Raw genomic sequence first — 72089 nt, forward strand, 5'->3', positions numbered from 1 at the left:
TCTACTTCCGTTGTAACTTTTAATGGAAAGTCTGAGCTATCAGATTTTCTTCTATTACCTAGATTTTGTGGGAACTTTGGTAAGTAGTGCTAATTTGCAGTGTTTTTTTTTCCTCAACCATACAATAAACACAGTAACCAGCTCTTATTGCTTGGTTCCAGGAGGCTTGGGGAGTTAAACACACCATTTAGCAATCATTTGGTGTCAAATGTAAAATGGAATGCCCGACGGCTAGAAGAAACACTTAGGAAGACAAGGCATGGGGCACAGCCGCTGGAGCAGTCCAGGGATCAGTTTTCACTGGCTGCAATCGCTCCATGCAGCCTTTGGTCATTAATGTCGAGGCGCAAGCTGCCGCAGGGCTTAGCGTGCGCGTGCCTAGAACTCGGCGATGCGGCCTAGAATTTCATGATCTCTTTTAAACACAAAGAACTGCGCAGGAGCTTCTGGAGACGATTCCTTTACTTGTGCCTAATCTTACACCTGCAGCCTCTAGGCTCACAATCTCCTTCCGGCCAGTAGGAGAAGCACTCCAACACACCAATGGGCTCCTTATATTTCTGCAATGGGGCGGGACATCACGTCACATCTGAGGCCCGCCCCTTACGTGAGGGCGTGCGCAGACCCATATTTTCAGCGCGTGGCGCCCTCCGGCGGCAGCGCTCCTTCAATGCGAGGGCCTGACTCTTAACACCGCCCATGGAGCCGCAGGCAGAGGCGCGAACGCTCGGGGAGTCTGCGCCTCGGCCTTCTGGCGCCTCGGGGTCACCGACGCCGGACCAAGAGGAGCGGACCGAGGTCGGCGCACCGCTGGCGGCGACTCCCGCGGACGCACTGGGGGACAGCACGAATGCAGACGGGCTGTGGGGGCTGCCGGTGGAGCACGCGGAGCGCAGGCCCGAGTGCAGCCGCTGCAGGTGAGCGCGGGGCCGGGGCGGGGGCCTACGCCTGTGCTGCCGGGAGCTGCGGCGCCCCCTGTCGGCCGGGAGGACTCCGATCGTGTCTGCTAAAGCAAGAAGCTTTTCAGCCAGGGCCATGATTGTGTAACAGGACTTTCTTCAAGACTTAGTTTTTGAACTTTTTTGTTTGTTTGTTTGTTTTTGTTTTTGTTTTTTTTTCAGTGTAACAGAGCCCAGGTCGTCCTGGAACTAGCTTTGTAGACCAGGATGGCCTTGAACTCAAGAGATCTCCCTGCCTCTGCCTCGTTCGTGGATCAAAAGTGTGTGCCACCAAGCCCAGCAAGACGTAGTTCTTTTCCCAAGAAATTTCAGTCTTTAATAAAAGGAATTCTGGATGCGTAATGGCATTAATACTTAACGATGCTTAAGTGGGCTTGCCATCATAATATGGGTTGTAGGAGAGATGGATTGGGGAAGAACGAAGCAGCTGCCTTTGTTGAGAATTTTTGAATTTACTTGGCAATAAACCATGTTTGTTATCCGAGTACTTTCAAAGTGAAGGCAGAAAGATCAGAAGTTCAAGATCATTCTCAGCTACCTAGGAAGTTAGAGGTTAGCTTGGCTGTATGAGACCCTGTTTCAAAAAAGATTTTGTTAAACTTAATTTCTTGTGTGTCTGCTGTCTGTTCTGTGTACTAGAAACGCAGCCAAGAATAAATAAGTCGCGGCCTCATGCTAGCAGAACACTGCAGAGGTTATTGGGTGGACAATGTCGAGTAGGACTGGCTGTTCACAACACACCTGGTTATTCTTTTGGGGGCCACATGAGTGCTTTGCTGTGATTCAGCTGTGCATTTTGTCTTTCCTGCTTATTTAATCTCAGCACTTTAAGAAACGTCACTCCTTACCTCTTGGATGGATGTCCCTGCTTACTGAAAGTCTTCATCGATCGTCTCTGTTGCCCTTCTTAATTATTTAATATTGGTCAGTTTCCCTTATCTTGGTACCTGAGGTATTCAGCTTAGAAGGAGAAAACTTATTTGGGTTCAGGGTTTCAGAGCTTGCAGCTCAAAGCTTGGTTGTCTGTGTTGGGTCTGCAGTGCTGCACAGGTCACACTGTGCACAGATTCCATGAAGACTACAGAAAGGGGCCAAATGCCCAGGGTCCCACTCAAGTCATTTACCTGATGACCTAACTTCCTCTGCCTAGCCCACTTCCTTGTTCTAGTAATGCCATAAGCCTTTGACATATGGACCCCTTGGTGTGTGTGTGTGTGTGTGTGTGTGTGTGTGTAACCATTTCTGATCCCAGCTAAAGCTTATTGCCTCTCTTTCCTTGCCTTATAGTCGTTCTGCAGTTAGTTCCCTGTTCCTAGTTACCCTGAAATGGCTTTTGCTACAGCTGCCATAACGTTCATGAGGTAAAATCCAGTGGATCTTTGTCAGATTAGAAGATAGTCGTCGTCGTCGATCAGCTGGCAGTGTTCTGTAAGCACTGTCACACATGCCTTCTTTAGTTCTCTTAGATTTAGATGACTTTGTTGGCCCAGTCTCCTTTGCCTGTCCTTCTCAGACTCTAAATGTTGGGCTTCTCCGCTGAGAGTGCGAAGGTCCTTCAGCTAACATATCTCCAGGGAAAACAGGAATGTTAAGCACAAAGGATTGTCTTTTGGATGAAAAAGATCTTCCACCCAGAAGGCTGTGATCTGGAGGTGATTAATAGCCTGGTGATCTGCATTTTCTGTCGGGCTAGGACTAGGGGTGGCTAGTAATCTAAATGACCCATTCATCCAGAGGCTTTCCAAGCTCCCACAACCAGGACCAAAGGGGGCTAATAGCCCACATGACCTCTAGGCTGTCTCTGTGACACAGACTAGCCATATCCTTGCTTGGGCCCTTAAGCTAGTACAGGTAGCCTAGCTCTAGAACCCATCTTCTTAGAAGAAATGACATGTACCCCGACTCAAGCTTTGTTGTATTATGCTTTGTTGTGCATTGGAGATTGTATTTACCCAATACAAACTTTCCCCAAATGATACCAGTGTTTACATTTGTTGGGAATAAACCAGCTGGCATCAGAATCTCCAAAGTCATGATCCAGGTTGACAAAATCAGTCTGAGCTGAGTTTTCCTGTCACCTCCTCCCAGTTGGCGTTGCTGTCTGCCTGCCACCTGCAGAGAGACCCCCTCACTTCTCCAGAGAACTGATTCTTAAGTTCTCTTCTCTTTTGGATGGTAGATGGTATGCACTTCCAACTGGTGATTTTACCAGTTTCCCGATAGGTTATTGTCTCTAATCCTTCTTCTTTACCCTGGGCCTTTTCCTGAGCACCAGAATTATGCATTTGCTTATTACTTATTGGCTACTCTGCTAATCACAATACAGTGGTATAACTTCATTTTAAAAATAGATACAGGTAATACAACAGCAAACATCCAACATACTGGGATTGGATGGTGATTGGGATGTTGGCCCAGAGTGCTGTCAGGAGAGCTCTCTTGTGATGAGGTAGGACGCCTTTTTTACTTAAACACTTGGGTACTTTATCTTTGGCCTTGTGCCAGAGGTTGGCTTGTCAGAAGTCAGGATGGATCTCAGTTATAGGATACCTTACTGTCTAGATGTACTTATCATTGTGTGGCTTACAGTAAAGGAAAAGCGCCTGTGTTCAGCAGGAACTGGTCTTCAGGTTTTGCATTTGTCTTTGGGGTTTAGCTGTGTGTGGCTCAGTGCTCTTTGGAGAGCTGGGCAGGAACACTGAGCTGCAGTTCAGTTACTCCTGCTGTTCTACTGGTACTCACTGGCCCATGTTGCGAAGTCGTATCGCCTAAGTTACATGTACCAAACACATTTCAACTTAACCGTCTTTCAGTTCCTTCCCTCCCCCCATTTCTAATTTTCAACAAGGTGTCATGTAGCCCCGCTGGTTTCCAGCATTCTGGGTTGCCTGGAGTGATCCTCTGCTTCACTTCCTGCTGTTGGAATTCTAACATGGGCCAGCACAACCCACTGTGGGATGCTGGGGTTTTACCAAGGGCCTCAGGAACACTCTATCTGAAATCCATTTCCAGCCCTTTTTGTAAATATAAAATCAAATGTATTAGTGATGATAATGTGTAGGGCAAAAGTTTAGGCATTCTGCAAATTAAATTTTTTTTGGTAAATATAAAAGATCATATTTCCAAAGAAAAATTATTAATTTGTTCTTTCCTGTTTACATAGAAAATATGTTTATTCTTGAAAGTGGTTTGTTCATAATATATGTGCAAAGCTGATTTATAAATTGTTATGCAAGTTAATCATATGTTCAGAGTTGAGCAAAGATGATATATGCCGAGAAACATTTTCCTTCTTAATCTTAATTAAATCTTTAAAGAGGAGTGACCAGTTAAAAGCAAAATATACCAGAGCCTACTAAATGTTTGATTTACTTCCCCCAAGAAAAATAAGAATTGCACTATTACACCCAGCTAGATGTTTTCTTCAAAGAACATCATACCACAATAATTCTTTATGTTAATTTTCCCCCAATTAATAATTTATAGTATTAGTTATGCTTATAGATTTAAGGATAACTATGAAATCAAGTAATATTCTAGTTTAAAACGTGATAGTATTTAAAAGGGGTTCATAAGTTACAAAGTAATTGAGAAAAAGTTTGTGTGTGTATGTGTGTACCTATGCACACCTGCCAGGCATGAATATAGAAGAGAGAGGACAATTTGCTTTACTTTTGTCTCTCTTTCCATCTTAGAGTGTGTTCCTGGGATCAAACTCAGGCTTGTAGGCTTTTACAGGAAGAGTGATTAGCTGCTGAGCCCCAAAGTTCTTTTTATACATTTTTATCTAACAAGATAACTTTATTATTTGAATAGTGTTTTTCCTCTCTTGGTTTTAAGCCTGTCTCTGTCTCTGTCTCTCTCTGTTTCTCTCTCTCTCTCTCTGTTTCTCTCTCTCTCTCTCTCTCTCTCTCTCTCTCTGTGTGTGTGTGTGTGTGTGTGTATGTGTGTATGTGTGTATGATATGTGTATGCATGTGTGTGGAGAATGAAGGAAACCCTTGGTGTTGGTCTTTATTGTGGTCTCTTTTTGTACTTTTTGTTTTGTTGCTGCATATGCCAGGCTGGGGGGCCTTGAGCTATAGACTGCCTGACTTTATCTGGGCTCAGGGGATTTGAACTAAGGTTTTCCTTTTTGTGTGGCAAATGGTTTACCCATTGGACCTGTCTTCCATGCCTTTTATAATCTGTCAGTGGCTGGAGCGTGGTGGCTGGGATAACTGCTCTGGCTTTGGTGTTTCTATTGTGGCTGCACATAATGATAAACTGTGCACAAACCAGCATTTGGGCCCTTAGCTTTCTACTACATGTGGTACAAAGTGTTTCTTTGCCCTTTCTGATCCATAGATTGTTTTCTGTTCCTTTGGCTGTTTTTAATTATTTTGAGATGAACCAATTTATTTATTTATTTATTTACTTAGTCCTCTTGTCAAGTTCTGGGATGGCAGCTATGTTTACTATGCCTACCACATTATTGTCCATTTTAAGGTCAAGCTCACATCTGCTGAATCTTTTTCCTGCCTATGGTCAAATTCTCGTTTCTCTTGGTAGCTCTTCAATTAGGAAAGCAGATTTGAAAGTAGTACTGTTAGGTATTTACTTTTTTCCTTTGCTGAAGGGTCTTTCTTTTCATTAGAAAACATTTTTATTCTGTTGGAAGCCTAGTGAAAAGATGGGGAAAGAGGGAACAGTGAAATGGAGTGAGTAGAAGTTTTGGGACCATGCAAGGAGAAACCCCAGAAACAAACACATCAGTGGTCTTAAAGAGTGCAACATGGTACAACATGGACATGGACTTAAAGGATTCCTGCTCTTAGAGTACATTAGACCAAGAGTGAGCCCAAATTTGAAATTTCTACTCTCTCTGAGTCTTCCTTCTGCCCTGTTTGTGGTCAGTGCCCTGTTTGTCTTCTGTCTGTTATCTGTGTCTTAAGTCTGTCCCTAATGAAGGGCTTCTCTCAATATTTATTGAATAGCACAGAAAATATGGAATGAGAAAAAGGAATTCCTTTTTACAGAAATTTTTAGTCAAATCTTACAAGAAAAGAAGTTACTTTACTGACCCCAGATGACCCAAATAGTACTTAAAACCACAAACAGATGTTTTTTTTTTTTTTTTTTGATTTTGGTTTTTTTCAAGACAGGGTTTCTCTGTATAGCCCTGGCTGTCCTGGAACTCACTCTGTAGACCAGGCTGGCCTCGAACTCAGAAATCCGCCTGCCTCTGCCTCCCAGAGTGCTGGGATTACAGGCGTGCGCTACCACCGCCTGGCCAAACAGATGTTCTTAAACTGTATCCAGATGTTGCTTCCAACATTTATGGTAGGTACTTGTTTTCTTTAAAATGATTTTCAACCTGTTGACTACTTTCAGCAAATTATTGTCACTTCTGTCTCTATCTCTTTCCCCATTTCTACCCCTATCCCTCACACACTCACTTGAGCATGCACACACACACACACACACACACAAACACACACACACAATTCTGGGTCAGAGGCATGAAGGAATGTGTAGTTAAAGGTCTGAGTTTAGCTTATGTTATAAAAGCTGATTGCATGTGAGGTCCATGGCAGGGTTAGGTTGGGCTATGTTGTTTTCTTAAAGGCAAGTTAACCAGAGTGAATATATAGTAGGGAAACAGATCAAGTATATAGTTTTAAATGGTCTCAGGGCATATAATTAACTTGGTTGCAAGGTCCAGCAAAAGTTTAGTTGTGAAAGCAAAAGGTATTTTCAGAAAAAGCCATTCCCACAAACAAAAAGAATAGGTATTCAATAAGCCCACTATTACTGCAAAAAGGATTAGAAAGCTCAGTAGAACCAATTTTTTTGTAAAGAAAAGTTTGTTTATATGGTTAAGTTCCTTGACAGAATTACCTTTGTTTTTGAGTTGTGGCAACATATTAAAGGCATTTTCATCATTTAAACAGTGTTATAAGTTTGGATTCTGTAGAGGTTTGAATGAGAAAAGCTCTCATAGTCTGATATATTTGAATGTGTGATTCCCAGTTGGTGGACTGTTCAGGACTAGGAAGCATGGCCTTGTTGATGAAGGTATATTGCTGAGGCTGGGCTTTGAGGTTTCAAAAGCCCACACCAGGCCTAGTGTCGTTCTCTCTCTGCCCGATGCTTGTGGATCAGATGTAAGTCTCTGCTGCTCCAGAGCCATCCATGTCTGCCTGCCTACTGCTTGCTCTGTACCATGATAGGCCTGGATGCTAACCCTCTGGATCTGTAAGAAAGCCCCAATTAAGTACTTCGTTTGATAAGCTGCCTTGGTGATGGTATCTCTTCACAGCAGTGGAACAGTAACTGAGACATATTCAGTGGCATTAGATTTGCAGGGTTACATAGTCATCAGGACCATGTGAACCCAGAGCCTTTGTATTGTCTTAATATAGGCTCTGTGTCTTAGATTTCTGCTGCTGTAATAAAACACCATGACCAAAAGCAGCATGGGGAGGAAAGGGGTTATTTCAGCTCCCACATCCCTGCTCATCCTCAGAGGAAGTCAGGACAGGAACTCCGGCAGGGCAGGGACCTGGAGGAGGGACCTGGAGGCAGGAGCTGATGCAGAGGACACGCAAGGCTGCTGCTCACTGGCGTGGTTTTCACAGCTTCCTTTCTTATCCATCCCAGGACCACCTTCCCAGCTGTAGCACCATCCACAGTAGGCTGGCTCCTTCCATAACAACCTTGAATCAAGAAAGTGCCACACAGACTTGCCTACAGGCCAATCTAATGCAGGCATTTTCTAATACAGGCATTTTTTTCCAATTGAAATTCCTTTTCCCAGATGACCTTGGCTTATGTCAAGTTAACAAAAAACTAACCAGCATACTATGTCTCTAATAATTTTCCAGTTCCCTCTCTCAAGGGCTCTAGTAATTTTACTTTTTTCCTTTTTGATTATGGTAAAAATTTAAAATTTGACATATATATGGAGTCTCATCCAATGCTTTAATGAACATGAACATTCTAAATGTTTGAATCAGCATAAACTATTTCCTCCAACATTCTTTATTACAGGAACCTTTACAGTCCTTCCTGGTGTTTGAAATGCACCGTGTATTGTCATTAGCTGTGATTTCTAGGTTGTGATGGGTCTTCCAGTTCTCCTTGTTTTTCATAATTTTGATGCTTTTGAAAGATACTGGTGAGTTACCTTGTAGAATGTTGTTTTGTTTGGTTTGATTCATGCCTTCTCATGGTTAGTATTAGGTTACACACTTTTTTTTTTAAAGGGTAACAACTGCAGAGCAGTGTGTCCTTAGCAGCTCACCTTAGAGTTTCAGAATAGGGAGCTTATTAAAAGAAGTGTGTGTGTGTGTGTGTGTGTGTGTGTGTGTGTGTGTGTGTGCGTGCACATGCTGAATGTTAGTGGAAGTCATAGGACAACTCGCAGGAGTCAGTTCTCTCCTACCTTGTGGGTTTTGGGGATCAAACTCAAATTATCAGGGTTTGAGGCGAGTGCCTTTCCCAGGGCTGCTTAAAAAAAAATGGCTGTGGATGTTTTGTTTGACTGTATTCCTGTGTTCCACGTGCCTGTCCGTGCCTGAGGAGAGCAGAAGAGAGCCCTAGAACTTGGAACTGGAGTCACAGCTGTGAGCCGTCATGTGGGGCTGGGAATTGAACCCAGGTCCTCGGGCAGAGCAGCAGGTTGCCTTACTTGATGAACATGTTTCCAGCTTTACAGTTAATATTCCTTATTTCAGTTTATGTTTTTATATATAATTTATATGTACTTATTAAAACACTAAAAATTATTAGAATTGAAGGCATCAGATACAAACTTAAAAATTAAACTTATTCACAAAAATCTTTGTCCTTTTGTAGTAACTCAGCTTAAAATAACATACAGTTAAAATATTTTCTTTCTATACTTATTTTAGCTAATTTTTTTCTATTTTGAAAAATTTTAGCTACTTTTTCAAAAATATTTTAAGTTTTATGAAAAACAAAGACAAGATACAGATTAACATAGACCAGGTTTAGGGTCACCATCACTGCCCACCAGTCTCTGTGTTGTCACACTGGAAGTCTTCTGGGCTGTAACACACCGTGTCTGTTCATTTGCTGTGTTAACAGTGCCTTGGGGACCTTCCCCAGGACTTGCCTCTGACTTCTCTCAAAATGGTGTTACACTTTCTAGAAAAGTGCCCTGGTTGGTTGGCTGCCACCCACGCCCTACTGCCATCCTCCTCCTCCTCTTCCTCCCTCCTCCTTCCTCCTCCTCATCCTTCTTCCTCCTCCTTCTTCCTCTTCCTCCTTCTTCCTCCTCCTCTTCCTTCTTCTTCTTCCCTCCTTTCTTTTCTCTTCAGTCCTGTATTTCCTTAACAGTAAATCACCCTGACATTTCTCTTATTAAAAACTTTTGTTGAGCCTTTTTTTTTTTTTGGATTTTTAAATTTACATTTCAAATGTTATTTCCTTTCCAGGGCTCCCCTATCTCATCCTCCCTCCCCCTGCTTCTATGAGGGTGTTCCTCCACCCACCCCACTCCCACCTCCCCACCCTCAATTCCCTTCTCTGGGGCATCTTTCAAGCTTTCATAGGACCAAGGACCTCTCTTCCCATTGATGCCTGACAAGGCAATTCTCTGCTACATATGCCATGTGTACTCCTTGGTTGGTGGCTTAGACCCTGGGAGCTCTTGGTGTGGGAGGGGTCTGGCTGGTTGTTATTGTTCTTTTTCCTATTAGGCTGCAAGCTCCTTCAGTACTTTCTATAGCTCCTACATTGGGGGCCCCATGCTCAGTCCAATGGTTGGCTGTGAGAATCCACCTCTGTATTTTCAAGGCTTGGTTCCTTTCAGCAAGTGCTTCTTGGCATCCACAATAGTGCTGAGGTTTGGTGGCTGTGTATGGGATGAATCCTCAGGTGGGACAGTCTCTGGATGGCCTTTCCTTCAGTCTCTGCTCTACACTTTATCTCCATATTTACTCCTGTGAGTAACCCAATCACACACATGGTATGTACTCACTGATAAGTGGATATTAGCCCAAAAGCGCAGAATACCCAAAAGTCAATTCACAGACCACATGAAATTCAAGAAGGAAGACCAAAGTGTGGGTGCTTTGGTTCTTCTGAGAAGGGCAACAGAATACTCATAAGTAAATAAGGAGATAAAGTGTAGAGCAGAGACTGTTGAGGCTTTTCAAGAAGTGTTTCTAGTTATTTTGCAACATAATGACCAACCAGAAATAGCCTCAGTTATTTGGCTATACATTAGGGAACCCAGCAAGTAATTACAGATTGAACTCATGAAATTTGTTTTAAATCACCAGAGGCATCACACAGCAAAGCTGCCCCCAGTCTGCCAGCAGTGGTAATAACTCCTAGTTTCCTCCTGTTACTTTTTGATGCTGTGAAAGGATAGCTGAAACACCTTAGAAACGTGCAGTTTCCAGGGCTCACTGGTGGGAGAACTGGCTTCTGAGGATGCCAAGTAGCCCTGGTTTCTCTTGCTTATGTTCTTGCCCTTGCCTCTCGCCATCTGGTTATCTCTGGTGTTAGGTGATCTTGCTGTCTCTGACTGTGGCTTGTCCCTCCTGCAAGCCTGTGTGTTAGTAGCACTCCTGGGATACTAGTTCTCTCTGAGAGAAATTTGGGTATGGAGAGCTGTGGCACAGGCTCAGCTCTGGGGTGCAGATGGAAACTGGAAGGATCTTGTCCCTGAATGTTCCTTGGTTCCTGTGTCCTCATGGCTCTGGGTGGGTTCCTCTTGGGCCAGGAATTTGAGCAGAAGTGGTGGTCTTACCTGTGCTCACAGGTGTGTTGGCACTCCTGGGAGACCAGCTCTCTCCCTACGGTATTTGGGTATGGAGCGATGTGCCACAGGATCAGCTCCATGCACAGACGGAAACTGGAAGGATCCTGTCTTCCAGGTTGCAGTTTCAAGGTCTTTTTCTTTTCTTCTGGTCTTCTTTATGGTGAGGCAGAACAGATGGCTAGGAGAGTAAAGTAGCTGGTTCATGGCAGGTAGGAAATAGGCCAAGAGGAATGGGCTAGATGAAGTCTTTCAACACCATCACAGGCTCCACTCCCAGCCTCCTTCCTCCACATGTGTCCTACATACCAAAAGTCCATTCATCCGAGAATCATGTTAGTCCATTGCTGAAGTTTGGACTCTCAGTATGCACTAACCTCTCTGAAATCTGCTAGCCACCAGCTAATCCTTTAAACCCTAAGACTTTTCTCCCTGGTCATTACATGGGACATAGGTGACACTGGTTGGGTATGACCATAATGGGGCCATCTACTAGTGCCTTCTGTAGCCTTTGAAAGATGTGCTGTGGCCAAACAGAGATAATTGGAATTTCTGTAAGGGCAGCGGTCTAAAATAGTTACGACTTCTACAAGATTCTCTTGCTTCCCATAGTTAGTGTTTCTTGATTGTGCTCAACCTGTGAATACAAAGGAGTTATATGCTTAATGGGAAAAGCTGCCTATTACTGGATCTTATAATAGAACATATGGAAACATTTCATACTGTCCCACGGCAGCTGTTACCTACTCACATATGCCAAATGACTGTCCACTGACTTAAAACAAAAGCAAACTTTTTATTTGACATGTATGTGTATGTATTTTGTCTGCATGTATGCAAAAGACATCTGTGCCTGGTGCCTGTGGAGGGTAGAAGAGGATACCAGGTCCCCAGCAGCTGGAGTGATACGCATTGTAAGCAACTGAGTGGGTTCTGGGTAGGTCCTCAGTACCTCAGGACTGAGCCTTCTCTCCAGCCCATCTTCTTGGCCTTCCTGCCAAGTAGTGTTCCTTCTAAAGATGGAACCCAGGGCCTCAAGCATGCTAAGCAACCATCCCAGTAGTCTCGACACTTACAGCTCTTTTTCTTAAACATTTTATTGCTCTTGTAAATTTGCTAAAATGTTATACATGCAGCCAATTCCTGATTTATGTCTAGGATTTTAGGTGGCATCCTGGAATTTTGATACTGTTAAGGTAGTTTTCTGGGCTGGAATCCCAGTGACTTCAATCTGTGGCTGACATCATCATGAGTTTTGGCAGAGGAAATGCTGTTGTATGTTCACAACAACATTTGCATCATTGCAGAACAGTCTGGAGACACCTGCCTCAACAACGGTCATGGCCTTCAAAGTAACCATTGCAAACCAACTTGGAAACCGAAGACAACAGAGATTTGTTCTCATACTTTAGGAGTCAAGAGTTGGAACTTAGGTTGTCACTGGTGCTGGTTCCATCTGGGAAGATATTGTTCCTCATTTCCTCTTCCCTGGCGTTGTTTGATTAGTGGTCTCTTTCATCAGCTCTTCCCTTTTCTTATGACAGTCATTTTAAGTCATCCTAGACCAATTTCAGTGTATGGTTCTTCATTACACTTGCAAAGGTCTGATAGTCAAAGAAAGTCATATTCATGATGTTAGGTTAGGACTTGGGCATACCTGTTTAAGTGACACTGTTCAACTCATACAGTCTGATACTTCTTATATCTCTCTGATCTTCTAGTATCTAGAATCTCTGATATTCTAGTAAGAATTTAAGATCATTAACATTTTTTACCTTTTCTTAAGAGTAATATTTATACCAAGCAAGCTTGAGAGATGAGATCGTTGTCCCAGCAAAGGTTTGTATAATACTTATAAAATCAGTGGTTTCCCAAGCTCATTGTTTCTCTTTTGTGATATAAACCATTGATCACCCCTACTTTATTCTTGTGTGACTCAGGGAAGAGAGGGACTGCTTTGAACATTTGGGGTACTCAGAGCACCACAAAGGGATAGTAAGATGCTGTGTCAGTACGATGCTTGGCCTCTGACTCAGAACTCTCTTCTTTTCTTTAGACTAACTCACTGACCTCCAATGGGGTAGAAACTTAGATGTGGCCAGGAGGCTTCTGTCTTGTCAGATTCTTGGGTGCTGGAATCTGTTGGGCAGAACATTTCTGGAATTTGATCCAGTGCATGAGACTTAGAGTAAGAAAGGACTTTACCCCTTGTCTAACTCAACTGTTACCACCAGAAGATCAAAAGAAAAGCACTTGGGACCAGAATAAAAGAGGTGAGAAGGCCAAGCTTGTCTGCTTGGGAATTCCAGCCAGAGAATATACAGAAGGCAGAGAAGGCCTCTCAGTATGGGACATAGTGCCACTTAGTGCCTCAGCTTCCAAGAAACTGTCTTAGAATTCAGATAGATATGAATCACTAGTGCTTTTTTTTTTTTTTTCTTGAGAAAGAACAGGTAGCGTGCCTGAGCTCAAATTGTACAGTTCATTGCTCAAGCCTTCAGTGAAGTAGTTTTAGAGCTCATTCTTCAGTTGTATCTTTAAGTAAACTCACATGTGCTCTGCAAATGTTTGTCATGTGGTGCCTTACACTAAGCCAGGCACTGGCAGGATGAAGATGAAGGGAACTTGGCTGTTATGATCAGGAGTCTCCAGGGGAGAATCACACAGGCTGTAGTTGTGCTGTAGCATGACTGATGAGATTGAGGCGCACCAGCAGGGTGGAGGCACCTGAGCCGCTACGCTCCTCCTTACCTGTTTCTTCTCTCTGCTGTTGCTGTCATGATGTAACAGTTCTGTACCTATGGTGGTTGTTTCCCAGCTTGCCTTTCACCAGAAGTCCAATTCCCAACACCTGGGGCTACTCATGGTATTCTTTTCCTGGAGGTCTGTGCTTGTATTATAGGTAAGGGGCGGGGTTCAGACTGCTGAGTGTACTGCCCAGAGCCTGCTGCTTAGTCCTCAGCCTGCTGATTTGTGTCTTTCTCTGCCACTCCATACAGATCCCCTCCTTGTTATCCAGAACTGTTGCTTCTAAACAGTTATTTGTTAATATTTAACTCTTTAGCTTTGTTATTTTTCCCCTTTGAGAATCACTTCCCTTAATTTCTGTTGTATGAAATCTATGCTATCTCAGTCCAACTTAATTTCCATGAAAGCAGTTTCTCTATTTGAGTACATAGACTCTCTCCTCCCCTTCTTCCACTTCTCCCTCTCTCCTCTTTCTTTCTTGGCATATATGTGTATAGCATGTGTGTATGATATTTGTGTGTGTCTGCATGTATGTGGGTGTGGGCATGCATGTGCTACAGTGCGTGTGTCAGAGGTCACAACTTGGGTATAGGTCTTTGCCTTCCACTGTTTTGAGACAGGGTTTGTTTGCTTCTTTGTGGTCAAGCCTTGCTGACCCGAGAGCTTCCAAGGATTTACCTCTTCTCCTCCCCTCTTCCCTCAGGAGCACTGGGGTTATAGATGTGTGATACTGTGTGTGGATGTGTGTGTGTGTTCTATGATTCTCAACTCAAGTCCTCATGCGTGCATGGCAAGTGCTTTTACACACTGAGCCATTCCTCAGCCCTAGAACTGTTTTTGTTTTTTTAAATTCCAGTTCTCCCCACTGTACTGTTTGCTTCCTTATATCTATCCTGATATCCAACCTCATATCCCCAGTTACTTTTAGCCATTTTATACTAGTTTATGGATGCTTAGGTATTGACCTTTTTCTCCTAGCTCTCTTATAGTGCCTAAAGTTTATCTTCAGCTATTTTAGCTGTAGTGATAGACATGTAGGGCCTAAAACAACTTAGATAAAATTATACCTCAAGACTTCATCAACAATAGATACATGGACTCAATGTAAAGTACTAATTGAAAGCATCTGGACTGAGAGCTGTTGTAGTGCCTGCTGTATTTTCTCCAAAGGAAGTTATTAACTTATGTGAACCTCCTATTTTTACCTAGAGTAGGACAGTGATACAGTGATGCCAACACTCTGACAGGTAAAACATTTGCATTGCATCTGTAATATAAAAAGTATGTGACCAATGCTAAATTCTCTACTTCTTTTCCTCCCTGTTCCTCTTCTCTTTTCTTCTATGAATTGTCACTTTTATTATCATTAATACATTAATACCTTTTGCTGGTATCTAACTTTTTTATTGATAGGGTATCTTTTCCCTTAAACTAAAGGCTAAGGGACATTATGAATTTGTGTTATTTTGTAGATCACATCAGGTCACTTACTCCTCCTTAGAGGTGTCACCCTGGGGCTTTCAGTAGTCTTCATTTTAAGCAAATGTTGGTCAAGCTTCTTGAAACAAACAGACAAATAGACAAACACACTTTTTGGGTATGGCTTCAAATCCATGGGTTATTCATAGTATTGGCTTCTTATGCAGTAAGCTAACACTAATCTAAACCTTAATATACTCTATTTCAAGAAAAATTCTCAAGTCTCTTTATATATTTTTGAGGAAATAGACATGTAAATAAAGTTAGGAAGATATAAAATCCCATATTTTAAAATATAGGCATTTTTGATAAGAGGCAATGAAAGAATAAACAAAATGAAGTTTTTCTAGTAACATAATCCTCATACTTTATATTGTTGTTTGGAAAATAGCTTTACTTTAACTTTTGACTCTTTGCCTGTGACGATGGATGTGTTTCCCTTTAATTAGCATTTGGCAGGGAGCATGCGCTTCTGCTATATGTGTGGGGTGCTTATATCATGTCATGGAGGGTCTGGGGGTCATGTAGTGGCCCAGGGCCATTCTTTAGCATGCACAGGGCCTGGGTTTGAGCCTTAGTACTAGAAGAAAATAAAGATCAGGTTTTGTTGCTATTTTTTTTCTAGGGAAGGACTTGTGGATTTGTTTTATATTTATTTACTCATTTATTTTAATATCTAGTATCTGATAAATAATATTTCAAAGTATAGAAGAAACATTATGGAGGAGACTTTGATTAATTTGCTACTAAAATAGCTACTTATATCTTTTTTGTTTTGCCTGTCTTAGACATCAAAACCAGGGTATTGTGGATGCAAGGTGCATGAGAACTCTCTCTTATGTTGTCCCATCCATCCATCCATCCATCCTTCCATCATCATCTACTATCTATATATCATCTATCAATCTGTATATCTTAAAAAACAGGAAGTAAATCATAGTTAGCTGATAATAGTAAGGTTCTCAGTCCATAGGTTCATATGTTTGAATAGTTGACCCTGACTGATAGAAGAGTTTGGAAGGATTAGGAGGTGTGACTTTATTAGAGTAGGTATATCCCCGAGGGCAGGCTTTTCCTCTCTGCCTTATGGTTTTATTTCAGTATGTGAGCTCTCAGCTGCTGTTCAGTGTCATGTCTGCTGCAGGCTCCTGCTATGAAGGTCGTGGACTCTAACCCCTGAACCCACAAGCCTCAAATTATATGCTTTTTTATGAATTACCTTGGTCATGGTATCACTTAACAGTATAGATGAGTAACTTTTAAAAGTTAAGAATCTGACAGTAAGAACCAACTTACCTCCATTGCTGTACTGGAAGTTTGTTTGTTTTTATCACATTCTATAGATGATTAAAAATTAGTATGTATTTCTAATAGATATATTTATATACATTTTATTTATGGCAGTAGTAGATTCTTATCTAATGTCCATGACCTCACTAGCCCCAGGAAGCTGGCTGGGTTTCTAGTACCGGGCTTAATTTTTCCTTATTGAGTGAGCTTTAAGTCCAATTAGACAGCTTATAATAGTAATTTTTCTTTTTTATGCTTTTCCTTAACTCCTATAGTCACTTTGAAAAGAATCTAGTAAGAAAAAACAGCTGGGGGAGTATATGAGAATATTATAGTTACTTAAATATGAAATAGTCATAAATGGGAGAGGTTACCTATGTATGGGATGAAAATTTATAATACATTAAATGTTCGTGTAGGTGCTTGTCTTTTTATTGGTCAAGATGTGTATATAGTTTGAAAAATATAATAAGTAGCATTCATTTTCTAGGTTATTTCAGTTCTTTAAAAGATTTTAAGAATGGGGCCGGGGGACTGGCGAGATGGCTCAGCAGCTAAGCGTGCATGTTGCTCTCCCAGGGGACTGGATTTGCCTTCTGTACCCACAGTACCAATCACAGCGCTCACACTGCCTAGAGCTTCTGTTTTAAGGGATCTGAACCCTTTTCTGGCCTCGTTGGCACCTGCATGCAGGTGACATACAGACATGCAGGCATGGGCACACATAAATAACAGTGAAAGAATGTTAGAAAAAGGAGCAACCAAAATACAGCAGAGGGCACTGTGGGATTTAGTTTTTCAGAGTGTGTTTTAAAATGAGAAAGCGGTTGCCATTTTTGTGTGTGCTGTGTTGTAGACTTTAATTAATGCTGTAAAGAGCTGCGGAGTCTTTAACTCTCTCTCTTTTGAGAATATTAAGAAAAATTGTTGTGTTTTTGAAAATTTGAGTTAAACTATTAATTTTTAGGGAGTGGGTTTATGTTTGTGTTTCTTTAGTTAATGAGCAAAAATCCTTTAAGATAGTAATTATTGTAAATCTATTCATAAATCTTTAAATTTTACTTTTACTTATGTGAGAGTATCTTGACTAAAATCAGTACTGTGATAGGAAAAAGCATTCAGTGAATATTGTGTAAGGGACTTAATTAGGTTTAGAAAGATGTGTTATAGGTCCTAGAATCTCAGATCCATGTCTGACGTAACTGCATTAGCCCTCAGGCTGTCAGAGGAGGTGCTGGGAGTGGCAGGTTACCCTGGCACTGCCACATGCACTGTGGGGGCAGTCAGTCTGTATCTTCAGGCATCATACATGCCCATTCCAAATCCATCTCTACTGAGAAGCAAAGAAAATGCTTATCTCACTCAGATCCCTTAGGGAATTTTTTTGTAGGTTCCATTCATATTTTAAGAATATAATTAAAATTTATTGGGTTATATATATTTTTAAAGAAGATAAACCCTAATGAATGGAAAAACAATAATGTGTTTACAATGCATTATAAATGTAGTGAATGAAAAAGTTCAGCTCTTTGGACATTCCATTATAGTTAGATGTGCAGTGTATATTAAAATAGGAATTGATTGAATTTATTATTTAATATACAGGTATGAATTTTTCAGGCTTAAGTTTATATATTTAAAGTTTTTTATTCTTTTTTTCAAAGAGTTTAGAATGAAGATGGCAATTATGCTGCAATTACTGTTTATTAAGAGATAGTTTAACAGCTGACCAGTCATAGCATATTTAACACACAAAACTCACTAAATAAAGAGTTGGTCAGTTGAAATGATAAGATGTTGTAAAGAACTGTAGTGTTGAGACTGGAGAGAGAGCTCAATTATTAAAGTATTTGTCATGTACATGTGACAATCTTAAGTTTGGTTTCTAGAGCCCCTATAAAAAGCTAGCTGTAGCTGGGAGTGATGGTGCACAGTTTTAATTCCAGTACTCCTGAGGCAGAGGCAGAGGCAGAGGCAGGTGTATCTCTATGAGTTTGAGTCAAGGTTGGTCTGGGACAGCCAGGACTATAGAGAGAGATCCTGTGCCAAAACAAACAAACAAGGAGAAAAAGAAGAGCCAGCGTGTTGCACAGGACCTGAGACTTTCTGCCCACTCAGCCTACTTGGCAAGGTCCAAACTGGTTCAGTACTGAAGTCGCAAAAACAAAACCCAGTATGGCTTCCTCCTGAGGAATGACACCCTAAGCTGTCAGCTTGCCTTCACATGCATGCGGATACACTTACATGTGCACCTGCACACATGTGTGCTCACATCGACCAACTATAGTAATAGGATACATTTAGTAATTAGATTACTGTAGACTAAAGTTAAATACATAGAAATTCATATTTTATAAGGTTATCAAAGCATGAGAGGAAGCAATTTTTAGCTTACATCACACTTACAGAGTTTACTCAGTGTTTAGCTGTTTTCTGCAGTAACGGGTTCACCTCTTCCATCCTACCACTTATTAAGTTGGTCACAGAATATTCAAACAGAGAACAGAAATGCTGGCCTTGTAGTAGAATGAATTATTTAAGTACTGTAGAGAACATGAAGGAGGTATGAAATTCGATGTCTAAGAAAAATGAAGGGATGGGATAGGAAATTATGTAGGAGAAAAGCATCCATTGTAAAGGTGAGAGAGAATGTAGAAGTATTCTTTCACTGAGCATTGTTTGCGATCCTGCTATGGTTGTGTTAGGAATGCAGCGACAAAAAGAGGAGGCTGTACTATTGAGCTATTAAAAACAATGAATTTATGAAATTCTTAGGCAAATGGATGGAACTAGAAAGTGTCATCTTGAGCGAGGCAACCCAATCACAAAAGATCACACATGGTATGCACTCACTAATAAGTGGAAATAGCCCAAAAGCTCAAAATAAACAAGTTACAATTCACCCAGCACAGGAAGCTCAAGAAAAAGGAGAACTTAACTAAGGGTGCGTTGGTTCCTCTAAGATAGGGAGCAAAATACTCACAGGAGCAATAAGGGAGACAATGTGTGGAGCAGGGGCTGAAGTAAAAGCCTCCCAGAGACTGCCCTACCTGGGGATTCATCCTATAAACAGTCAACAAACCCCAACACGTTTATAGATGACAAGAAGTGTATACCAAAAGGAGCATGACATGGTTGTCTTCAGAGGGGCCCTGCCAGAGCCTTACAAATACAGAGGCAGATGCTAGCAACCAACTATTAGACTGGGCGTGGGGTCCCCAATGGAGGAGCTGGAGGGTGGTCCAGAAGAGCTGAAGGGGTTTACAGCCCATGGGAAGAACAATGATTTCCGCCACCCAGACGCCCCAAGACTCCCAGGGACTGAACCATCAACCAGGGGACACACATGGTTCCAGCCAAAAATGTGGCAGAGGAAGGCCTTGTTGGGCATCAGTGGGAGGAATGGTCCTTGGTCAGGTGGTAAAGGCTCAATAGATGCCCCAACAAAGGGAAACCGAGGGGGGGGAGGGGGGAGCGTGTTGGGTGGAGGGGCATATACGTGGAAGCAGGGGGAGGGAGGAGGGGTTGGGGGTCTTTGGGGAGGGGAGAAATTGGGAAAGGTTTTACCATGGCAATGTAATGAAGATGATATTCAATTAAAAATAATTAATATAAAGAGAGAGAGAAAAAAGAGGAGGCTGGACTTTGTTGTCCTGTAACTGACATTGTATCAACCTTGCCCCCACGTTCTGTTAATGTGATCTTCAATGGTAATTAAATATATGAAGGGAAGTCAGGAAAAGGTGCTAGAATGTGATAGTAGAAGGAGTGGATTATTTTAGAATGGTGTATTGGAGCAGATAGATGAAGAATGAAGTCCTGCAGATAGGTGGAGTTAGTGAGACATCTTGGGAAATAGACAATTATAGGGTACTCTTCCCCTCCTCCACTCTTCCCCCATCTCCCTCTTTATTTTGATTTTTCAAGATTTCTCTGTATCCTTGGCTATCCTGAAACTAACTCTTGTAGACCAGGCTGGCCTTGAACTTGGAGATCTGCCTGCCTCTGCCTCCTCGGATTCTGCAGGCTGGGATTAAAGGCCTGTGCTTCCACTGCCTGGCTGTAGGACCCTCTTGATACCAGAGACACACAGGACTAGAGCGACAGCTTGTATCAGAGCAGGCCTAGGTGCTGCGTTTCTGCAATAATCTTTGTGGTAGTCTAGTTTAGCAGTCTGGCTCAGGTACAAGATGATGTATTGCACATAGTACAGCTACAGACAGCTTCATACTAAAAGGACTAACATTTCATAACTCTAGGAAGTTTCTAGGGCTCCAAATTAGGGAATCCCAAAGTATGGTGTCCTGATCAGGTTTTATAGTTTTCCAGTCAATATGCATTCTATCAGTTGTGGATTGTTTTAATCATATGCATATGTGATAGGGTTGCCTAGTGATAGAGTTGTCAGGGCAACTGAACTGGTTGGCTAGGAAAGGTCATATCTTCGTAAAGAGAAAATGGCTTCATTGGCTTGTGCATTTACTCTTCTGTTGTTTGTTCTTTGGTAACTGCTTCTTTAAAAATTCAAAAGGTGGGCTGGAGAGATGGCTCAGCGATTAAGAGCACTGACTGCTCTTCTGGAAGTCTTGAGTTCAAATCCCAGCAACCACATGGTGGCTCACAACCATCCATAATGAGATCTGATGCCCTGTTCTGGTGCGTATGAAGACAGCTACAGTGTACTCACATATAATAAATAAATAAACCTTTGGGCTGGAGCGAGCAGAGCCAGAGAGCAGGGCCAGAGCGAGAAGAAAAAAAAATTCAAAAGGCTTTGACAGCCTTCAGATGCAGGAATGGATAACTAGGCAGCATTTAGATAGGAATGAATTTAAGTCATTCAGTGGGAAAGAAAATCCTGCAGAGGTGGATGGGGAACTGCACCTGAGACTGTCCTGTTATCCATCCCCACCTGCAGCATCAGTAGCACCCACCAACTTGTCAGAAACACAAATTCCCAGGGTTACTCTGTCACATGCTGTGAACTGATGGTTAGGCTCAGCAGTTTAGCTTAATGAGCCTCTGAGGTGACAGGGTTGCAAGCTAATGTTCGTGAACTTATATCTCAAACACCAAAAGGAAGTAGAGCGAATACTCAAAAACCCATCCATATTTCCTAATCCTTCCAAACCACCATCAGTTGGGGCCAAGTATTCCGGTGTCCAAGACTGACAGGAGGGAGGGAACATCTTATTTCACACTACCATATTTCACTTTCTAGCCCCCATAGTCTTGTAGCTACACCACAGACACAATTATTTAGAAGTCTAGAAGTACAGGCAAGAATTTATGGAAATGTATGACTATGATTAATGACAGTGACTTCAGCCTTGTGAGGAAGAGATAGTTGCACACAAGATGAGGAGTGTTCTAGCGCATAAGCATGTAGCTATGAAGGTTAGGTCCATCCTTAAAATAAATAGGGTGCAGGCTGATGGGTTAAATTGGCCAGGACTCTAACCAGTGCCAGAGAACCAATTATATTAATAGACTGATAGAACACACTTGGTAAATGTTCTTAATGGTTGTTAGATAGGAAGATGACTTGGTTTTTTTACTTAGTTGTATTTGATATTCAGATTTTCAAAGCTAAGTTTTTAAAAGGCTACAATATTTTGGATCAATTTACTTTTATAAAATTAGTCTTATGTAACATTTTCACCAAGTTCACTGTGGGAGTATTTATAAAGGGCAGTTTGAGTAAGTTGATTTTGCAATGCCAACAGGAAATTTTATTGATACCAATGTTTTCAAAGTTCTAAAAAATGTCCATAATAATTGAAATGAAACCTAATAGTAAATGCTACACAACACAGCTGATGAGTGATAATTATAAAAATGTAGTGTAATTGGTGGTTCATGTACTAAAGGTTTGAAATGAATGTTCGCTACTATGCCAACATGGGATGCTATAATATTAGGACTTAGAGCTATAGAAAATTAAAGTTAATGTTTTTATAATCATAGCTTGTTTTGGCCAAAATTTGCATATGTTTACTAAAAATTTTCAAATTGAACTATACCTTACCTATTGGGGTATGGTTAGGGTCGAACTTCAGATTGCCTCATGTTATGCTAGAGAAACAAATTATTTGATTTTTTTCATTGATCATCTTAATTTATGCTTTTGATAAATTTCAAGTACAACAATAGAATTTTAAGCTTTTTAGTGTTACCCTATTTCTCCTTTTACAGAAAGGGTTCTTTCTTATAGCAGACTTTGGTCTACAGGTCTTAGTATTCTCAGACTCTAGGTCTGTCTGTCACTCTGCACTTTATCTAGTGAGCACAAAAAGACTTGTCACCCTGAATAGCTTGTTTATAGTCATGACAGGGCATGTATTGTGCTGCAGGACAGTTATACAGGATCATTTCAAAGGGAGCTAGGAAGTGTGTGCATTGGATTAGTAGTAGATTTAAGGTTCATTGAGGGGAAGAAAAGCTGGTATCATGTATTTTATTAAAACAGATTTATGTATCTTATTGTTTTATATATGTGACTGTTTTGTCTACATGTGTATTTGTGCACCACTTGTATATTTGGAAGAGTGCATCAGATCCCATGGTACGGCATTGATGGTCGGTTGTGAGCTACCACTGGGAATTGAACTTGGGTCTTCTTCAAGAGAAACAAATGCTCTTATCCACTGAGCCAATTCTTTGGCTCAGGATCTCATGTTTTAATCCCCGCACAAGGTACCATCTAGTCCAGAGCGTCTTAACCCTTTCCCATTGATGGGTTGAAGAGATAGCTTAGTGGTTAAGAACAATTGCTGTTCTTGCATAGGATGCAGGTTCAGTTCCTAGTACTGCATCCTATGGTACTATCAAGTGGGTACATGATAGCTTACAACCTTCTGGAACTCCAGCTCCAGAGAATCCAGTGGCCCTTTCTGGTTCCGAGGGGCACTGCACACACATAATGTATAAACATCATACAGTCAAAATACATAAAATAAAAATAAATAAATCTTAAACCCCTCCTCTTATAATCCCTCTTTACTCAGGAACATTTTATGTACCTTGTATATATAATACAGGTATACAAATCAAACATTTATTGAAATATTAAGTCAGAAGAACTATAAAACAGTTCTTTGGAATAGATACAAATTTATCATAGAAGATAGACGTCTTTGTTTTTACATAAAGAATTAAATATTAGCTAAATATTTGATCCTGCAGAACACTATAATATTTTCAGTATTTTAAAGAGTTGGTTGATACTTTTAAATTTGTAACTGTTATTGTAAAATATGCATAAATATATAGTACAAAGTGGTAAATATATGTTTGGGGATTCACAGGCATTTTCTCTCCCTCGGTGATGGAGATTAAATGTAGATAACTAACATCAGGTTTATTAGGAGGCCGCTCTCGGTGGGTCCGCGTCAGTAGAGTCAAACATCCAGGGTAAAGCAAGGAGATTTTACAGAGTTTAGGTAATGATAATTTGCCAGCTAGGAGCTGGGCGTGTGACCATACATGGCCAAAAACTGAGTCCCTGGGCCGGCACTCTTGGGAGGGTTGCCGGAAATGGGGAGACAAGAAGTCTTCCCTGTTATCCTGAAGTTTTCTCTGTGCAAGTGGGGTTGGGGAAAGGGAAACAGTTTTTCACAGTTTGTTGAGGGAATAGGCAGGGGTTCCAGCTTAACAGGGCTATTTCAGAAATTATTGCAAATTCTCTTCTAATCTCTAGTCACATTTTTTTTATTTTAATTTGAGACAGGGTATCTTGTGTCCCAGGCTAGTCTCAAACTTTAACTTTCTGTGTAGTTGAGGTTGAACTTCAACTCCTGATTTTCCTGCTTTCACTTTCTCATTGTTAGAATTAAAGGCTGTGCTACATGCTTTGTTCTGAAATTTCATTTAGTGATCTTTATATAAGACAAGTGAGCAGCTCACACAGCACTTCTGATAAAAACAAGCATTATAATACAGTATTAATTTAGTAACTAAGTTCTGAGGGATGGTAATAAGAAAATATTGTCTTTGTTTTCAGTAAGTAAGCCATTAAGTTTCTGTAAGAACAGCAAACTTCGTATGTACAGTAAAAGTGCTGCAATTCCTAACATAAAATATTCTGAGATGGTCAGAGTGTTTAAAGGAACTGTTTGTTGGTGTTGCATTGTGTAATAGCAAGTGCATGCAAAGTATGCATATTGTGTCTTCAGAATCAAGGTTGCAGGGAAAACATGCAGCGCAATTTAGGCAAGTGCTGCCTGACACACCTCAGGTTTGTTACATGTTTGATTTTGATTAATTTTTGCTCATTGCACCACCAGAAACCTTTGTTGTTTCCAGATGTTTTGTGACTCACTCATTGAGGTATTTTACTTCGTATTGGTTTGTGACCCATAGTTTGAGAACCTGGGATCCAGGTAATGTTTTAGTAGGTGTCCGGGCTGGTTTTAGGTTAACGACACAAGTTAGAGTCATTAGAGGAAGGAACCTCAGTTGAGGAAATGCCTCCATGACATTCAGCAGTAAGGCACTTTCTCAATTAGTGATCAGTGGGGGAGGACCCAGCCCATTGTGGATAGGGTATCCCTGGGATTTTTGGTCTTGGGTTCTATAAGAAAGCAGTCTGAGCAAGCCAGGGGGGAAGCAAGATACTAAGTAGCCCCTCCTTGGCCTCTGCATCAGCTCCTGTCTCCAGGATCCTGCCCTGTTTGGGCTCCTGTTCTGACTTCTTTTGGTGATGAATAGCAATGTGGAAGTCTAAACTGTATAAACCCTTTTTTCCCAAGTTGCTTTTTGATTATGGTGTTTGGTTATAGCAATAGAAACCTTAAGATAGTAGGACTTGAAGGAGTTGCTTGCTGTAATAGCTGTTTCAACCAGTTTAACCACAGTGTAGTTTAGTATAGGCATGTCTTATCTGGGGCTACACACACTTGAGCAGAGGTGAGAGTTGACAACACTCAGTCCTGGAGTACACTGATGGGAATGCACGTGTTTACTGCTGTCAGTGTCACATGCCGTCACTGCTGTAAGCACTTCTTAAGTGTTTATTGGCCATTTGTATCTATCCTTTGAAAATTGTTTATTCACCTCATTCTGTCCTTTTGCTTATTGGATGATTTTTTTTAATTTGGAGTTGTTTATTAATTATAGGTATTAATTCCCAGTCACATGTTTAGTTGTCAAAGATTTGTTCAGTAGTCTCACTCTTCACTCTACTTATTTCCTTTGCTGTGGAGAAACTTAAGTTTGTGTAATCCCAGTTGTCAGTTCTTTGTAAAAGTAACTTTTATTTGCCTGATGTCTCAGAAGCTTCCTAGTTCTTTCTGAACTCTTGCTGGCTGGGTCAACTCAACTTTTCTGGCTTAAATCTTCTCCAAGATGACTGACTGAATCTGGCTTCTTTCAGCTTCTCACTGAATTACTCTGCTTGTTCTCAAACCAACTCTGGCCATTTGTTCTAATCTCCTGGCTCCTTATTATTCTGCTTTAGCTGCCTCTGCTGCCCTGCACTGAACTGCATGAACTCAAGAATGAACACTACGTGGCACTGCACTCACTGTACCCACTGCACCCATTGCACCCACTGCACTCACTGCACCCACTGCACTCACTGCACCCACTGTACTCATTGCACTCCCTGCACCTACTGCACTAACTGCACTCCCTGTACCCACTGTACCAACCGCACTCATTGCATTCCCTGCACTCCCTGTACCCACTGCACTAACTGCACTCACTGCACCCACTGTACTCACTTCACTCCCTGCATCCACTGTATCCACTGCACCCACTGTACTCATTGCACTCACTGCACCCACTGCACTCACTGCACCCACTGTACTCCCTGCACTCCCTGTACTCCCTGTACCCACTGCACTAACTGCATTCACTGCACTCACTGCACCCACTGCACCCACTACACTCACTGTACTCACTGCTCCCACTGCACTAACTCCCCACTCACTCACCTTCCACCTGACTGTCTTCCCCAGAGGCTCTTCCCTATATAATCCAGACATTGTGGTCTGCCACTTGTCTCTCTCTCCTCCTCATCCTGTCCTCTCTGCACTACTGCCCTTTCCCCATGGCAACTCCCGTGGCCTCAATCTTTGGGGGCAGTGAACTTACTGAAGAGCAGCTTCCCAGTAAACCTGCCTTTAATATATTCTGATCTGGGTTGAATTGGCTCATTTTGCCAGCAGAGGGATACCTATCACACATAAAATACATAAATCTAAAAGACTGTGAGGTGATTGGAGAATGGATGGAAAGAAGAAGGTTTATGGAACATATGGGGAGGGGAGATCCAGAAAGGGGAAATCATTTGGAATGTAAACAAAGAATATAGAAAATAAAAAAAAAAAAGGAAAAAAAAAGACTATTGTGGTTCTGTGAATTGGTTTGTGAATCTTAGGAGTTTTTTGGTTTCTTATATGAAGAATGAAATTGTGACTGTAGTGTTAAATGTGGATATATTTACAATTGCTCTGTTTACTTAATTAATTACTTCCTTTATTAATATATGGTGGCCTTAACTCTTCTGGCTCAGTCTGTGGAGTTTTTCTCCAATGGAATATATGCTTTGGAGACAACAGACAGTTAGATCTAGTTTTTGAATCCAGGCATCCAGTCCATGTCCCTTTACTGGTGAGTTGAATCCATTTACATGTAAGGTTGTTACTGAGAGATGTTTACTGTTTACTAAATCGTGTAATTTGTTGGTTCTTCCTTTGCTCGCCTGGGTTATTGTTTTTCATTTTCTCACTTGCTAAAATTAGAGGTTTCCTAGTTATTGTTATAGACAAGTGGACTTCCTAATTTTTTTTTGTTTTTGTTTTTGTTTATCCTTCCTCTCCTGAAATTCATTTCTCATGCTCTTAGGACCTGAGACTTTTTTTCCCTGCCTCTGGGTCCAAGCCCCCCCCTTTTTTTTTTGTCCTGAGTTCTGCTCTTGATGTGGACAGAAAAAAAGAAGTATTGCTTCATGAATGAAAAGGTGCTGGTGACCTAGTGACTACTTTCCCCTTAAAGACAACTAATATTTATTGAAGGTTTTTAATATTAAACAATTAAATTTGTCTTGTGGTGGACCAAATCTGTGACTTTGAAGATGCTAAACAAGTGCTATACCACTAAATTGTGGTGTTCTGCCAAGCCCAGAATCTCTATGGATGGAGAAGAATTTACTTAAATCCCTTTCATGATTTTCATGTCTAAAATGTCTTATTAAATTCATTAATGATGTTTCATTTTGAACTTATGTAGCTTTAGTAGCCTCTTTAGTTATAAAACATGGCATGATGTTGACTGTTGGATTAGGATGATGTTATATCACATTGTAAAAATTCACTGGTTCTTTCTTCTCTTTTTTCTCTTTTAGCCGGCCCCAGAAAGTGTGCTTATGTCCATATCTCCCAGTGCGCCCACTCCAGATCTCTACCCATCTGTACATAATCCAGCATCCAGCAGAGGTGAGCTAATGTCCTCAGGTGAAATAGGAGTTCACCACAGGAAAGCCACATACATGTGAGCATGCTCATTCCTCACTGCTCCATAGCGTTTCAGAAAAATCATTATTGGTGAGAAGTGTATTTTATATTTGAAAGCTCTATTAGATGATAGTAGATGCTTGAGACGATGTTTTATATGATTCTGTTATAGGGTAAAGATTTAGAACTCCCTCAGATTTGCATGATACAAATATTCATTTTTTTGTGAATAAAGACCTCAGAAAACCTTTTAAAACTTCGGTCATCGCCTTCGCTCCTGATGTCTTTTCTTGCTAGAGTAGATACTGACTTCGGCATTTTACTCTTACAAAGTGGATATGAAGGTAAAATTTTTTCTTTTAAATGGCTAGAACAAACACATTTACTTTGTACTGTGCCATCTGTGATACTTTTAAATTAACATTCTTCTACTCTGTTTAGAAGTAGACATGTTCCAGTATGTGTGCATGTTTGTGAGTTTTGATTTGTGATGAGAGGATGTAAGCAAATTATAGAAAATTATAAATTAGTCTGTACAAAACTAGTGAGTGAATCATGTAAATGGATTTTGTGTTAACCCAAGTGAGAACTCCTTAGCAGTTATAACTCAGGGCCTCTTATGTCCAAGCTTGCTGTAACAGGGAATAGTAATTATTATATTTTTTAAATTCACAGCCTATTCCAAGATACAATAAGCATGTGAAATTAATTAACCTTTTATGTTTTCTGAATGTTTCTTTGTTGCGAGTTGTGTCTTGGCAGCTTCTCAGACTTGACAACAGGCTCTTGTGATGCTGCCATTTTTGCCACCGGATTATCTTACTGTAGTGAGAATTTTGGTTTCTTTGAAAACAACACAGAAATATTATGTTTTTGTTTCAGTCCCAGGTGTGGGTATATGGGTCTGTTTCAGTTTGTCCACAGCAGCTGATTTGCCTCGTGCTCTAGCATGGGCCTGATTTTGCCAGCTGCAGATAGTTTCTGCCGTAGTGTGACAAGTTTGGAATTCTGCGGACTTTTCAGAGGGTATAGAAATCTTGGACCCAACGAGGTGGAGGGGGCTGTTGGCTGTGGATGGCTGCTGTTGGCTGTGATTTGTTAAGTAGTCTGCACAAAGAAGAGACAAGAAGAAATTAGATGTACTGCCTACCGGCAAATATCAAACCTGTCCCAAGGAACTCAGTGGCCCTACTCAGCAGGAAGTAGTCTAATGTATATCTACAAACTATTCTCCCCCTATAATTTATAATTCTAACCATTAGCCTGCAAATATATCTAAATAAGTTTAAAGTGTGCTTGTATTTTAATGATAGAGAAATGTTATCTCTTCTTAAACTCTGGTCTTGATTAAAAGAATATTAATCAATTGTAAAAGTATATTAAGCTAGAAACCAGATGTTTCTCAGAAAGGTGTTTCTTTCTGCAGTGCTGATGTTACATTGGGTCCTTGTTCCTGATGAGCAGGCACTGTATCCTTGAGTTTCAGGAAGGTTTAGAGGTGCTTATCCAGGTAATAACTCCGTGCCTTAATGTTCCATTAAAGGAAAGCAAAGTGCTGCGCACAGTCCCTCTTCTGGCAGCATGCCTTCCCCCTGGCAGGTGCACAGTCAAGGTCGGCCGCCGCTTCAGTGAGGAGAGGTAAGTGGGCTGACTGATGGGTGGGCGGGTGGTTCTTTTCAACACAAATGTTCCTTCGGGAGGGTTAAAAATGATGCCACTGGCCATTGGATAGGAAAGCCTTGGCAGGAAATAACGGAGAGGAGTGGAAGAACTGTGCTGAGGAGACAGCATGCCAGTCACCAGCAGCTGAGGCTTGACTGGTGACTGGCCTTTGAGTTAGTGTCTCCATTCAGTTAGGTGGCAGAGGGAATGGTGCTCATGTATTCACTAGTGTAGCAAAACTTACCTTTTCCCATACCTAATAAAGATATCTTAAAAATTATTGTTTTAGAGATGTTGAACTTTCAACTGTTTGCCGGGACTCTGGTACATTAATATTATACCCAGGGGCTGAAGCTACTAATTTGGAAGAGTTTATATTAGATTCTCCTGTGTATCCTTCCACAATCATCCTCATTGATGGTACATGGAGCCAGGCTAAGGACATTTTCTATAAGAATTCCTTGTTCCGACTTCCCAAACAGGTAAACTAACTACTTTAACAAACAATAAGTACTATTGTATAATTACATACTATTTAGGTTTTTGGTGAAAAAAATACTTTAATATGTGAATTAATTGGTATTCATATGTATGAATATATGTACTTAGATATGCCCATGTTATGAGTATATATATTTACATTTGTATATAGAGAAAATTTCAATTGTATTATCTCTTTTTATGTATATAAATTATTTTGTTAAGAAATATTATATTTAACTGAATAGTGTTGGCACACACCACAGTGTTGGCACACACCTTTAATCTCAGTACTTGGGAGGTAAAGGCAGGTTGATCTGAGTTCGAATCAACCCTGCTCTAAAGAGTGCGTTCCAGGACAGCCAGGATTACACAGAGAAACCCTCTCTCAAAGCTGGCAGGTGGGGGTGGGGAGGAGAAAGAAAGAAATGCTATATTTAAATACCTACTTAGTTCTTATTAGTAATGATTAAACTTTTTTCAAAATACTTTTGGGATAGTCATTATTATTATTATTACTATTATTATTATTATTATAATTATATGGTTTATTTTTCATTTTTCTTTTTTTAAAATTTAGTATGTGTGTTTCAGATTTGACATAATTTGCTGTAATCAGAGTTTTTGAAGTATTGGATTATGTTTGTGTTCCTGGAGTGAACTCTTCTGACTGTTGATATTCTGTGTGCAGCTGGAGCTTGTATTCTGTGTAATGTATTGAACTGTAATGCTCATGTTTTCATTACTTCTACCTGGCAAGTTTGGGGACCAAGATTATTCCAACTTCATAGGGGAAATTGAAGAACTATTTCTCTATGGCCTAGAATAGTTACCTATAGAATTAGATCCTCCATAAAAATGAGATGGGATGAATTAATAGAACTGCCTACTCTGGTTACTTTAAAAAAGGTAGCTTTTAAATCTCTTCAAACTCTTCTGTGGATACGTCAAGCTTTCTACTTACATTTGGCCTTTCTTTCTAGATTTCTTTAGGGGATTCTCTCTTCCAAGTGAGCAGTAATATAAATTGTTAAACAGTTAACTTGTCCTGAATGTGTTCTTTTTTGTTTCTAATAATACACACTCAGATCCACACACACAAATACACAGAGATACACACCAATGTATATACACATAAACACAGGCACATGCACACACACACACACACACATTCTCTTCACACCTCACAAAGTTCTCTATGAGCTTTTCAAAGCTTTTCTATTGTTTATAGTTGCTGTTATATTTTTTAACTTCACTAATTTTATCTTGATCAATATTTCAGTTATATTTTTAATTGACATAATACTTGCATATGTTTATGGAGTGATTCTCTGGGGCAGGTATGTACTGCTTAATGTTAAATTAGTGCACTAAGTGTCATTACTTCAAGTATTCCTTGTTTTTTTATACTGAGAACATTTCCTCAACTGTGATTGTTTCTTCATGGTAAGAATATTTAGATTTGTTTTCCAGCTATTTTGAAGATACGTGTTCTTGTCCAGAGCCACTGTACTGCTCTGTACCAAGCATGAGCACCTCCTCCTCCCTTCTCACTGGACCCAGGGCCAGGGCCTGTCACTTCCCTCTTTTCTTTGCCATCCCTTTGCAGCCTTTGCCCATTATTTTACCTCAGTTCTGTGATAGCTTTATAGATTTCACGGAAGTGTGATTGTACAGCTACAGCCCTTTTCTTTCTGTGCCTGGCTGTGTTACCCCAGATGTTGTTGTCATTGTCTGTCCTGGTGCTGCAGATGGCAGGGCTTCATTCTGTCTGGCTTATTCATCCCTCATCAGACAAGAGTAAAACTCAGATGTGGAGGGAACTCTCTTTCTTCTTTCTCTCCAAGTTGCTTTTGGTCATGGTGTTTCATCAAAGCAATAGTAACCCTAATTAGGACAAAAATTGGCAACAGTACAGGGGATATTTCTGTGACAGACCCAACCATGTTTTGGGAGGATTGTTGAAGGACTTTGCAACTTTGGGATAGACATCATTGAGTGTTGAGAGCTCAGCAGGCTGTTCGGTAGAAGCTCAGAAGATCAAGAACCTTGAGAGCAGTGCAGACAATGGAGGCCTGGCTTACGAAGTTTCAGAGGAAAGCAAAAACTACAAGTCATTTGTGTGAAGAATGAGTGATACCTGGTTTAGTTGGAGCTGAAGACTTTTTTGTAATTAACAAGATGGATTGTATTGAATCTGTAGAATACAATTACCTATGGTAGGATGGCCATTTTTAATAATATTACCAATACATGTACATAGGAGATCTTTATGTCTTCTGTTATCTTTCTTCAATGTCTTTAAGGGCTTAGTTTATTTGTTCTTTTCATACAAGTCTTTCATTTGTTTGGTTAGAGTTACCCTGAAATATTGTATATTATTTGAGGTTATTGTGAAAAGTGTTGTTTCCCTGATTTCTTTCTCAGTCTGCTGTTTGTATATAGGAAGGCTGCTGATTTTCTTGAGCTAATTTTGTATCTGGCTTTGTTGCAGAAAGTGTTTAGCAGCTCTAGGAGTTTCCCAGTGGAATTTTTATGGTTAGTTATGTATACTATCATATCATCTGTGAATGATAGCTTCCCTTCTTCCATTCCAGCTTTTATCCCCTTGATCTCCTGTTGTTATCTTATTACTCTAGATAAGACTTTTAAGTACTTTATTGAAAAGGTATTAAGAGAGTGGACAGCCTTGTCTTGTTCTTGATTTTAGTGGAATTGTTTTGAGTTTCTCTCCATTTAAGTTGGAATTGGATTAGCACAAGAGAAATTGGTCTGTAATTCTCTTTCTTTGTTGAGTCTTTATGTTGTTTGTATATTAGGGTAACAACTATGGCCTCATAAAATAAGTTGGGCCATATTCTTTCTGGTTTTGTTTTGTGAAATAATTTAAGGAGTATTGGCATTAACTCTTCATTGAAAGTCTGTTAGAATTAACAAACCACCATAAACATTTCTGTATCTAATTAGAAGTTAGACTTGAAGACAACAGAGCCAAGCCTTAAACATGAAAACAAAAGGCATAATAATACAGTTAATTACACACATACACACACACACACACACACACACACACTTTTTGTTGTTTTTTTGAGATAGGCTTTTATTTTTCTGTGTGAGCCCTGGCTGTCCTGGAACTCACTCTATAGACCAGGCTGGTCTCAGACTCAGAGATCTGCTTGTCTCTGCCTCGTGAGTGCTTGGATTACAGGGATGCACCACCTCTGCCGGGCTAGGCTGTAACTTCTCAATGCTCTCTTGCTTTCTATCTTCTTACAGAATAAGAAAAAAATTTTAGCAGCCCAGTTGGTAGTTCATGTTGGTCATGTTATTTTGTTTTTATTAAATTTATGATCATTAAATTATTATATTATATAGCATCCTCTGTATAATTACAATTACATTTTGTTTCATAATTGTATTATCTATGGTCATTTAAATTATGCTTAAGTTAATTTATTGTTCACTATTGAGTTAGTTGCTTTTGTGTTTCTGTCAGAAGACACCTGATGTAAACAAGGGCAAAAAAGATTTACTCCAGGTTCTTGGTTTTCTGGCTCCATTACTGTGGGCCTGGTAGGCTGTGCACTGTGATGGCAGATGTGTGGAGGAAACTAGCTATTAAAATTTTATCTTTCAAATTATGTAATATTTTATTAGTAGCACATAAAAAGCATATATCCAGGTTTACCTAGGAGACTGCAATTAAGAATTAATTTCAGACATTAATTTTACTCTGAGGTTTTCTATAATGATGTATATTTCAAAAAGAATATTATCTACACTTTTTAATTTGATACTGGTTTCTGTGAATTGCTTTTAATTTTCTCACAGGAGTGTTACAAATGCTGTTTTGTGGTTGGCTGTGCCCACAATGTTCTTACCAGTGTCTGTGTTTGTGATAGTTGTCTCACTGCCTGTTGCTGCCTGCACAGAGAGCACCTGACGCAGCAGATCTGAGACCGCTCAGTACCATGGAAGTTCCCTAGAGATGAGTAGTGTGTGTGCTCTAAGTGCTAGTTCACACATGTGCTATAAGACATGCACCAGCCTTACTCTGGAGTCTGACATGTGGCATGTGTGAGGTATGACTAGTCTTCAGGAGAAACTGTAGATACTGTTTCTGAGAAGCTTCTGCAGCACAGTTATAATTCACTGCTGTGGAATTTATGTGCATCTTGTGCTATTACTATTGTCATTACTTTAGAGGGCTCTAGGAGCCTCAGGCATGGTTTCACTGGGAAAGCCCTGGGGCTTTTGTTGCTTTTGCTTTTATTTCTTTTGCTGTGCTAATTCTTTTTTTTTTATTTGATATATTTTTTATTTACATTTCAAATGATTTCCTCTTTTCTAGCCTCCCACTCCCGAAAGTCCCGCAAGCCTCCTTCTCTCCCCCTGTCCTCCCACCCACCCCTTCCCACTTCCCCGTTCTGGTTTTGCTGAATACTTCTTCACTGAGTCTTTCCAGAACAAGGGGCCACTCCTCCTTTCTTCTTGTACCTTATTTGATGTGTGGATTATGTTTTGGGTATTCCAGTTTTCAAGGTTAATATCCACTTATTAGTGAGTGCATACCATGATTCACCTTTTGAGTCTGGGTTACCTCACTTAGTATGATGTTCTCTAGCTCCATCCATTTGCCTAAGAATTTCATGAATTTATTGTTTCTAATGGCTGAATAGTACTCCAGGTGTGTTTTAGTCCTAGCAAGTCACTGAATCTTTGGTAGTTGTGGGAATTCTTAGAACCTTGTATAATAGACGTCACTGAAAGTTAATGTATCAAAGCACCAGCTGTTTTACATTATATCACAGTCCATGTGGTTCAGTATGCTGTTGACAGAGCTCACATTGAAATATTCATCACATGGTTGGCCTGGACTAGAAGGTCAGGATAGTTTAATACATGGCATACTGGCAGGTATATCTGGATGGTGGAATCAAACTGTTGGTTGGAATGGATGCCTGAGGCTTTTGTGATATTAGCACCCTAAATGAAATCAGATAACCCAAACTAGACATATTATTTATATTTTTATTTTATATCCTGGACTACCCTGTATTTTTATTAGGAAGAACAACTGTAGTCCATGTATGTACATTGTATATAAGCTAGTTATTGTACCTATCTGTGTCTCTAGATAGGATGATTTTTAGTTGACTACTGTTCTGGTGCTACTAAAGACTTGTAATAAGTTTTGGGGGAAGTGTGGGTGGAGTTGGAAGGGAGGGATAACTGTGACCTGTATATGTTGTATGAGAGAAAAATTTATTTTCAATTAAAAAATAAAATAACACACCTTTTCAGATTAAAAAACAAAGTAGTTGTTTTGGTTCCCAGCATTGGGTGGAACCTTATAATGCTTAATCTCCGCTCTGTCCGTCCTTCCACAGTCGTGTGTGTGTGTGTGTGTGTGTGTGTACGCGCGTGCGTGCGCTGCTCTTTGTGTGAATACCATTCATTATGGAAATCCTAGACTACTAATTAGACATAGAATTGTTTGAACATAATATGTTTTCATTCAGACTTTCTGCACTACTATTCTTGCGACTTTGATAATTTAGACTTCCTTTAAAGCAATATATTCTCAGTCTTCAGTTTGAAGGGGTGGTTCCGGTCTGCCAGTCATTTCCAGATAGATAGTGAGCTGAATGAGGATATGAATATTATTATTTAGAATGAGAGCATAGATTAAAATAAAGAGAGCGAGAGGGAGTGAGTTGGGGGTTAGCTTAGGGGTAAGCACTTGCCTAGCAAGCACAAAGCCCTGAGTTCAGCCCTCAGCTCAGCTCTGGGGAGAGAGAAAAAGGGAGGGGGAGAAGTGGGGAGAAATAAAGAGAGTGGGAGAGGAAGGGAGGGAGAGGGAGGGAGGGAGGAAAGAATGAGAGAACATATATTTAAGATTGGGGCTTGAGAAACTGGAGTGTTAATGTAGGAGGAACATACACTGTAAAAGAGACTGGGTTTGTGGCCTGATGGATAGAAGGGAAACCAGGAGTCCGTCTTGACAGCAGAGCAGTAGAGCTTCATTACAGTTGAACACTGCTGTCAGATCAGTTAGTGAGGACAGCTTTAGTGCTGTGATAGTTGATGAAGTGCTGCTTTTACTAAGAAAAGTTTTAGTGGAGGGCAGGGATGGAAAGCACTCAGCCTGGCTTAAGGGGCGATTGGACAGGAGCTGATGGAGAACCTGACTAGGAATAGTGTGGCGAGAAAAGGGGAGGAGGACAAGCTGGTGGAATTGTGAGGCCAGTGTGTGGGGTTGTTGCTTATGTTATCCACATAAGATAGGCTCAAGCTGGTTTTTAAGTCAGCATGGAAGATTTAGTTAAGAGAGATCAAAGTAAGAAAAGGAATGTATGAGAGTGTGTTTCTTAGACAGTAGGAAGGGTGAATGAGGGTCACATGCTTTCATTTGAACATCTACAAGTAGATTCCATCTCTTATTTAACTTTGTATTTGGCTTTAACCATAGTAGCTTGTGCCTTATCGTGGTAGTTTGCATTTGTGTCCCCTTATGATCAGTGATGCCAAGTATCCATTTGAGTTTTGTCAGCTGAGTTTCTTCAATTGTTTCTTCAACTGTCCTTTCCTACTTGGGGGACAGTTTTTATTGTTGAGATGCATGACTTTAAAATATACATACAAACTATATCCTTGTCAGATTTATGTATTACAAATACTTACTTCAGTTTTTACCTTGCTTTGCATTTATTAATGTTGCTTTTGAAGAACATGTTTTTAACTTTAATGAAGGGCATTTTGCTCCATTTTTATGGTTTATTTTATGACAATTTTTATTAGTACTGAGCTTGATTGTTTTGTGTTGTTTATATAAAATTTGTGGATACTTTTTAATGTGTGTGTGTGTTTGTTTGTGTGTGTGTACCTACATGTGTCACTAGGTGTATGTAGGGGTAAGAGTACAACCTGTAAAAGTTGGTTTCTATGTCCTGGGGGCCTGGGGATCAAACACAGGTTTTTGGTTTTGGCAGCAAGTGTCATTTATTACTTAGTCTCATTTTGTACATTTATTAAATGCTCATGCCTTGATTCCATGTATCTTGTAAGTTGCAGTCATATCTGAAAGGACCTACTAATGTGAGATGTTGGTATTTGTTTTGAACCAGTGACTGTAACTTTAGAGAGTCATATTATTTTCTGGTGATGCGTAAGCCTCTAACTGTGTAAAATTCTTGGAGTATATTATTCAGAAATGTTCTGCTTATCCACAATGCGAGTAGGCTGTGCGCAGCACTGTATGCACTGTAGACTTCCATGCAACAGCTGTCACAGTTGGCAAAGTCATCCTAGAGAAGTGCTGTATTAAATTGGTCCAGTGGACACAATTAATTCAGAAAAAGGAGCTGTTTGCGTGACAGGCATGCGTGGCGTAGTGAGGCAGCTGGTATGACTATGTACCTCAATTATGGGGCATGGTGGATACAACTGCCTCTGCTTATGAAACAATGAGGGGTGCACAGTGTGAACAGATGTGAGGAATACTTGACTTTCTAATACCTTGCCATATTACTAGCAATTTTTAAAGAATTGGGTTTTTTTTTGTATAAATTGAGAAATACCCTGAATATAAATGAAAGAAATTTAGATAAGCTAAATTGGGAGAAAGATGACACTAAATTATATTTCATTGCTTTTAGGATTACTAATGAATTTCATTGTTGGTTATAATTGTTATATAAACATGCAAATGGCCTTTGCATTTCCTAAATTTATTGCTGTTTATTATAAAATACAATACTTTAAGGTATTTTGCTTTTGTGGCCCATATATTTCTCTCTCAGAACATACACAAAAATACATTGTATACACACACACACACACACACACACACACACACACCATTATGTAGGCACATGCACAAATGCACCCCATATAAGCCATAACATTTCATGTACTTTTACTGGTTCTTAGCTACTTTTTGGTATTCTTACTAAGTATGTGTGTCCAAAATCAACTTGAAAGTGAATCGTTTAAAATTTATTGAGCTAAAAGCAGGTGGGTTGTATTCTATAATTTATGGAAAAATTAAAAATTTATCATTTCCATTTTCTAGGTGTTAGTCTGAATCTGTGAGATAAAATTAGCCCATTCTTTGTCTCATTAGTGCTGTGGCTGAGTCTGTTTTAAAGTGATTAGTATTTCTGGCTAGATTGAAGGCAGGGAAGGAATGTTTATTTTTTAAGTTCAAATTCAGATCTAGATGTATTGCAGAAATTCTAAATAGTCAAGAATAGGCCTATGTGAAGCTTTTAAGATAGAAATTTTGAGAATAGAAAGTGTTATATTTAAATTTTCATTAGCGAAGTCATAGATCTTGGAGGAGAACCTATAACCATCGCCTCCAAAAACAGTACAATCTCTAACTACACTGTAAATATTTGTCCTTATACTGACAGATAAGTGTAGTTTTCACCTGTCATTATGGAAACTTTTCTTTGCAACAGATGTTATCATTATAGAAAACCAGAACATACCATAATGCAGAGTTGTGTAGCCTAGTCTTAATGGATACATCTGAAATACAACCCAGGGATCATTGCAGTAGTGGGAATGGAAAAATAGTAAGAGTCAGAGAAACAGGGAGCTTGCTGTGAGATTGTCTCTTCTAGGAATATTAGAAGTGACATCCATGAAGTCTCACTCACATGACTGCCTAAATATGACCTGAGTAAAGATGACATCAGTGGATATGCCAAAGTGGACAGGGACAGTATCATAAGGCCTCAACCCTACACAAAGAACTCCAGGCAACCATGGCATGCTGAGAGTGGGAGAAAGGGAGAGAAAGTCTTCCACAAGAAAGAACAGACGAAATGGTTATCCAATACCAAATGATCAGCCTTGAAAACACACACACACACACACACACACACACACACGCGCGCACGCACGCACGTACGCGTGCATGTATATACAAATTATATATTCATATTTGTTCCTAGTAAATACTTAGTCATTTCCATGTGTTTTATGGTATATATAGGCAGTTGACCTGGACTTTTAGATAGATTGTCCAGAAAACACAATAAACATGACTGTGTTGATAGAACAAAACTTTAAATGTAACTTTTGGTTCTTTAATAATATAAGCTCAATACTTTCTGAACAGAATGCCAATGGCATGAGCATTAAGAACAATGAATGGAATGAAACTAAACCCTTCTGTACAGTAAAGGACCCCAACATTCAGACAAAGTGGTAGGCTACAGAATGGGAAAAGATTTTTTTTTTTATTACTGACTACACATCTGACATAAGGCTAATCCTCAAAATATATAAAGAACTAAAAAACCGGACACCAAGATATTGAGTACAAATCTAAAAATTCTTTTTTTTTATTCGATATAATTTATTTACATTTCAAATGATTTCCCCTTTTCTAGCCCCCCCACTCCCCGAAAGTCCCGTAAGCCCTAAACAATTCTTAAAAGAGGAAGCACAAATAACTGAGAAAGACTTGAAGAAGTATTCACCATCCTTAGTCATCAGGGAAAGGTAAACCAAAACTACTATGAGATTTCATCTTATATTCATCTAAGTAACCAAAAACAATAAAACACATGCCAGCTCATGCTGGTGAGGATACAGGGTTAGGGAAACACTCATCCATTTCTGGTGGGAGTACACATGTATAGAGCCACTATAAGTCAGTGTGGTTGCTTCCTTCAGAAACTAGGAATTGGGCATATACCCAAAGGGCACTTGATTATAGTATAGAGGTACTTGCTCAATCATAGTAATTGCTGCTGTATTCTTAATAGCCAGAAATTAGAAACAGCTTAGATATCCATCATGGATGTATGGATAGAGAAAATGTATATTTACACATAATGGAATATTACTCAGGGGTTAAAAATGAATCATAAAATTTGTAGGCAAATGGATGGAGCTAGAAAAATTCATTTAGTGAGGTAACTCACACCCAGAAAGACAAATATGGTATGTAATTCTTTTATGTTGGTGTTAGCTTAAATCTTTGATAAGTAAACTATAATCCACAGAAGTTAGGTGTAGAGTAAGGGGCTGGGGAGGGAGGGAAGATAGAGCTCCCTAGGAAGAGGAAATAGAATAATTAATTTTAGATGGACGTGGAGAGTTTGCTGGAATGGGAGAATCAGAAAGGAAGGGGAAGCTAAGGACGAGATGAGGGAGGGGATATAAGAAGGAACAGCTAGAACTAAGGGCCATCAGAGAGGTTGTATGAAAACCTAATACAGTAGAAGCTTCCTGAAGTATATGTGTGTATGAAGGTTATCTAAATGAAATAAGCAAGTAGCAGGGGAGATGGAGTGCAGCTGGGCATCTCCATGACACTCCCAGTACTTGGAATGCATTACATCTCATTGAGTTGGGAGCCCTTTATGACTGATGACACAGCCTTGTTACTGAAGACAACACCTATACAACTAATTGAACACTGAGAGCTAGTACCTAAGTAGAGTGTTCACACCTACAGTGTAGTGTTCATGGTACTGAAAGGTACTTTGCACACTATTAAAGGAGAAAAGTAAACAGCAATCCAGCTACCAGACCTGTGACTGATTAGGAATGATCTTCTTGCAAGATATATTGGTATAGTAGGGGCACAAAGCTTGTGGGCTTAACCAGTATCTCACTGGATTTAAGCGCTCAGGTGGCCAAGAATATCACTGTTTTGCTGAAGGAATGTAGCAGTAGAATGACTCCTCATTATATCCTGCTCTACTCTAGATCAGTGCCTTGCTCAGTCATCATCAGAGAAGCTTCCTCCTGCAGCAGATCAGAATAATTACAGAGACCCATCGCCAGACAATGCGTAGAGAGTGAGAGACCTTGGAACACTCAGCCTTAAATAAGATGTCTTCATCACATCCTTCTTCTCAGGGCTCAGGGTTCCCGTGGAAAAGGAAGAGGGAAGAGTATAAGAGCCTGAGGAGATGAGGAACACCAAGGAAACAAGGCCTCCAAAATACAACAGATGCCCATGTGGACCCACGGAGACTGAGGCAGAATGCACAGAGCATGCCTGCAGGGGTCTGCACCAGATGGGATGGGTCCCAGTGATAGAGGAAGTCTGTCTAACTCAGAAGCTATCTCCAATTGTCAACCATTCACAGATGAATTAGACTTACTCTGAACGTGTAAATACAGCACATTTATGTCCAAGTTCACAATGCAGGATTTCTTGCCCGAATAGAGAAGTTAAAACTTATATATGGAAGCCCTCAAATACATTCATCATATAGTTAATGTAAATACTGTTGTATCCTCTCCCAAGGAAAGAAACCTTGAATCATATAACTGAAAAATCTCAAGCCCCTGCATTTTCTTATGATTTTTCTGAATCATTCCACATAGAAGGAAAGGGGGTGGGGGAGGGGCTGTGTAAGGGGTGTATGGAAGGAGGGCGGCTGATATTGGGATGTAAATTAATAGTTAAAGAAAAATTACTGACCAACAGAACTGTCCTCTGTTTAAATGCCCGAATAGATTTATACCTAACAGTTGCTTTCTTTTTCTACACTGAATTTTGCTAGTATCAGCTCTTACTTTAGTCAAAGAAGTAACATATGTTTGTTTCTTAACATTTTCTAGTACCCCCATCTCACACACACATATCACATACACATTTAAATCTTTATTCTGCATATGAGAGAAAACATGGTGCATTTTTTGCTTAACATAATGCTTTTTCATTTGCATCTGTTTTTCCTGCAAATGTCACAATTTCATTTTTTGTTTAGAACTACATAAAATTTCATTGTACCATGTTTCTTAAAGTTTACAGTTTCTATTTTATTTTACATTAAATTCAATTTTTCATGTTTTCCTTTTATTAAAATAGATTTTTCCCTTTACATATGTAATATATATGATTAGGGTTTCCCCTTCCTCTTTTCCTCCTATTTCCTCCCTGTCTTCTCTTCCATCCAGATCTGTCCACTTTACATCTTTCATTAGAAAATAAATAGGCTTCTAAGGGATAACAATAAAATATAATCAAACAAAAACTAGCGTATTGGAATAGTACAAAACAAATTCAAGGAACAGGGCCTGACAAGAGTCAAGAAACAGCTTTCGATTCAGAGACCCACTCATTCACATACTCAGGAATGCCATAAAACACTAAAATGAAAACCATAATAGGTTTCATTTCATAAAAGGACCTGTAGGGTAAAAAAAGAGAAAATATAAAAAGACAAGATCTACAAACAAGAAAGGCTTTAACACAGTGTGAGACAACTAACCTCCAAAGATAACATGGAGTTCATCTTCTGTCGGCCGTCCACCACCGGGCATGCAGCCTGTACATTAAGAGTAGTTTCCTCCCCAGCGAGACTGCCTTGGAGAAAATTAAACTTTCATTTACACATGGTTATCATTTGGAGATAACTTCTGGGTTGACGATGGGGGCATGCGTCAGTTTCTTTTAGCTCTAGGACCCTAACTGGTACAGACCATACATGCTCCCTCTGTCTGTGAGTGACATGTGTGCTCATCCTGTTGGTTTACAAGGCTGCCCTCCATCCTTACTCTCACACTCTTCCTGCCGCCTTTCCACAGGTTCCCTGATGTCCGAGGGAAGGGATTTGATGGAGACCTGTCCTTTAGGACTGCGTGTTCCAAGACTTCTCATGCTCTCTCTATATTGTCTGGCCTTGGGCTCTGTATTTGGATATAATGATGTTAGCTTTCTGAGGGGGAAACAAGGGGAAGGCGGTACTCAAGACTGAGTGGAGGGCTTCCTGCATGCTCAGCAAGGGCCTGACACTGAGCTGTAGCCATAGCCTCATGATAACTTTTTCCCTGTTTTAAGCTATTCATGGGGTCATTTGTGCACTTTCCCACGTACCTGTTTGCTGTTCTTTTGTGAAATATATACTTGTTCTCGTCCTTACTGGAGGGCATATAGAAATTTGAATGCATTATGGGTAGCCTTCTTTCTTGGATATCTTTTTATAGCTAGACTCTTCTGCTGTTCAATAGTAACAACTAAAGATATGTGCAAAGATACTAATATGCTTAGTGTTTCTAAAGTTGCAATTTTAGGAGGAAGGCAAACAGTATTTAAAATATAGATTTCATAATTTTAAATTTAAGATGAAAATAAGATTTTATTACTTTGCTTTTGGTTTTAGGTGCAGTTAAAAACTAGTGTTTGTAGTCAGTATGTAATTCGGATGCAACCAACAAACAGGTGCCTTTCTACCCTGGAGTGTGCTGCTGTTGCTCTATCCATCTTGGAGAAAAACAATTGCATACAAGAGGTATGTGGAAGACATAGATTTTAAAAGTAGGGTTAGATTTTATTGAAAACCTTAAAGATGCATAACTTGTAAATTGAGTAAGTCAAATGACATGTGGAGTATATCTGCAAGTAGGATATTTATGGGCTTTTATAATCTTCTTCTCGTCTGGTATTTAACTGTGTTGGCTTAGATTCCAGATTGCATTATTTAAATATTTCTACTAAGCTGTGCAAACAGCATTTTTAATATGCTAAGTAGCACAAAATTCAATAGGGGTTTTGGGCTGGATTTTTCCCTTACTGTTCTCTGCTTCTTTTTTTTAGTAGTTTGTATTCTTTGGTGATCAACTTTTTTCTTTTTAAATAAAAAAACATTTTCCAGCAACATTACTTGTTTGCGTTAGTGTCTTTATTTGAGGAGATCTGCTAACATTCTCTTTACAAAACTTGCTTAGAGTGTAAAATAGGTACTTGTATGGATAGAAATGTCCATAGAATATGAAAAGGATTTAACCTATAATCAGCATTATATTTAATTACCATGAAAATCTAACGATTTTTTACATATATAAATAATAGTCACCAGAAGAGAATAGCATTTCAATGAGCTTAGTAATATCTCAACTTTTTGGGACATATTAGAAACTTTGCATTTAAAGCAAAATAAAAGTATCAGAAATAAATAATTTTAAGGTGGTTTATGAAAAATAAGTGAACTGTTATTTCTTACTCAGAATGACAGTTATAAACAAATGGAGTTGATAACTCCTCCAACACAGATGCTCCCACGTGCACGCCCATGCATGCGCATACAGCATTCTTTCAGCCTCTTCTTTCTCTCATTGTAGAGTGTCTTTACTGTTATGAGACAGTGCCTTTCTCATGACTAAAATTTCAGCAGTGAGTACAACCTAGTGCATAGCAGCTAGAAGCCACAGAGACATTAACGTTTCTGAAGAAAACAAACAAAAAGATCTCCAGGAACAGAACAGTTGAAGAGTGATGGGGGCCAAGGTTGGGTGCTTTGCCCCTCCTGGGACCCTGATCTATAGAGCCTGAGAGGTGGAGGCTTTCTTCTTTTGATGAAAGTTGTGTTTCATAACAAGGCTTTATCTAGCTGTGCACGTAGACTGTTACAGCTAAACAGTTTAAATCCCCCATGTAGTCTTTGGGAATAACACGGCAATCCTATGTCTCTGTTTTGAATGACCAGAATGTCCCAACTGTGTCCTTTTCTTCATTACCATCACCTTCCTCTGTGTAACTTTATTTACATTTTTTTACTACTTTTTCTTCTTAATGAAACCAAAAACATTCATGGATAACAAAGTGCTAACATTGATTTCTGCTAAGTTAGCTGTGATGGTTTATGATATGATATCTTAAAATAAAAGAGGAATCCTTATCATGACTACACAAGACTTGGATAACTAGGTCCTAAGCGTAATGTCTGAGAATAAGCAGTGGGTAACTTACATGTGATGGGATCGAACATGTTCCTCCTAATGGATGGATTGAACATAAACTTTCATAATAACAGTGAGGGCCTGAACCTTTATAATGTTTACTTCAGCCCACAGAGATAATCAAATCACAGTGGCCAGGAGTAGAGAATCAATGTCTCACAATCATACTCATGACTTGGGTAATTCTAATGTGTTTGTTCATAGTATGATGGGAAGACATGTAATGAAACTTCTCAGGTTACTTATTATAGAAAACAGATTTGCTCCCAATTTATTGTATAAACTATTTTCTTGCAAAGCTAACCTTAAGGCCAACTTGTTAAAAATTAGTTACAAAATATAAGTAGCACACTCCTTTGTGGGACACAATTGCTGTCTTTTATAACAGAGGGTGTATTACTTTCTTCCATGGGAGAAAAGTTATGGTATATTTCTCTAGAAAACCTTGAGCAGCAAAATATTGTATGCCTTCAGTCCATAGACACCAGGCTTCTAAGAATTAACAAATGATGTAACACTGACTTTCAGTCTTTAGTTCACACCCATTCTCTATGCTAGAACAACTTCCAAGCAGAGGAAGTAGCAGGAAGTGGGAGGCTGTGGGAGTGTGCCTCCAGGAAGGAGCACAGTACTGGCTTTGAAGTCAGTTTGAATTGTGACTTACCATCTCTTGTCAGCATGGCTCCATGGGGTAGATGGCATCGTCTCTCTTTGTCCTTGTTATTCCTTTTAAACTTATATAAAAATGGTTACATAGCCTTGGAATGTAGCTCAGTGAGAGAGAACTTGCCTAATATTTTCAGTCTCCATTACTGAAAAAACAATTAATTACCTTACTATTGAGTGAGATGTACTGTCAGTACAAGTACCTTTGCCTCTGTGCCCCTCAGAAATGACTGGATCTATAGAAGTTTAAATCACAACTTCATGAGTTTATTAGTCTACTACAATATTTACAACAGGGCCTTCTGCTTCTGGGTTTTTGTTTGTTTTAAGGTCCTCTTTTATGTGGGAAGTTTTACCTTACAGAATATTAAAGAGGGGAGTGAAAAGAGCTTGTAGCTGCATGTAAATTTAAGGACCATAGCTCTGTCCAGCATCAGTGGTTGCTAAGAATGGCTCCTTAAAAACTGTGATCACACACATGCAACCAAAAGGATTCACGTAACACTCATTTACCTCAAGTAAATGATTTGAAACAAACTTATTTTATAAATAGAATTTTCTCATGTACTCTCACCCAATCTGGTAATTTTTCTTTATATAGAAGCACCTATCATTTATTGAACATCAAGTAGTGGTTTCAATACTGTAATTGTTGGGGTCCAGTATGTTATCTTACTCTTTATTATGATTATAACTATATTAGGTGGACCTTATTTACTTATCTTGAAGCACATAACTAGTATGTGATAGTATCATCAAGGTAGGCTACAGTAAATTAAAATGGTATAATTTTATGTCTCTTCCCATGCTGCTTGTCCAGTGGGAGTGCTCAGAGAGCCTCTGTTCATGTAGTTGCTTAGGGACCCAGATTTATGGAAAACTACGTCAGAGTCATTCCACTTGCATAAAGAAGAGGCAAAAAAAAAAAAAATAGCCAATTCTGCTTTGCTTCTAATGTTTCTGCCCAGAGATGACATATAACACGAGCTCATATTTCATTAATTAAGTCTACTTGATTTATGTTGCTGTGATAAATTAGAGCAATGTAAAGAGGAAAGTTTATTTTAACTTCAAGATCCCAGTCTATCCTTGAGGGAAATTAGGACAGAAGCTCAAGCAGGAATTTGAAGTGGAAACCATGGAGGAGTGCTTCTTTGCTGGCTCACACACAGGTGGAGACCTAACAAGCTTTCTTATACATTGCAGCATCACCTGCCCAAACTGTCATCACAGTGGGTTGGCATCTCTAATATCAATTAACAAGACAACATACCACAGGCATACCCTCAGGGCAGTCTGATCTGGACAGTTCTTCAGTTGAGAGTCCCTTTTCAGATGACTCTAAGCTGTGTCTAGTACAATTAAAAACTAAGTAGGACAATGATCTTGGCTAACTTCTAAAAGGATAAAAAAAAAAAAAGGAAACTGATTTTTTTTTTAACCAAAACAAAAGATGACTTTATTATTAGTGGTAACCACAGAGATGAAATAGTTCTTTCTATTATTTAAGTAATTTGATAGATTCTTATTTTTGGATATTAGAGTTGGAGGTGTTTGGCCGTAAAGAGCATTAGCATTATGCTACCTATGAAAAGCCTGATAATTGTCAGAAGATGAAGAGACCTCTATCTGTTTATAGTGTTATCCATGTTTCCTAGAGACCTATGGTGTTTTATCATCTTTTCTGTACATTGGGTTGTCTATTAAGTAACATATATACATTTTTACTTCCTTTCCTGTCTTTCTTATGAAAGAAATAATAAAAACATACCCAGTGGGCTTTCTACACTAGTAAAGCATGTAATAATACTGTGTAGAGGTGTCCAAAATATTTGTGTGGTGATTTGAATATGTTTAGTTCAGAGAGTGGGTACTGTGGTCTTGTTGGTATAGGTATGGCCTTGTTGGAGGAAGTGTGTCATTGTGGGCATGGGCTTTAAGACCTTCCTCCTAGTGGCCTGGAAGTTAGTCTTCTCCTAGAGGCTAGAACTCTCAGTACCTCCTGGGCCATGCATGCCTGGATGCTTCCATGATCTAGTCTTGATGATAATGGATTGAGAACTTCTGAATCTATGAGCCAGCCTGCATTAAGTGTTGTCCTTATAACAGTTGCCTTGGTCAGAGTGTCTGTTCACACCAGTAAAACCCTAAAACAAAAATTGGTACCAGGAGTGGGGTATTGCTGTGATAGGCCTGACTATGCTTTTGTTTGGAAGAATATGGATTTTGGGACTTCGGAAAGCAGTGGAATGCTTTAAGTGAGTCTTAATGGGCTAATCTAGTAGGACTATGGAAGGCATTGTTGCTGATTTAAACTGTGAAGACCTGGTTTAAGAGGTTTCAGTGGAGAAGAATTTCAGTATGTAGCCACTGTTTTGTGGTATTTTGGTGAAGAATGTGGCTGCCTTTTGATATTGTCTGAAGTCTACCTGAAGCTAAGGTAAAGAGATTTATATTGATTGCAAAAAACAAAGAAAGTCTCAAAAAAGCCCAGCATAGATTTTGTTCTCTGGTTTAGTCTCATGAAGAGCATTCTGATCAAGCATAGTAAGCCTAAATAGAAAAAATACAAAATATATGATTTAAGGATTAAAGGGTCAGCAGGAAGTGAAATGGAGCCAAATCCAGTGTTTAAGGAGATAAACAGATCAAGGAAGTGGTGATCTCAAGGCAAGATCCCACCCAGCTAAGCTTATTGCTTATGCTTGCAATTGAACAAGGAATAGTTTTGTCATTTTTTGTGTATTTATCTGGTTATTGTTGTCATTTGAACTTTTAATCTGGAATAAACTACAAGTTAGAAATGGAGGTTATACTTGTGATCCAGATCTTGAGGCGGGAAGACAGGCTTTTGATTCAGACCTTGAGGAATAGTGACCATGAAAAAGCTTAGGCCCAGGCATGGTGCTACACACCTTTAATCCCAGGAGACAAAGACAAGAAGATCCCTGAGTTCAAGGACAGCCTGAGACAGAACAAATTCTTCGTGAAAAAAAGTTTAAGTCTAGGTGTGGTAGTACTTGCCTTTAAGTCCAGCATTCAGGAGACAGTGCCATGCAGATCTCTGAGTTCAAGGACAGTCTACAGAACAAGTTCCAAGACAGCCAAGCTTAGGCAGTGAGGGAGTTGGAAAACAAAGCTGGTAATAGAATAAGGAGATTCATGTTTCCATCCCAGTGAGCAGCAGAACTCTGCAGCCTCAGCCATGTAGCACTGGCTTTAGCGTCAAGAATAGAAGGGCTACAGGGACAAATGATGCTGGTTAGCTGGAGCTAAGAAATTAGTATCGATTAAGAAGAGACCATTATCAGTGAGGTAACGTATTCTGTGAAGTGTTTTCTGAGAGCACAAAGAGACTGTGTTCCAGAGATAGCCAAGGTTGTACCTTGTGCTGCAGTTGGACTTGGTAATGTGTAAGAATCACCCAGGTGGTACTGATTTTGAAGGCATGAAGGGTTCAGTGAGAGCAGCTGAGGCTTGGCATTATGTGAAGGCCATTGGTGAAGGTAGAGCCTCAGTTGCAGTTGATGGCTTAGGACTGAAAATGAAAAGGTGTTGAGGCTTGGCACCAGGAAGGGAGCCTACAAGAGGCTTTTGGCAAACCCTAGTTGTAGTGAAAGACTCCAGCCAATTAGAGATGCCAGTACCATGGGATAATCACCAAGAACAGCAATGGAGTAGAGTCAACCAGAGCCTAGAGTGCTACAGAGTGAAGTGCTAAAGATGTGACCCAAGCCCAGAAGATTGTGTGTGGATCCCAGATATTGAAAGAAGCTGTGAAGTTGAAAATTGGAGTTGCTTTGGATATCCCAAGATGTTAGAGATGCTAGAGCTCTAGGATACCTGCCAAGGAAAGTTAAGTGGGAGTGGAACCAGCCCAAGGGAACGAAATGTGTTGCTGCTGAACGCTAGATCTGCCAACAACAGTCAACAAAGATGAAAGGAGTTGAAGATCTGAAGAGGACTTTGACATTGGACATGGAGATGTGGAGTTTGGAGTTTGCCTAGCTGGGTTTCGGTCTTGCTTTGGTCCAGTATTTTTTGACTTTATATGGGATTACAGTTAAGAGACTTCATGAATCTCAGAAGAGCCTTTGAACTTGGGACTTTAAACATTGTTGAGAGTGCTATAGGCTAGGGTGAATTTTCAAGTTGGATTAAATGTATTCTGCATTTTGATATGAATAGGTATGCTCCCCCCATAAACTCTTGTATTTGAGCCAGAGAGTAGAATGTGGTTGGTGGTTGGAATATGCTTGGTCTAGGGAGGTGTGGCCTTGTTGGAATAGGTGTTGTCATGTTGTAGGATATGTTTCACTGTGGGAGTGGGCTTTAAGACCCTCTACCTGGAAGCCAGTCTTCTCCCAGTAACCTTTAGATGAAGATGTAGAACTCTCAGCTCTTCCTGCACCATGTGTGCCTGGATGCTGCCATGTTCAAATAATGGACTGAGCCTCTGAACCTGTAAGCCAGACCCAACTAAATGTTGTCTTTATAAGAATTTCCTTGGTCATGGTGTCTCTTCACAGCAGTAAAAATCTAACACAATTTGTCTGTTTTTTAGTTGGTCTGTATTAATAAGGACTATATGTGACATCATATAAAAACAGAGGGAGTGGTTAAACCAAGTTTTAAAACTTTTTCTATAAGTATGATGTGGTGAAATGGGCAGTCTTGAGTTATAAATGCAGCTTGGAAAGGACATCAAGAACCCAGATTTGGGGGCTGGAGAGATGGTTAAGCAATTAAGAGCATTATTCTCCCAGAGGACCCAGCGTTGATTCCCAGCACCCACACAACAGCTCATGACTGTCTGGACCTTTGATCCCAGGGGATCTAATGACATCTTTCTGCCCCATGGGTACATAGATATATATATGTAGGCAAATACCCATACCCATAAATAAGCACAAAAGGCACATGTTTCTTCTGTCCGCCCATCATCCTTTGTGTTTACTTTTAGTCTTCATGATTACTGCTGACTGATCATGATAGTAATCATGCTTTTGACAGAAGAGGGCAAAACAACGTGTGCTGCCTAAATGTGTTGCTTTTGAGTACTTCTAAAAGCCCAGCCATGTGGCTTTTATTTACCTGCCATTACTCATTGTTTTATTAGTAGATGGGCACAGTGCCTTCATGGATTCAATTTGGGTTCTAATAATAATTATAAAAATAATGGGTATGGAGAAGAAATTAGCAGAGACTGCCATAGTGTTTCACCCTCCACTGTAAAGCAAAGCCCCTCTACCGTGTATTTTGTATATGTGGGGGATTTTTTTTCCCACATAGATACTTGGAAATTTTTCTATTAATTTATCCCTTTTTTATTTTGTCTTTTTTTATTGAATATATTCTTTATTTACATTTCAAATGTTATTCCCATTCCCATTTTCACCCCTCCCAGAAAACCAACTCATCCTCCCTCCACCTACATCTATGAGGATGCCCCTCCACTCAACCCACTTTCACCTACCCGCCCCTTGATTTCCCCACGTTGGGGCATCTATCGAGTCTTTGTAAGACCAAGGACCTCTCCTCTCACAGCATTCCTCTGCCACAAATGTGGCTGGAACCATGTGTACCCCTTGGTTGATGATAACTTAGTCTCTGGGAGCCCTGGGGGACCGGTTGGCCTACATCATTGTTCTTCCCATGAGGCTGCAAACCCCTTTAGCTGTTCCTGTCCTCCCTCTAACTTCTTCATTGGGGATCCCATGTTCAGTCCAATGGTTGGCTACTAGCATCTGCCTCTGTATTTGTAAGACTCTGGCAGGACCCCTCAGGAGGCAGCCATATCAGGTTCCTTTAGGCAAACACTTCTTAGCATCCACAATACTGTTGGGGTTTGGTGACTGTTTATAGGATGAATCCCCAGGTAGGACAGCCTCTCTGCCCCACATTTTGTCTCCATAATTGCTCTGTGAGTATTTTGTTCCCTTTCTCAGAAAAACCAAAGCACCCATTCTTTGGTTTTTCTTCTTCTTGAGCTTCATGTAGTCTGTGAATTGTATCTTGTTTATTCTGAGCTTTAACCTACACATAAAACCAGTTACACTGAAACTTATAGAGGAGAAAGTGGGGAAGAGCCTTGAACATATGGACACACAGGAAAATTTCTTTAATAGAACACCAGTGGCTTATGCTCTAAGAACAAGAATCAAGAATCGACAAATGAGACTTCATAAAATTGCAAAGCTTCTGTAAGGCAAAGGACACCGTCAATAGGACAAAATGACAACCAACCCATTGGGAAAAGATCTTTACCCATCCTACACTGGATAGAGGACTAACACAAAGAACTTGAGAAGTTAGACTCCAGAGTATCAAATAACCCTATTAAAAATGGGGTACAGAGTTAAATAGAGAATTCTCAACTGAGGAAACTCAAATGGCTGTGAAGCACCTAAAGAAATGTTAAACATCCTTAGTTATCAGGGAAATTCAAATCAAAACAACCCTGAGATTCCACCTCACACCAGTCAGAATGGCTAAGATCAAAAACTCAGGGACAGCAGATACTGCAGAGGATGTGGAGAAAGAGGAACACTTCTCCATTGCTGGTAGGATTGCAAGCTGGTAAAACCACTCTGGAAATCAGTTTGTCAGTCCCTCAGAAAATTAGACGTAGTACTACCTGAGGACCCAGCTATACCACTCCTGGGCATATACCCAGAAGATACTCCAATATGTAATAAGGACACATGCTCCTCTATGTTCATAGAAGTCTTATTTATAAGAAGCTAGAAAGAACCCAGATGTCCTTCAACAGAGGAATGGATACAGAAAATGTGGTATATCTACACAATGGGGTACTATTCAGCTATTAAAAACAATGAATTCATCAAATTCTTAGGCAAATGGATGGAACTAGAAAGTGTCATCCTGAGTGAGGTAACCCAATCACAAAAGAACACACATGGTATGCACTCACTGATAGTGGATATTAGCCCAAAAGCTCAGAATGTATCCCTTCTTAAAAATGGTTCTTTAATGGTCTTTTCAACCAAAACCTTTGCTATTGTTATTTAAATGCTTTTGATAAGAAGCCTTACATCCAAAGAATCTGATCCAAAAAATGTGATTAAAATACTATATAATTTTGCTTTAGCTTTTGATCACGATATATACAGCACGTGTTCCTGTTGTATGGCAGCCTTTACCACCAGATTAACTTACTTGCACATCCACTTCACACACTAGTATTGTGTATGCTTTGCTCTGCAGGAATTTGGTTTTATGCAGGGTATAAAATTACAGTATTTCAAATGAACTTCACATAACTCTGGCACCTGTGTGTTGTCCATAGCACCTGTGAGGTAGACTTTGCTGCCAGTCTGGAATTGTTTGTGTTAGTGAGATATAGTATCTTGTGGTGGAAAGTCAACTAATTTGAAGTACCCATCTTCATAGTTAAATGTTTCCTTTAATCATCTTGTTAACAGATTAAATTATTGTAATGACGATTTTTAATTTTATTTAAATAAATTAGTGTATAAAACTTAATTCAGACGCTAATGCCTGTATAGAAGATTAGTATAAAGCCTTTTATTAGAATCTGTTAATTTAGAAATACATATGAAGTGTTAGAATAGCCAGTGCTCCTCACAGTTAAAGAAAATAATTAAAAAGGGCACATAAGTGTCTGTATTTGAAAGTAGGATGGAGCTAGAATACAAGTTGCCAAAAATACATTTTTAGTGTCTTTTTGTCCTCAACAGACTCTGCTTCGCCCTCTTCAAGCTCTGTGCTCTTTCCAGCTTCAGCATGGTGCTCAGATCCGCCTCAGCAAGGAATATCTTCTGAAAAATGGATTATATCCCAAGCCAATGCCAAAGAACAAACGCAAGCTCAGGAAGATGGAGCTGTTAATGAACAGTGTCAAAATTTAGCACAGCTGGCCCCGTGGTGCTAGTTTACCTGTCATTGGCTGACAAGACTGTTCCATCTTCCCAGTTTAGGTTTTCACTCTGAAGAAGGAATGTCTGCCCACTCTTGTGCTGAGGGAAGTGGTCTGCTGCACAGTCTTCTGTGGTTCACTCCCACTGACTGCGGAAAGCAGTTTCACACTGTCTCTACGTTTTGTTTTGTTTTTGTTTTTTCAAGATAAGGTTTCTCTGTGTAGCCTGTAGACCAGGCTAACCTCTAACTCAGATATCTGGCTGCTTCTGCCTCCCAAGTTCTGGGTTGAAAAGCATGCACCACCTCTGTCCAGCTACTGTATTTGCTTTTAAACATGTGTTTCCAATACATTTTTTTTTTTTTTGTTAAAAGGATCTATTCAAAATACAATTACTTGTTAGTCTAGAGTAAGGACCTATTGTTTGTAAAATGAGGAAAATTGTGTCTGGGAACATGTTCCCGTCAGTGTTTATAGCTACGTAGGTGTAGATCACTGATGGGATATACCCCATGAAACGGACAAAATTCTGAGTGTGAAGTAAGTGACCCAGAGGGCTGTTTATTTCCTTAAGTAGTGTAAAGGAGCAGGGAAACTTTAATGTTTAGGGTTGTACTCAAACTCAGCTTATGTCACTTACATCTTCTGTTATTGTCTGAATTCCTATGGAGTCCATTTAATTTTGAAATAACCTACAATCTCAATGGGAGATGCTGTGCATAACTTTCAGTTTTTCAGTGTTCACTGAACATGTTAACTGGTGGTATGAGGTTTTTGATGAAGTTTCTACATGGAAATGACTGAAGTGAATCATAGTAGAGCTATCATTGTAAGAACATATTTCTATAAGTAGCTCTACTTACATTTTTTTAATTAACTTTTAACTTTCAATGTGGAAGACATATTCCCTCACCATGTTTGGAGAATATTTACTGATATTTTGTAGAGAATAAAAGAGAAATTTATACATTCTATATTTATATCCAATTTACAGTTAAGCATACATTTTGGCAAGATCAAGATATTTCATTTTGACTGTTGTTCACAATTGCTAGTTTCCTGAATCCAGTGTGACAGCGGCAGGAAACACAAAGCATGCATCTAGTGGTGATTTTGATAAATACCCCTGTGTGTGGCATGAATACACACCAGCTTCTGATTATGTTATGCTCGTTTGTTTACTAGTGGCTAAGATCAGACACTCATTAAGAGCTTGGCTGGTCCCCATTAGAATGCTAACAGATATGTAGCAAATTATGGAAAAATATTAAAATTTAGGTTTGTCTTCAATTGCTAACCTATATTTGCATTTAAAAATAAGTTGGTCTTTTATAACCTAAATGTCTAGTATCAATTGATTATTTGTGTAATGATGAAAAGGTGGTGTAATGTATAATGGTTTCTTAAGGAATGAGGTAAAATCATCTCTTCATAATTTTTTATGTTGGAAATAAACTTTATAAAATCCTTTGAGTGTTATGATTGCTTTTTAAGACAATCTGACAAATGATACTATTTATATTTCCAAACACCAATTTGTGTTTACTATTTAGAATAACTTTTATGTTTTAAATACACTGAATACTTAAATGCTTAAAGTTTATTACTTTGGCTATATATTTTTCTTTCTTTCTTTTTTTTTTTTAAAGAAGATATATCTAGATAGAAGAAGAAAGATGGCAGAGTTGAGATACTTGGCACTTGGCTGCATCTGTGAATCCAAGCAGCATCAGGTACATGGCTACAGGGAGTGGGGAGTGACATGTAAAGTCAGGAGTTCATGAGCAGACAGAGATTAGGCAAATCCAGAAAACAGAAGTTTAGATTTGTTGAAGAAATTGGACCCTAAGGTAGTTTGCCATTGAAGCTTTAAATAAAAAATAAAAATAAAAAAGGAAAGGAGTGTTTTGCTGAGCTCCACGGGCACTTAAATGGCATTTTTCAAGATGTACTTTAAGGCAGATGAAATGTGCAGCCTGTATGCGCACAGCAAGCAGATAGGGCAGAGGAGCCCACCTCCTCCTCAGTGCACTCACCAGTGCTGGGGGATCGTCTTAGGAGAAGTCTTATGGTCAAACCTTTTGGTCAAGAAAAGAAGAAACCTGCATTCTTCTATCCTCAAGCCCTGAAGGCCTCCTGGCTGAATGAGTGACCACGCTGACAAACTGTAACCGAGGGAGCTGGCTGTGACCTGGACATAGGTCAGTGACCCATTAGTACAGTACCATTTGCAGGCCATGTTTCAAGGAAAGTGAAAGATGATTACATTAGGAAAGGCAGCCTGACTTTGAGAAGAGGGAGGTCACCTGTGTGTAGATATGAGCAGGGTAGGAGGGAGTCTGGTGTGGCTAGGGCATGCAGGAGGCTGTCACTGCAGGCACGTAACTCTAAATTCTTGATTTTTCAGTAACGTAATTTAAAATAAACACTGGGAATTGAGAGAGAGTTCACTAGGGTTAGAGAGAAAAAACAGTAAAGTAGGTAAGCTGGAGATCATGATAGCTAATGGAGGAGGGAGATGGTAAGGGGAGGAGGACAGAAAGTTATGTTTCTATATACTGGCCAAGATGAAGTCAGTTTCATCCCAGGAACGTAGGGGTAACACAACATATGTAAACCAGTAGGTATAATTTGCTACATAAATAGACTCAAGGACAGGAACCACATAATTATCGCATGAAGAAAAAGCCTTCAACATTACCCCTAAAGTCTCATTATGGCACATGTCAAGAATCTAGGGATACAGGGGTCATACTGCAACATAATGAAGGCTACCTACTTGACAACACAGGATAGTGAGCCCAGCACCAGGAATGAAAAGCTGCCATTGGATTTATTGGCCTGTGAGGTCTCAGAGATCTCCAAACATTAAATGCTATTGCCAGTACTCTTCGGTTACATGCCAGAATTTGATGAGAACCTATTGCTGAAGAAACTGCATACTTGAATCCGAAAATGGAGAAAGTAAGCTGGCACTGACCTGGAAGCTTCATCCCCGCTGGCTACCTTTCATAGTGCCGGACGATGCTATCCAGACGGCTGGAGGAGAAACGTAGTCATCAGCTTTATCCATGACAAGACATGCCCACTGGCATAATAGAGGTTTGAACATAATAGTGGAATAACTAGCCACTGTCTGCTTGGATTTAAAATCCATTCCATAAGAGGGAACTCATACCTTTCAACATTATGGATGCCAATAATCTGTGGCTAGAAAAGCCCTAGGGTAGAACCTATTCCTATCATTCTATTAAAGACTTACCATTATATCCATAGGTTACTGGAGCTCTTAAATGTTATCAGAAAATCTACGTTCCCCAGGAGATCATGATTAACACAAGAGAACCATCACAGATCAAGGTACAGAGAATACATGACTGCAGAATGTTCACCCCTAAATGACACATCTGTATCACATACCCTCCTTCCAAGAGTTCATTGCAGAAGAGAGGGCAGAAAAGTTATAAGAGCCAGAGATAGTGGATGACAATGTTTTTCAGATACACAATGGTTTTTGAACATAGGAACCTGAAGTAGACACAAGGCATGTGAAGGGTGAAGCCAGGCCAAATCACAGCATAGAGAGGGAGCTGGGCATGAAGTCTCACCCCTAACTGAAGAGCTCTTAGCAATTGGTAGCTTCTAGGAGATGCAAATTCAATTGTCTTTGTGTGGCCCCTGGCAGGTCAATCATACTCCAGTGCGTGGCCATGAGAATATGGGCAGCATAAGTTGGACTTAATGGATTTTTTTTTAAATGACAAGTAAGTTGAAGGAGTTGAGGGAGGGAAGTTAATATGGTGAAAATGCATTGTATAAAATTATTAAAGAACTGGTAAATGAGGAAAAGAGAGCAGATAAGCATGCTACATACCTGTCATCCTAGCACGGGTGAGAGGAAGAGGAGCTAAGATGATCGCTGTGGCGTGCTGGCTAGATAGTCTAGCAGAATTGAGACTCTTTCTAATAAACAGAACATGATTGACTCCCAGCATTGATTTCTGACCATAACATAGGTATTTGCACCCCACCTCCAGATTCCAGATTACTTTTTAGGGTGACATGGGCCTTGGGCATGAAAAAGCATTCTGCCATTTCAGTCTAACCAAGGAGAACATATTTAAACTTAACAACATTCGGGTTAGCATAGGGATTTCTGTGCATCACCTACAATTCGGCATCCACATTATGCTCCTTCTTTCTTTGGCTATTACGTTCTTTTAATACTGTATTCTGCAGTGTTCTCTGAGCCTTGGAGGGACTGTTAAAAATACCCAATTTGTGGTCGAACTATCACTTTGATCAGTTAAGAGTCTCTACATCACTGTCACCCACTTAAATAGGAAGCTCCTCTGACCAAGTTGACATTAGCATTAATCTGTGGTCACAGGAAAGTCACATGATGGAAACATGTCTACTTAAGAAAATAGCAGCTGTAGCTTCGCACCAAGGGCTTATGAACTCTTCAGCAACAGGTTTTTGACCGGTACCAGATATGAACTCTCTCCTATGGTGTCGGTCTTGATTCTAGTCAGAAAGTGGTTGGTTACTCCACTGATAAATTTGTCATTGTTGGCATTTATGGGCACATCTTGTCTGCCTGATCAGACACACCACATAACAAAATACCTAAGACAATTCTCCCTCTGCAGTATGCCAGGTACCTTCTGGCACAATGAGGGTTGGCTGACAGGAGGAAGGTTCCAGCCTACTACCAATTTAGTTTCTCTGTGTCCTGCAGCCAGAGCATCCAGTAACTTCTTCAATTAGGTCTTACCATCCAATTCTGCTAGGTAGCCAACAGCAGTAGCAATAACTGTCTATATTTTGGGGGGACGATAGAGGATTCCCTGCCCAACACCTCCAACACCTTCATAGGAAGGTAGCTCACTCCTGGTAGTGGTATTTTCATCAACATGCAATGACTTCTGGATGCAGTTTCTATCCTCTCCCATAAGGCACCTCTGAATTTTTGTTTGTTAGTACGGCTTTTTTGGTTTAGTTTTTAATTAGCTTCCCTATTATATTGTTTTCTCATCTCTTTAAAAATAATATATCATTGAGTTTTAGTTGATCTTACTTCAATCACCTCCTCTCCCCTCATGCTTTGTTCCAATCTTCTTTTTTTAATATATATTTTTATTTTCTATATTCTTTGTTTACAATCCAAAAGCTTTCCTCTTTCCCACTTTCCCCCTCCCCATATGTCCCGTAAGTCCTCTTCTCTCCATCCATTCTCCTATCTTTCCCCCTCCCTTTTCTCTGTCCTGGTACTCCCCTACAATGCTGGATCAAGCATTTCCAGGATTAGGGCCCTCTTCTTCCTTCTTCATGGGAATCATTTGATATGCTAATTGTATCGTCAGTATTCAGAGCTTCAGGGCTAATTAATATCCACTTATCAATTATTGCAGTCCATGTGTATTCTTTTGTGATTGTGTTACCTCGCTTAGGATGATATTTTCCAGTTCCATCCATTTGCCTAAAATATTCATGAATTCATTGTTTTTAATTGCTGAATAGTACTCCATTGTGTGTGTGTTCCACATTTTCTGTATCCATTCCTCCATTGAGGGATATCTGGGTTCTTTCTAGCTTCTGGCTATTATAAATAAGGCTGCTATGAACATAGTGGAGCATGTGTCCTTATTGCATGCTGGGGAATCCTCTGGGTATATGCCCAGGAGAGGTATAACAGGGTCCTCCGGAAGTGTCATGTCCAGTTTTCTTAGGAACCGCCAAACTGATTTCCATAGTGGTTGTACCATCTTACAATCCCACCAGCAGTGAGGGAGTGTTCCTCTTTCTCCACATCCTCTCCAACACCTGCTGTCTCCTGAGTTTTTAACCTAAGCCATTCTGACTCATGTGAGGTGAAATCTCAGGGTTGTTTTGATTTGCATTTCCCTAATGGCTAATGATGTTGAGCATTTCTTAAGGTGATCCTGGGCAGATCTCATGCAGACTCTAAGAGAACACAAATGCCAGCCAAAACTACTATACCCAGCAAAACTCTCAATCACCATAGATGGAGAAACCAAGATATTCCATGACAAAAGCAAGTTCACCCAATATCTTACCACAACTCAGCCCTACAAAGGGTAATAGGAGGAAAACACCAACACAAGGAGGGAAACTTCACCCTGGAAAATGCAAGATAGTAACCTTCTTTCATCAATCCCAAAAGAAGATAACCAATCAAATATAAAAGATAACATCAAAAATGACAGGAAGTAATAATCACTATTTCTTAATATCTCTTAACATCAGTGGACTCAATTCCCCAATAAAAAGACATAGACTAATGGACTGGATACGTAAACAGGACCCTACATTTTGCTGCATACAGGAAACACACCTCAGTGTCAAAGACAAACACTACCTTAGAGTAAAAGGCTGGAAGACAATTTTACAAGCAAATGGTCTCAGGAAACAAGCTGGAGTAGCCATTCTAATATCAGATAAAATTGACTTTCAACCTAAAGTCATCAAAAGAGACACTGAGGGATACTTCTTGCTGGTCAAAGGAAAAACACACCAAGAAGAACTCTCAATCCTGTTCCAATCTTCTTGCTCCAATTCTTTTTCCCCCCAGAATTTGAATATCTATTTTGATTTTAAAACTTGCTATTACTGCTGCCTGCATTTCCTTCTCTAATCTGTATGGAGATTGAGATTCCAAGAGAAGACTGCCCTAAGATAACATCTATATAATAGTACATGTATTTATAAGTTAGAAACAAAGGGACTACATGGCTTTTCCTAAAGTCTACAACTTTAAAATAACCAGTCCAACGATAATGAAATTATTCAAGTGTTAGACAAAGGATAAAAATTTTAAAATTGAGCAGTATTTAAAGGAGGAGAAAGGAAGTTAATGCAAAATATGGGTCAGAATTCCACAAAGGCAGACATTCTAAAAAATAAATTTAAATAAATAAATCATTAAAAGCAGCAACAGTAATAACCAAACAATACTTAAGAATGAAAAGCTTTACAAATCAACTAAGACTTTCAGCAGAAGGCCAGGGAGATGCCTCAGCAGGTGAAGGCACTTATCACTTGAGTTGTAGTCCTAGAACCTACATGGGGACGAAAGAGCTGATTCCCACAAATTGTCCTCCAAACTCCACACCTATGTTCTGGCATGCATTAACATGCGTAACCAAGCCCCCTCCCAATAAATGTAAAAGAATCCTAAAAATTTCAGCGGCAGATATTACCAATAGATTAGACCAAGCAAAGATTGACTACCAAAGATAAACATTTCTCAATAAAGAACAACAAAAACAGCAACCATGAATATGACTTTTCAGGAAATTTTGGGGACATGATAAAGACATGAAACCTAAGAAACAGTAGGTAAAGTGAGTTAAAGAACTGAAAGCTTTAACTGAATGAGTTATAAACTGAAAGCATATAAGGCATATTTTATGCAATTAAATAAGTAGAAGAAAATTCCTGAAATAATAGGGGGAAAGGTGGACATTTAAATATAATAGGTATTTAGCACTGAAATAGAAATGACCAAAAAGGAACTCCAGGTCACAGAGTTAAGAATCCTGTAGGTCCTAGAAAGAGCCCTGCAAGCCTCAAAAAGAGAAGAGCCTGTTTCCAACGTTACAAGTTATGTTAGCCCTCTCAGCAGAAACCCCCAAAAGTAGGACACTCAAGACATTTCAAATCAGGAAAGTAAATACCTGCCAACCAAAGTTGTTCAAATAATACCCAATAAAATTATCCTTTTAAAATCAGTGGAGAAATAAAGACCTCCCAAGATAAGCAGAGATGGATGCAATTCATGAACATAAGGAAGTATTGAAGAAAATATTGTAGCGAATCCTACATACAGAGGAGGAAGAGTCACAGACATTATTTTGAGAAGGAAATTTCATGACTAGTTGAGTAGATGAGCTTTAGGAAAGAAACAAAGACATTCAGCCCAGTAAGCCAGAAAGGTAAAAATGAACACGTGAGAAGAAAATAACACAGTATTTGAATGAAACAGAAAAAAGATATACATGTGTCAGTGTATCTTCCTCAATAATGGTAAATGGTTTTCAATGTCCAACCCAAAGATGAAGATAGGATTATGAAAACAATATTCAACTGGTTTTCAAGAAGGCAGAGGGTGGGGGGAGAAGTAAGGGGTGGGGTGATAGCAACCAAAACTAATGGTGTATTATTTTTTTAAAGTCCCCTTATCCATAAGGTAACCCTCAAATCATTTTTAACTCCAGTCTCAGAAGAGCTAATGCTCTCTGGTCCCTGTGGGCATGGCACATTGCCTATACATGATGCACACAAACAAGTGCAGGCAAACACCTAAATACATAAAATAAAAATAGTAATAGAGGCCAGTCTTAGAGAAAATCACTACTCATATTCTAGGTATAAACACCAGAGCTCATGGTGGAACCCTTGCTGAAGATGCCCTCTTGATATCCTTCAGTGTTGTGCTTCACTGATCTCTTAGGTCAGTGCTTCTAAACCTTTGGGTTGAACGACCCTCTCACAGGGGTTGCCTAAGACTATTGGAAACAGATATTTACATTATGTCTGATAACAGTAGCAAAATTACAGTTATGAAGTAGCAGTGAAAACAATTTTATGGTTGGGGGTCACCATAACATGAGGAACTGTATTACGTCCTAGGTGATTTTTCAGTCCAATCAATTTGACAATTGAGATTAGAATCACATCCAGCTACTTTGTATAATAATACAAGTGATCCAATCAAAGGCCAGAACTTGTCAGGTTGGGTGGAACTGAGTTTCAGCTGAGTTTCAGGAACTCAGTTTAGAGCAGGCACTAGACATACAGAAAAAGAAAGTAAACTAGAAAGTAAAAGAGACTGTAAAGATACTATATAAACCAAAAGAAAATTGGTGTATCGGTGCTAATCTCACTCAAAATAGACTTCAAATATTATCAGGCCTAAAGAGGACCATTTCAGTAAGGAATGTTTCTAAACAGGTTAAACAAAATTTGTTATAACCAATGGAAAATACAGAATTTTAGCTTGTTGGTGGAGCTGGTTTCTACATTCCTCCTTTAGTAGTTGGTAAAACAATTAATTAGTAAGGCTGTAGCTGTTCTGAACACCTCAGTTCATCACTTTGACGTAATTAGCTTTGTAGTGCATTATCCTGCAAAACTCATAGTATGCAGGTATTAAAGTTCACAGTAAGGTAGACCATCTCCAAGTATTAATAGAATTCCTGATAAACAATAAAGGATTGAAAGCCTATAGAATATATTAGTTCCTGGATATATTAGTATTTAATTAGAAATCATTATTCACAGTCAGCACGCTTCAAATAATTTCAGGGTTAGTAAAAATTACAAGGAAAATTAGTATTTTCAAATAAGCTGTAATGAAAATTTATGAGATTTGGTTAATGCAAGCCTTAAAGGGAAGTTTGTGGCTTTAAATTTTCATATTAGAACAAGTATTAAAGAAATGATATAATTTTTGCATGCTGATTGTAGTAATATTGGGGTAAGACACTTCAACACATACTTAGTGTCATAGCTTCATCCTTGTGGGTGGCATGAGTATCATTATTTCAAGGCCACTTCGCCTCTTTAGCCCTGACTCCTTCAACTTCTACTGAAGGATGATGGAAGAAGAAGACTCTTGCTAGATACCACTCCACTGATGGTGGATTTTCTAGTTTTTATCTATAAAGGAATAAGCATGTGAGTTATTAAACAAATTATGGTACTTTTGATATTCTATTCTCACAATACACAAATCAAGAGGGCATGTTCTGTACCTTGACCTTGTTTTAAGTTCTAGGCACAGAATCAGATGAGTACTAGTGTTATGGAAAGGAGATTAATTATAATAGCTGGACTTTACAGAATTAGGAATGGAATTGAAAGCATGAAGGCTCAAAAGTGGGAGCAGAGGATCAGAAAGGGACTTAGTTACACTTAGTCTGTTTTAAGTACTGACCAGCCACATAGGTAAGAGAAACCTTGAAATGAATTATCTGTGAAGACAAGCACATTTGCCCACCCAGGTAAGACTGTGATGAGAAACCTCTAAGGCAGCATTGTGTCTGAACGACACTGTGAGTTCTCCATCGGCCATCAGCAGTGGCCTGGAACAGCTGCTGATCAGGTAGGGTAGGATGCAGGAAGAATGGAGAGTTTGGAGAAATCAGAGGCAGCTAGGCTACACTCCAGTTGCTGAATGCATTATCTGACATTCAGGGAGCAAAGGATGTGATTTTTTTCCACCTTTCAATTTTCAAGGTCCCCTGTAGGCCACTCCCAACAAGGATCTAACAAGAGCCTAGACGGAAAAAGAAGACTCTTGCTAGATATCACTCCACTGACTTCAGATAAGTAGTTTCCAGTTTATTCAAGTCAGCACTATAGTAGCCATTATACTTCCTTTCATAAATTTACATCCTATACATGTGTGTTTTAACTAAATGTAACTTTCTATTAAAAGTATCAATAAAAGCACACTTTAATAAATTTACCCACCGTAATGTAGATATGTGTAAAACAACTGAAAATGTGTTAACTCCTCCCTGCAGGAGTATTGACAATCTACCCCATCAATTTATCTATCTTTGTATGATGTTTATTTCTCTTTCAGCCAGGTTTCTTGGTTAACTTTAATCTTCTGTAACATAAATACTGGAGTATAAGAGTATATAATAAATCACTGCGAGGATAGCTTCCATTTGGTTAAAAAACAGAAGGGGAGAAAAACTGAAAACTTACATCAAACTAAAATAATTATTACAGTTCTTCTATCTACAGAACTTACTTTTATAACTGAGCATATGCCTTTATTTATGTTTCCCTCCTAAACATTCAACATTTTATGTGCCTTCTGCAAGCACTCTGCTATTCATGTTTTCCCCCCATGGTAAGATAACCTTAACTTAAACTCTTGAGCTGGGTCACAGTTTGGGGAGATGATCCGTGAAGAAGACTAATACGCATAAATTGTGTCATCTCATCTACTCAGTTATTGACATCCCTCTGCACCCAGGTTGCTTTTGGTGATAATTCACAAAGAGTTTCACACTTGGTTATGAACTGCTTCATAACAAAACACTTCAAACTTGGTGCCCCAGAGCAACCACCATTTACTTGCTCATATTTCAACCCACGCCACCAGCAGACTGACTTATCTTGGGTTCTTGTGGTCTTCCCTCATCCTTTCTCATGGACCCATGAGAAATAAAAGAAACACTAAGGGAGGCTGCTCACGTTAGTCCTTGAAGCTCTCTTTTGTGCTGGGCAAACCACTTCCCATTGATGATCAGGATTAGTCAACCCTGTAGCCCTCCTATCTGCCTGTCATTTTCCTGGCATGAAGACCCAATATAGTTGGATGGAAGTCTTAACTTCCAGTTTAATGAACCACTGTTGAATCCTTTGTTGGATGCCTTCCTGCATTGGAAACAAACAAATGTCTGTATCTCCTGTTTTTAGGACCACTAGGACAGGAAACACAAATTTTGTTTATTGATAAGACTTAAAAGAGCAGTGATTCCTATTTTTATTTTCTGATTCCTGGAGCTATGACTCCTCTAAGCACAGGAGGTGTGTCACCATAAATTATTGCTCATTCAGAATGTGTACAACATCCTGGAGGACATTATCTCAGCCTTCTAGTTACCTCACAGTATGCCAAAATGAGTTTTCAAATGTTCAACATTTTATCAGACCAGATGCTTCAGAGTGATGGAAAAACGTAGCCCTAGTGCATTAATTCCATGTGTACAAGAGCCTGCTTCCAGCCTTCATTGGCTTAAAATGAGTTATTTAGTTCTAAATGATGATGATGTATGGAATATCATGATAGTAAATTGAGATTTCTCTAAGTCTTTGGATTTTAGTGTTTATAGAAGCTCGTCAGGCAGGACAGACAAATTTGTGTCTGTAGTAAATGCTTATACTATTGCATTCTATGATAGAAATGGTCCATTATAATCAATCTGCCACTATGAGTATGGCTGATTTGGGCAAGAAATGGTGCTGGACTCCCTTAGTTTCTGTAGTTACAATCAGCTGTAGCTGTGCCCAGCAAATGGAAATTTAGGTTGATAAACCCATGTATAACTTGCGTCCTGCTATCTATTGTCAAATTTAGTTTGAGCCAGCCAGCCAAGTATGAGCATAGTGATATAGGAAGAAGACTAACACTCACACATCGTGTCATCCTGTCTACCCAGTTATTCAGATCCTTTTCTAATGAAGCTGTTCTTTGAAGTTCACACTTAATTATGAACTGCTGCCTGACTAATCATCTCAAACTGATGCTCACAATATTTCTGTGTTGGGATCAGCTAGAATTGTCTCCAATAGACATTGTTTCTGTTAGTGTTCTGGTATTGTTCATGAAACTGTAGTATTTAAAAGCATTACCATTTTCTAGTTGACTCAGGATGGCTTTATTTGCATGGCTTTCACCTTAGCAAGACTGGATAAGACATTCTGGGCCTCTTCCCATGTGGCCATTCTAATAGGATAGTCAGACTATTTGACATGGTGTTTAAGGCTCCCCAAAGAGTGAAGGCAGAGGCTTACATGTATCTTGTAGGTTAAGTCCTAGAATCCACACAATATTGTATGAATATAATATTCATACAAATTGTGAGGTTAGCTGAGTGTTAAGTACACAGATGAGTAAATTCTATCTTCATGGACTGACAAACATTGTGAACAAAACTCCTCAAAGCTTTGTCTCTAAAGATGTATTTAGTGGTTAGAATTTCAATACTATAGAGAGATTGGTGTGAGGTGAGATCTCAGGGTTGTTTTGATTTGCATTTCCCTAATGATTGATGATGCTGAACATTTCTTTAGGTATATCTTAGCCATTCGAATTTCTTCAGGTGAAAATTCGTTGTTTAGCTCTGTACCCCATTTTTAATAGGGTTATTTGGCTCTCTGGAGTCTACCTTCTTGAGTTCTTTGTGTATATTGGATATCAGGAGAGAGCAGGTGTTGGCAAGGATGTGGAGAAAGAGGAACACTCCTCCACTGCTGGTGGGGTTGCAAGCTGGTACAACTCTGGAAATCAGTCTGGCGGTTCCTCAGAAAACTGGACATGACACTTCCAGAGGTCCCTGTTATACTACTCCTGGACATATACTCAGAAGATTCTTCGGCATGCAATAAGGACACATGCTCCACTATGTTCATAGAAGCCCTATTTATAATAGCCAAAAGCTGGAAAGATCCCAGATGTCCCTCAATGGAGAAATGGATACAGAAAATGTGGTATATTTACACAATGGAATACTACTCAGCAATTAAAAACAATGAATTCATGAAATTTTTAGGCAAATGGTTGGAACTGGAAAATATCATCTTAAATGAGGTAACCCAGTCACAAAAGAACACACATGGAATGCAGACACTGATAAGTGGATATTAGTCCAGATGCTCTAAATACTCAAGACACAATTAACATATCAAATGATTCCCAAGAAGAAGGATGGAGAGGGCTCTGGTCCTGGAAAGGCTTGATGCAGCATTGTAGGGGATTACCAGGACAGAGAAATGGGAGGGGGGTGATTGGGGAATGGGCAGAGGGAAGAGGGCTTATGGGACTTATGGGGAGGGGGGAACGGGGAAAGGGGAAATCACTTGGAATGTAAACAAAGAATATAGAAAATAAAAAAAAAAAGAAAGAGAGATTGGAAGGTTTCAGGTCCAGAGGCTAATTGCCTTGGGCTAGCTTTAGTCCCTGGAGCCATTTCTTGTCCAAGTCTGTATTAGAACTAACATCTTGTGACTAATAGATAATACCCTTCTGAATCTGTTGACTTAGCAGACCCAATGGCTTCCACCAACCCCAAAACTAACAATGGCTTCAGATAGCATCTCAGGCCTATAGGAAAGCCCCTACCATCTTTCTATAGCCACATCTCCAATGTACCCACCCACATATTTTAAAGTCACCTTGGTTTATGTTTTTTCCTGTAAAATTATAAAAACTTCATAAAACTGCTTCCATATTATAACATGGAATTTGGTGAAACCTAAATCTGTGTTCCTGGTCCATGACCACTCAAAATGGCTTGAAAATAAACCATTTCTTATTCTCTTGTGGTTTTGTTTTGTTGTTGTTTTAGTTTGTGTATATGTATGTGTTGAGAGTATACACATTCATTTCTATTTAATCTTTTATTCTAGTAGTTCATGTTTTAACATATCAGTTTTAAATGCTATAGTTTGAAAATCACATTTTAATATCTTGCTGCCTCTGTACCATGTTATTCAAGAAGTTTCACGCCAGTCATTTTTTGACCTCACAGGGCATTGATATGTATATATGTATGTATGTATGTATGTATGTATGTATGTGAAAATATGTGGTATCTGTGAGCACATGCATTCCAAAGCGTGCAAAGGAGGTCAGAGGACAATTTTGTGGAGTTGGTTCTCTACTTCCATTTTTTTTTTTAAACATATGCTCCAGGGAAGGAACTGACGTCATCAGGCTTCTGCGTCAAACGCTTTCCCTCATGCACCATCTTGCTGATCTCTTCACTGTCTTTTATTCCATCAAATCTTGATTTTGTTTTCATTTTATAATTCATCCCATCCCACTATTCACTCAACATATTTATGTTTATCAATATCTGATGCCACACGTTCTTTTAGGCACAGGGAATACAGCAGTAAGCATGAAGTAAACTCACTAGTATTCTGGAGCTATATGTTCCTCTGGGCTAAACCACCAAGCAAAACATGAAACTCATGGACACTAATGATCAACTTTCTTTATAAATCTTCTAAAGTGTTCTGAACACTTTAGAAGTTTTCAGAACACCTAAGTGTTGTGAAAAGTTTTTAAAAGATGAGACTGAAAATTTGAATTCATAATAATCATTAAAAAAATCCTCCCACACCTTTCTGATTGGTACTTACAATTAGCTTACAGGTGGCTCCATTAGGCTTCTCCCAGGGACTTAGGAAAAGCTTATGTTATCACTTGGGGCCATCACCTGCTGCTGCTACCTACCAGGTGCACCAGGTGTGGGCTGCAAATAAAAGGACAGCTCGCCACTCCAACTCTGCTCACTCCGTTGCCAGATCAGCTTTCTCTCCCTCTTTCTGTCCCCTGCTCCCATGTCTCTTGTCTGCATGTCCACTCATCTGTCCCTACCTCTTTTCCAGGTCCTCACTCCTTTCCCTTTCCCCAGTAACCCCTCTTTATACCAGCTCTGTTGCATGGTGCGATTTCTCAAGGGCACACCTTGGCATAGCTGCATTATATTTGAAAATCACTTACCATTTTTATTTACTGTTGTTTTTTCTCAATGGTTCTTATTACTTATTTTTTCTTCCATGCTACTCATGTTATTAAAGTGTTTCTCTTGAGCTTTTGTTGGGGGCAGAGGGGAGGTGAGTGGGTGAGTTTCCTCTTCTTACATCAACTAGAAGCAGCACTGTGAAAACAGGGAACAGATACAAGAGAGTCCAAGTATCCCTATACTGGGATTTAGTGTATTTTACTTGAGAACTACACCAAATTTATAAAAAAGCAGACTCGCCTTCCCATGCCTGGGCAGTTCTGGATGAAGCAGCCTTCCTACAGAAGAGATTTTTGCCCAAGCCAAGTTATATCATAACTGTTAACGCCAGACTGCCAAAGTAGCACTAAATTATAACTTCTGAGGCAAGCTCACTCCCCAAAGGACCTGAATTATACATCTTAGACCTTGTCACCAAATTTAATGTTAGGAAAAAAAAATCCGTTTCACAGAGATGGCATGGAAAAAAAAAGTCAGAGAGAGGCTACAAGAGTCTTAGGGAGGAGGAATAGAAGGTGAGAGTGTGTCTAACATCTGAGATGACTTCTCACTAGACCTGCAAAACACGCATGCTGAAGGACTGTCAGGGTTAGTCCCTTCCTACAGTATACGGCCCCTTCCCTCTCACATACTCGAGTCTTTCTTGCCCTTCCCCAGATGGGAAAGCTGTCTTTAGATGTCCATATTCCCACATTTCCTCCCAACCAGTGCATTTTTCATGTTCTGTTGCTCTGCGTAGTAATTTTGCTTCTTTCTGGACGCAGTTACTTCCTAGCTCAGGCTCTAGATGTTAGCTTAGTTATAGCTTTCCTGCTAAATACTCCAGACGAATAACTTGAGGTCAGAAAATTCTACTACATGCATTGACGTGTTGATATTGTTTTAATACCATTTCTAGATTAACTTTTATTTCAAAAACACTGATTAGTGTCTACTGCCTCAATTCTAGTAGAAGTTCCAGGAAATTTTGCTTGCGTTCGCCTCAAGTGTCTATTGTAGTACATGTCCCACAATGCTCCTAGTGTGTAGTTGCTGAGTTAATGACAAAGGAATGCAGTAATTTTTTTAAAAAGCAATTTTTTTCTTAGTGCTTAAAGTATCTTGATAGAATACTTATTTTAGTATGTAGTCAAAAAATGCAAATTCATGTTACCATTGAAAAATGTTTTAAATCAGTTTTTGAAAATGTTGTGTTTGGGAGAATTTTGCTTTGACTGTACAGTTCTTTCTTGTTCATGAGGTAAAGATAGAGAAAAGGCCACACTGCATAAAAACGGAAATGGAAACAAAACCAAAAGCCAATGAACCAACGAGTCAACCAACCAACCAACCAACCAACCGGCCAAACAAACAAACAAACAAACAAAAACTGGTTCCTTTTCCACAGTGCACAAAGATGTTTTGTCTCTAATCTTGGAGTCCATAAAAACCAAATTTCTGGGTTTAACTCTAAAATAACACTAAGGACTTGGACTTGTTTAAACTGGGTAGAGATTCTTGTACAGAGAATATTTTGTGTGTTGTATGGATCCATCACCTGCCAATTAAAAAGCCCATGGTCTATGGCTAAAGCAGGAAATAGAAGGTGGGACATCCGGGAGGCAAGACGAATCCTGGGATAGAGCCAGGTACAGGAAGATTCGCCAGGGAGATGTGAGGAAACAGACACATGGTATTTGAGCACAGGTAACCAGTCATGTGGCAGAATGTAGATTACAATAAATGGGCTATTCTAAGTTATGACCTAGTCAGAGAAGAGCCTAGGTATATGACCAAGGTACTTGTAACTGTATTTTGAGTCTGAGTCTTATTTTTGGGAGCATAGGGCTAGAAGGTAGAACTGGACCTAATGTTTACAGAGCCTATTATTCTTATTCTCTATGTATTATCATCATATTTGAGAGTTTAAATGGCATATACCATTTCAAATAACTAGAATGCATCCATATTGTAAAGTATCCAATTAGCATCTTTCCAGCTGAAATTATGCTTCCAAAAGCAGGCACACTGTTTCTGGGTCGTCAGAACCATTGGTTTTATAAGTGTGTATATTATACCAACTTAAAATTACGATTTTCTAATACTTTGGATTTTAGATAGGAAAAAAGTAGCATAAGGATAAAAATCGCAGATACTTGTTCTGAAAGTCACATGTGTTTTTATAAGAAGGAAAAGCAACTTGTCGAACTTGAATATCTCATAGTACTCTTTTTATACTTCTAAGTATGGAAAAAAAGTAAACAGAATGTTGTCCCTTTGCCAGAGATCTGTTCTTTCTCTCTCACTGAGATCACAGCAGTTACACTACCACTCCTTAGAAAATCCTTTAATCCTGCCTGGATCTTTATAAGGAAGGGTCCAACAACAGTAATATTTTATACTCACTTGCTAGCTTGAATTGTTCATCTCTGTCCTTATGATCTTGTATTTGTTTCCTTAACTTATCCCTTTAGAAACTGGGTCACATCTACACCCACTTTGCATGGGGAATAGGATGTCTTTTCTCTTTCTGAGCCCAGGAAATACTTTTCTACACATGAGCAGTCTCTGTCAGATGTGAAACAAAGCTTCCTTAGATGTTCCTTATAAAGAAAATTAATTCTGTGTTCTTAGCCTGCTGCACCAAATAGCAAGAGAACATAGTTTAAAAAGTACTTTTATGTTGACAAGGACTTACTGCATAGAGGTTGTAATGGTTAGCTTGCTGATTTGTATGGGACCGTGTCTTGCTTGGTGCATACATAATTCAGGTTAAGAGTAGCAAGGGATTGGACTGACCAATGATTCCAGTGAGGAAATTATGTAGGAACTAAAATATTCTATGTAAAATGTATGATATTCTTAATGTGCCTGTTTAATATTTAATATGCCCAGTCCCAAGGGTTAGTATTTGAAACACAAGTTCAGCTACCTGAGTGGCATTTCTCTAAGCCATAATTAGAGCTGTCAAAACCAGTTCTTTTAAAGCAGAAGGGAAGGAGCTCAAGTGCTTGTTGTCTGTAGTTGTGCCAGCACCATTTGATGTGAATGCAGAGTTTCCCTCAAAGGTAAAGCCAAACATATGTTTTCTGATAACAAGGACACACACACACGAGCACACACAAACTAAAGGAAGGGGCATACTTTCCAAGGCTAATATTTAGATCTTTGCTCTTAACCAATTAAATATTTTTGAATTAGCATGCTGCGCCACAAATAAATAAACATATAGAAAAACCTTTTGAAACTATGTCAGATGCTTCAAACTGTTATAATATGGAAGTGAAAATTGTCATATATGAAACTCCACACCAATTATTTTTCATTTTTGATCACTGTGTCTCTAACAGAAATGATTTAATTTTCTTTTAAATCTACAAACTACATGAATCATTAAAGTGGAGTAGGATACAAAATGGCCTTGAGATCATAGGGCCAAGAAGGTGTTCAGACAGGAAAGACATCTACAGGTCTTGAGTGTTGACTCTACAGCCAGACTACAGAATGGCTGGCCTCTTCATAGCAGAAAATTTTAGTGAAATCGTTAAAGTGTTTTTAAAAAGTGTATTTGTCTGTGCTCTCCAGCAAGGTCTCTGTCAGAGTAATGAGAATGAGAACCTGCAGTAACTCCTACAGTGCTTTAAGAAACTTTCTGTAAAGCTGGAAAGAACCCAGGTATCCCTCA

The 72089-nt window shown here is 39.5% G+C and overlaps 1 protein-coding gene across 1 annotated transcript; it reads left to right on the forward strand.

Moving 5' to 3' along the window:
- The first annotated feature begins 626 nt into the window (after positions 1–626).
- On the forward strand, positions 627–54594 carry Dtwd2 (DTW domain containing 2). Its single transcript, XM_052155725.1, has 6 exons — positions 627–917; positions 27595–27685; positions 29247–29341; positions 29655–29847; positions 42985–43113; positions 52948–54594. Exons 1-6 carry the CDS (start codon positions 700–702, stop codon positions 53116–53118), a joined length of 897 nt encoding a protein of 298 aa, XP_052011685.1. The 5' UTR covers positions 627–699; the 3' UTR covers positions 53119–54594.
- Positions 54595–72089: the final 17495 nt, after the last annotated feature.

This window comes from Apodemus sylvaticus, chromosome 13, assembly GCF_947179515.1.
Source record: "Apodemus sylvaticus chromosome 13, mApoSyl1.1, whole genome shotgun sequence".
Taxonomy (NCBI): Eukaryota; Metazoa; Chordata; class Mammalia; order Rodentia; family Muridae; genus Apodemus; species Apodemus sylvaticus.

Bases quoted from the DNA above. Each gene is read 5' to 3' on its own strand.
- Dtwd2 (XM_052155725.1), top strand. From the start codon at position 700: ATGGAGCCGCAGGCAGAGGCGCGAACGCTCGGGGAGTCTGCGCCTCGG. The intron at 918-27,594 runs GTGAGCGCGGGG...TTTCTCTTTTAG, and splicing joins CCCGAGTGCAGCCGCTGCAG to CCGGCCCCAGAAAGTGTGCT. The intron at 27,686-29,246 runs GTGAGCTAATGT...GTTCCATTAAAG, and splicing joins TAATCCAGCATCCAGCAGAG to GAAAGCAAAGTGCTGCGCAC.